The sequence below is a fragment of the Poecile atricapillus genome, chromosome 8 (assembly GCF_030490865.1).
Source record: "Poecile atricapillus isolate bPoeAtr1 chromosome 8, bPoeAtr1.hap1, whole genome shotgun sequence".
In the NCBI taxonomy this organism is placed as follows: Eukaryota; Metazoa; Chordata; class Aves; order Passeriformes; family Paridae; genus Poecile; species Poecile atricapillus.
Window position 1 is genome coordinate 18,981,128 of NC_081256.1, and position 71,746 is coordinate 19,052,873.

The 71,746-nt window shown below is 40.1% G+C and overlaps 4 protein-coding genes across 4 annotated transcripts in view; all 4 read left to right on the forward strand.

Annotated features, from left to right (window-relative positions):
- The first annotated feature begins 19,319 nt into the window (after nt 1–19,319).
- On the forward strand, nt 19,320–25,943 carry AHSG (alpha 2-HS glycoprotein). Its single transcript, XM_058843684.1, has 7 exons — nt 19,320–19,605; nt 20,902–21,012; nt 22,157–22,241; nt 23,069–23,232; nt 23,506–23,619; nt 24,387–24,467; nt 25,310–25,943. The coding sequence occupies exons 1-7, from the start codon at nt 19,402–19,404 to the stop codon at nt 25,583–25,585; spliced, it is 1,035 nt and encodes a 344-aa protein (XP_058699667.1). The 5' UTR covers nt 19,320–19,401; the 3' UTR covers nt 25,586–25,943.
- A 3,654-nt stretch (nt 25,944–29,597) lies between these two features.
- On the forward strand, nt 29,598–39,441 carry FETUB (fetuin B). Its single transcript, XM_058843683.1, has 7 exons — nt 29,598–29,890; nt 34,207–34,317; nt 35,698–35,785; nt 36,313–36,479; nt 37,315–37,428; nt 38,340–38,423; nt 38,920–39,441. The coding sequence occupies exons 1-7, from the start codon at nt 29,669–29,671 to the stop codon at nt 39,328–39,330; spliced, it is 1,197 nt and encodes a 398-aa protein (XP_058699666.1). The 5' UTR covers nt 29,598–29,668; the 3' UTR covers nt 39,331–39,441.
- Nucleotides 39,442–47,066: 7,625 nt separating this feature from the next.
- On the forward strand, nt 47,067–57,503 carry HRG (histidine rich glycoprotein). The gene is made up of 7 exons (XM_058843679.1): nt 47,067–47,347; nt 50,258–50,365; nt 51,315–51,402; nt 51,907–52,073; nt 53,732–53,848; nt 55,331–55,417; nt 56,039–57,503. The coding sequence occupies exons 1-7, from the start codon at nt 47,162–47,164 to the stop codon at nt 57,041–57,043; spliced, it is 1,758 nt and encodes a 585-aa protein (XP_058699662.1). The 5' UTR covers nt 47,067–47,161; the 3' UTR covers nt 57,044–57,503.
- Nucleotides 57,504–60,024: 2,521 nt separating this feature from the next.
- Nucleotides 60,025–71,746, forward strand: part of KNG1 (kininogen 1) — a 15,931-nt gene continuing 4,209 nt past the window's right edge. Inside the window, exons 1-7 of the mRNA XM_058843682.1 lie at nt 60,025–60,311; nt 63,161–63,271; nt 64,169–64,253; nt 66,487–66,659; nt 68,358–68,465; nt 69,994–70,075; nt 70,577–70,743. Coding sequence (XP_058699665.1) covers nt 60,117–60,311; nt 63,161–63,271; nt 64,169–64,253; nt 66,487–66,659; nt 68,358–68,465; nt 69,994–70,075; nt 70,577–70,743 — 921 coding nt within the window. The 5' untranslated portion in view covers nt 60,025–60,116. The remainder of the gene's footprint in view (nt 60,312–63,160; nt 63,272–64,168; nt 64,254–66,486; nt 66,660–68,357; nt 68,466–69,993; nt 70,076–70,576; nt 70,744–71,746) is intronic.

The window sequence follows — 71,746 nt, forward strand, 5'->3', positions numbered from 1 at the left end:
AAAACCTTCCTAATGTGAGCTTGAGAATTTTTACTAGCTCTAAAAACAGCTGGTCATGAACATACTAGTCAGAAAAGAATACAAAACAAAACCAGTAAAAAGAGTGTTGATTGCTAGCTCTCTCACGGGTATTTTTAACCATTTCTTAAATATATTTTGCCTGCCTAGAAGTGAGAATATTCACATTATTTATTTCACATCTATCTGGGAAAAAAAATCCCCTAAATTCCTAATGAAATGCATTTGTTTTTGACCAATGCTTCTAAAGTGAAACCTGGTGTATGTACCTACACAAAAAGTTTATTAATTTTGACTGTTCTAGGATGAAGCAAACTCCTTGAAGACGAGTCCTAACCTCAAAAATGTTTTTGAACAGGTTTCAGGGATCTGTCTTCTGTAGCTCTGTGTATGCCCAGACGTGCTGTGAGTGTAAAGGTGAGGCTGTGTATGAGAGAAGAAAGACCCTGACTCTGTTCATCCACTAAACTGGATAAGCATCCTTGCACTGATTTCAGTGCTTTTGGTCAGACTATACCAACCTGTTTGCCCATACAACCTACAGGAAGCTTTCACTGATTTGCTGGATCTGGATTGATTATCAGCTTTGATTTTAATTGGTAAAATTCTTAGTAAGTGGTACCTGGATGTGAGTATTGATTAGGAACTAATACTGAACAAGGGCAATGTAAAAACATGATGAAAATGTCAGTTAGCAGGCATTGGCAAATGGACTTTTACTACATCTTTGCTACATTATTGTGCACGTAAGTCATGCACCTATTCACTGTACCAAGCTGTAGACTACAGTGGTAAACAGGTAAATAAAATGTGTTTTCTGTTGCTATCACTGCCACAATAAAGAAGTGGATTTTTAATTTCCCAGACATTTCAATGAATAGTGGAAGATTACTCTAAAACTTATAAAACAGGATAAAAGAATGAATCTGACATAAAGCCATTCCTGAAAGGCAGGGACAGGCTTAGTCAAACCATCCCTGGTCAAAACTAAACCTGCTCTTTAAGATCTTCATCTCTCTCTATTTATGCTGTACATGAACTGTACAATCTGGCAGCAATACTGCCTTCAAACCAAAATGTAGCTCACCTTGTCACTAAAGAAGAAGAGGAGTCCAGTGGTTCATAATGATTTGCAAGTATTTGATTGACCTTTCTGTGGTTCCTGAAAGGAATTGCCATATTGCAAATCTGATTGTCTCCCTGTAATCAGTCCTCATGGCAATTTCAGGGGGTATGTCTAAGAAGAGTCCCTGAATGCTTGAAATCCAATAAGGATATTGATTAGCACTAGTGACCTCTGCCAAGAAAGGTCAAAGGGAAAATTCTCTTTCAACTTCTCATCAGCTTTTAGCAAATGAGTGCCAGATCCCATGCTTCCAGCTTAGCGGCACCATGGAAACCGGTCCAGGTGAACTGCTTCCCATTACAAAAATCTGTGTTAATCACATGCATAAGGATGATAGAAACACTCCCTGGGCTCCCAGTGCAATGAAACAATGTGACTTAATGACATTTGCAGGATCTTATATAGAAAGGGAGGAAAGAATAGGATTTCCTTCAGAGATAATTAAGATAAGGAACAGAGACATCAGTAGGGTAAAAAAAAAAAAGGTTAAAATAAGGAGTAAAAATCTATGCTGCTGATCTCAAGTTTTGCACCTTGGCCTTTCATATCTTTGCAATAATTTTCAGAGTGCTTCCCCAGTATAGGCCAGAGAGAATTTTTTATGAACTCCTGAAAAGAGATTTAAAATTCACAAAGTCTCATAACAACCGCTATGCTTCCTGCCACTCTTCTCTATGGTCGTTTTTCAGCTGAGAACTCAGCAAAGCTCAACAGACTGACATGGGGCCGTGACTGGGCTGCTAAACAGCCTCTGATGTTGAGGAGATGATATTCCCCAGCCTTTGGCGGGTGATTTTTAGCGGATCCGGATCGGAGCCCCCTCCGGCCGCTGCAGTCCCTCGGGAAGGGGCTGGGACGGAGATGCAGCAGCATCCCCTGCTGTTGGCAGACGGGTACTGCACCCCAGCGCCTCTCTGCTGCTTCAGCTTCTCCTCATTCATCCTTCGAGATCCTTTATTTGTCTTGTAAGGCAAGATGAATAAAAACAGAGGCCACTTAGGCAGGGGTTGTGACATCAACACTCAGGAACTCACAGGTGGATACACACTGCTGCAGCCAAAACACAGTCTGCTGTTAGAGAGCAGGGGAGATGGAATAAACACATCCCCGTGGCTTGGGAACAATTTTCTCACCTCCCCAGCAAGCACTTGCACAATAAATATATTTCCAACTCATGAAATGGGGAAAGATTTATCTTTTATCACTAATTTAAGCTCACTGAAAAATCCAACTGGCTCTTTTACATAAGGAAATCGAATGGCTAAGTCAGAACATATTCTGGTAAAAATCAGCATAGCTCCAGGGACCTCCACTCGGGTGGATCAGAGCCAATTAACTCTGCCTTGTGTACAGAGGTCTGATAAGTAAGCCTGTGTTGGGGATTAAGTCACCCAAAAGAGCACAGACAAGGCCAACTTTTATCTGCTGCTGTTTGCGAGCAAAGGTGAAAAGACAATTGGTCAAGAGAACCAAACTGGGCTGGAAGCCAACTGGTAAAACCTCAGCGACTTGGGCAGAGTCACTCCAGGTTCAGGTCTGCATAACAGGGACTGCAACCCAGCTTCCTCCTCCAACCCCAAGCCATCTGACTTAAATATGTGTCCTAACTGGCATTCCTAAGTAACACTGCCTTGCCAGAGAGGCTGCATCCACATTCACATGAGTTTACATCCATTTGCTTTATCCACCTGTGATGGCAGATCTCAAACAAGCCTTTGCACTAGTTCTCGAGATTTAGCTATCTTATCAGCATCCTCCAACTCTCCTTTTTAAAGGCTTTGTAGACAAATGTCTAATAGTTCTGCAGTCAGTGCACACCAACTTCCCACACAGGGGAGATGGAATTATCTCCACATTACTGTTCCTCACATCTGCAATTTTTCTTTTATTTTTGAGATGGACCTGATTAGGCTGTCTCTACTCTAAGGAGGGCCATTGTTGGGTCTGCAGGGACTGGCACGTGCCTGGGGCTTCCAGATCAGTGCACAATGCAGTAAGTGGAAGCACAATAGCAAGTGGAAGCTTGGGAGAACCTCTCTGATTCAGACAGATAGATTGTTTAATCTGTCCGGGGTTTAGTGACTGATAATGACTGACAGACTGTACTGTTAAAAACCAAAAAGGCCTTATTTGCCCTTACCTTCCCTTAGTCTTGAAATTCCAAGAATAAAAGAGCTACTCTTCCCTAGTCTGCTCCTGTGTAAGGGACTCTGCTCACCTTAGAAACCTTTTCCTACAGCCATCTCCACAGAAGGTTGTTCCTGAGCAGGGTGCCAGACAGGGGTATGGCACTGCAGATGTTCTACCAGTTTCCTGGGCAAAGGCATTCACACCTCCCTGTCTTGCTGCTCCTCACCATCAGACACTGAAATTCTTTTCCAGATGCTACATGCTAACACTCCAATCATCCTGAAATCAGGCTAAATGCCCACACTTTCCTGTCCCCTCTTTTATGCTACTGATGAGTTTACAGCACAATATTCCCAGCTATGGCTCTGCTTTTCTCTTCTTTCCTCTGTTACATTTCATTTCACTTCTATTACTCCACTTCTTGAGGTCACATGGCCCTTTGTGTAGCATATCCTGATCCTCCTTTACTAATGGTGTCCTCTAAATGCTGCCAGGAATTTGCACAACAGCATCCCTACCCATGTGCTGAGGACATAAAGCAATATATTAAAGCAGGAGAAGTTTGAAGACTAACCTAAGATATCTGAAAAGCCTTGTTATCAGTTTTCCTCCAAGCTGATATGTTTCCTATTTATAGTACATATTTTTGTGTCTCCTCTTTAGCCAGCAGAATTGTAATATGTAAGTAACATCTTTAGTTATTCCCCATATAGCAGCTATCAGATCTTAAAGCCTAGGAGATCCACATTTTTCCTATGAAAATTATCTTAAAAATATTAGTGTGACATGACCCAACGCCAGTAAAAGCTTCCTACATTTTATTCCACTTGTCCTCTCTGTCCCTCCCATCCTTCCTCTCATTCTTCCCTCCAAAGTCTATTCATAAGTATTACATGCTACTGTTACAAGTCAAGCAACCCTGTTGTTACTGCTTGGAAACAGAGGGCATTTTTTATTTGCTGTTCTCCAATCACAAGCCTGAGGTTCTGTTTGCTTGTTTCTTGTGCCCAGTCTGAAAGGGTTCTAATACAAAAAGTGCCTTGTCCCCTGTGCCCTGTACAGATTTTGCTGTGCAAATGCAGATTTTGCTGTGACATTTTCTCTCTTCCATCTCTGCCAATGGCTTTTTAGGGAAATGGTAAACAGGCAGTTTGTTGCTAATTCCTGTTATGTTTGGAACAAGGCTAGAGATCATCATAAAATGCAAAGACGCAAAAGGTTTATGTACCATTGTCATCTGCTTAAATGGACTGGGAATGTCTCTTGGATGAACCACAAACTCCTCATGCATGTCTGCAAAGGTGTAGCTCTTTCCAAAACTCCTCTGTTTAACTCTTACCCAGCCTTGGGTTTGCTCAGTTGCTGAAGCATCCTCACACAGGCCAGCAGTCTCCAGTACTGAACCCAAACAGCGTGGGCTTGTTTAGGGGAGATCCCCATTCCCAGAAAGGAAATCCAGCTCTGTTTCTTTCCCAGCACAGGACTTGCAGGCAAGACCCCTGCCACGGGCTGAGGGTGACAAACTTTGGGTATTTCTTACTCCTTCTCCCCTTTTTCTTGTCTTGCCAGCCAAGCAGTAATTTTTTTTAAAGGAGTCCCACAGTACCTATCACCAGGTGCTTCCTTGTGCTAGAGAGGATTCTAAGCTTTCTCCACTCATTCTCATTTATTTATAATATTTTTATATTATTCTCCCTTGGGCTTCTCCAGTGAGATCAGGCTCACCTTAAAGTATATATATGTGTTATTTATCCCTGCCTGCAGTTAACTCTTTCCAGGCCAGTGTAGAATTTTTGCATGAAGTCCCAAAAATACAATAAAGAGTGAGTTAAAAGAGACTGACCGTGAACTTCTCCTTATTGCATCACAGAGAAAGAAAGTGGTTTGGTGTTGACTTAAATGTTGTTCATTAACTTATTTGCCATCTCCCATGTTTCAAACTGTGCTGAAACACAGTATTTGTTCCTTTGGAGAACATGTTATGTAAACTTCTGATGAAAAGTAAATATTTTCTTTGAAGGAAAGGTCTATACCTGATACAGTCTGAAACATGGAAGCTACTATAAAGGAGCAAAGAAGGTCTCTCTATTTTCATATCATTCAGTTTAGGTAAACAAATATGACAGCCAGTATCTCATTAGGAAGAGCTTCCAGGCAGCCACTGGTTTTAAATCTACTGGGAAACAGATGAATATTTAGGACTGTATCATCCCCTCTTCAATGGCATATGTACCAATATGGTTGTATTTTTTTCTACAAGCTATGCTTAGAAATGTTAATATTTGAACAAATTCAGCATTATTGTGTCTAAAACATGAATCCATATCACAAGCCTTACACAAAGGCCAGGAAAAACAAAATTCTTATCCTTGACCACCAGCAGCTTTGAGTAGTCTTGTACATCCTTCAGGCTGAGGCAGTGCTTGTCATCCGTTGATCTCCAGATGCTTCACCAAACAGGTATTCAGCTTGCCCAGTGTGGTGTCACCCGTTTCACATGCACGGAAACTGAAGTTGAAACAGCCGGAGCCTCCAACCACCGCTGTAACGATGGTGATAGTCTTGCTTTGTGTCGGCACTTTGTCCAAATGATCTCCAGAGATTCCTTCCAAAATTTTTTTATGGTTCAGTGACTCAAATGATTATCCAGGCTCCCCTCTGGTGGCTCTTTTTTCCTATGTGGCTGCACAGCCACTTGCAGGGTCTGTGTTAACCCAACTCCTGGAGTTAATCTGCCAAAGAACCAACCTCACCACAATGAGTGATTCATTTTCTGATGGCAGAACTCCCTGCATCACTGCACTGCATGGTTGGGTGAATGAAGGAGCAATGCCAGAGGAGGGTGAGAGCCTGTGACCAGGAGCAGGGAATGGGACCTCCCCTTTCCGGGGCAGTTAGCAGCTACATCAGCGACCCGTAATGTCAACCCGTGCTTTCGGGACAGACATGGGAATTGAGCCTGCTCCATTCTCCATGCCTGCCCTGTTCCCCCAACCTGTCACAGTGCCATAGGTGTGGTTGAGTACCTCTGATGGACGTCTGCCAGATTGCCCCAAGTTTGCTACAATTGGGAAGCATTAGGCATAGATCCTGGCATTTGGACTGCAGGCGCAGAGCCGTGTCTGAAAACAGTTGGCAGGGGCAGTCTCTGAGCCTTGTGATTAAAACCTGTTAGTAGCACCATCTCCTTAATTTTCTGCCAGCATGTTCACCCTCTTGCTGAAGGTGCAAACCCCTGCATCCAGAATATGCCTCTCTGGGACATGCTACTTGTGCACATTTTCCACAGTTTTCTGAACACCAAAGATTTTAGCCATTAAGAGAGTTTGGTAGCAGGTAAAATGTTCTTAAGCCCATGCACAGCACCTCCTCTAGTTTCTAGCTACTCTGAAGCATTTTTTGTTTGTAGGCTCAGGTTCTTCTGCCCTAATAGCTTATCTTCAAAAATATGCTCTTATTTCAGATTCAGTTTCTTTGACTGTTGTTACACAGCAAACTTGAACTTCTGCTCTAAGAAAGCCTGTTCATCTCTTCCTGTCTTCTTCCATAAGCTTCCCATAGTACTCTGTCTGTTTTACACCATCTTGTTATCTCTTTTGCTCTTGGTATATTTTCCATTGTGTAGTCTGTTCAAAGTTGGCCAAACTGGTTTCCCAGCTCAAGCTTGCCATTTAAATATCAATCTCCCAAAAGCCTGAGTACAAACTTCAGTGCATGTATCCCACATTGTCTATAGTCTGAAGGGACAGGCCAGTAATGATTTTTTAAAATATCTACAAGACTTTACATGCTGGTTCTTCTAACCTGATAAATTTCAGTGGAATTTAGTGGGCTTTCCTATTTTTCCCTCCCACAATTCCTTTCACAGGCTTTAGTTGCTGAGAGGTTTCAATTTGTGGCATCCGAGGTCATAAATATCCAAAGAGCTCCATTCCATCTCCCTGCTCTACCCAAGATACCAACCAGTCTGGCTCATTGCTCCTGTGTTTTTTTTCATGGGCACTGTTGCACCTTCTCCAGTGTCTCTGGGAAATATAAACCGGATGGGTACAGAATGGGAACTGGAGATGGAAATAGCTGTTTCAGAAATTATTCCTCTGTCCAAATAAGATGTTTTGTGTTCAGCTCCAACTGCAGAAAGTGCCTTTGGACTGGAATAGGGGAATTTATTCCTGAATGCAGTGCTAATCTGTTGGAACCATGTGTTTCTTCTCACAGACATGTACTTCTTATGGAATTATTACTTTTTCTGGATTTATTAAGGGGTATCTTTGGGGTGAATCACAGTTGATTTCAGAATGCAGAAGAAGCAAAGGGCATATATTCCTTACAGACCAAACTGTCTTTTACTGACAAACACATATTGATCCTAGCAGTGGGACCAAATTGTGACCAAAATCTGTAATCCCTATTAGTTTATTACTTAGAGATGCAAGAGAAAAGGGTTTTCCTCCCTCATTACTGTCATAATACAGCAGAAAAAATTTTCATTTCTTACTGACTTAAATTTTCTTTTCAACAAAACTGAATAGAAATTATTTAATCATTCATCCTCTATTTACCTTTCATATCAAAGCAAAGTTAGCACAGGCAGCTTCATGATGCATGTAAAACAAATCCCAACAGAGACCATTCCAGGATTTTAGGGGAAATTATTTGTATCATTATTATTCTACTGAGCTGTCTGCAATTTTCATCTCAAACCAAATACATTTTTTCCCCCCAGTATCTGCAATGACTTCCAAAATTATGCAGATGATTATTTTATTAGCATGTACCCAGATGGTAGACTGCCAGGCACAGTTACTGTCATTGCATGTAGCTCTCAGTAATGCAAGAATTACTAGGAAAACAGTGCATTTGGCCACTGGTTATATAAATGAAGACCAAAGCAACAATTACAAACTCAATTCAAACAAAATCAATAAAATCTATGTGAATCAGACTAGTATCATTAGACATAATGTTAATCTTTTCACGTCAGTCTAGACCAGCACTGAGTTGTGGGAAATGTCTGACAGACTTCTGCCCCATAATGTCATTTCTCATTGACTTTATTCAAAGCCAGTTCTATTTAAAGCAGTTAATCATGATTCTTGCAATTTACTTATGGATATACCTTAGACCACACCTGAAAGATAAGGATCTAAGAGCAGAGCAGACTACGGTAAACAGGGAAAAACACACATTCACTTTAAAACATCATTTTTGTACCATGGCAATCAGATCCCTCTGTGACATTTGCCACACTAGACTGGTAGTGATGTTTATTCCAATACTGTATTTTGTATAAATGCAATGTTTGTCTCTTCCTACCTCCAAGGGATACAGTTTGTAACATCATTTTGGATATGAAAAACACTGTGGGGATAAAGTAGCCTGTGTACTCTAAGATTACCTAGTGCATACAAAGCCCCAGAACGGTGTGGCTGCAGAGAATGCTGTGCAGCAGTGCTGGACTGGCTGCCTGGTATCAGCAGTGGCCGATGAGCTGCCACAGGCAGCAGGAGCCAACAGAGCCTCGGGTACCTATCCTCACCCTGGGGGCTTTTCAATTGCTGAACACTCCCCTCCTTCTCTCCTTGCTTTGATTTCTTCCTCTGGTGTCCATCCCATCTCTGTGGTTCCTCTCAGTAGGTGTGAACTCCTCTTTTCTGTCACTGACACAACAGTGACCATCCAGCCTCAGGTGTGTTTGCTCTTACTTAGCCCCCAGACTAAGAAGTATTTTATCCTGTCTAGGCTCAAAGAACAAATACAGACTGGAGATTCCTTCCCTCACTGAATCCTGGACCTACCTGTCTTCTCTGCAGCACAATGTGCAATGTGCTCTGTCCTCCTCCACAGACTGATCACTGTGCAGTAATGTGATAGCAGCAGAAGTCACCTGGCTTCCTCTGTTGGACTGTGGCATGTAGGTAGAGAACTGTGGTAGCATGTGCTGCTTGGAAAACTCCCCATCTTCTTCAGGAAGAGGCAGAAGGCTACCAGCTTAGCCATGTGGGTTAAGGCATGCCCCAAAAGTGAGAAAACATAACCTCTACGAGTGGGAGTTAGCATATCAAGGAGACAGCAATCTGAATACACCTTACACTGTTTCAGAAATCTGTTCTCTATCTGTTCAGGCATGGGTGGGAAGATTGTACTGTGGATCTGGACAAGCTAGAAGCCAAGTGTTATATTAAAATCTGTTTGCCACAGGAGGCTTGTGAACACAAGTCTTTTGTTGAAATATATATACTGTATCTGCAGATTTGGTTTAGCTTTACACCTTGATTCTTCTGGCACAGCTGTTCACATTAGGAAAGTCAAACATGATGACAGATCTGATAGCTGGCACTGTCTGATGCAAACATGGGAAGCAGAAAGCAAGAGAAATCAAAGAAGAAAAATGTGTCTCTCCTTTAATGCACAACAGCAAACACTCCAGCCATATTCTCGCTGAAAGGAATTTGATGTCTCGGTCAGTGCTTTGCCTAATGAGCTACCAACATCAATCTGTCATCATCTGTATTATTTGAAATGGCCTCTGCTGACACAAGGTATATTCATGTACTGGCCCTCCTGGGCACTTGAGAGTTCAAGTCCTGGGCAGTTTATACCACACTGAATGATAATGAAGGGTAACAGAATAATCATTGGCTTCCTTCTCTCAAGGGGAAGCAAGAATGTTGTTGCAGGGATCTCCCCCAGCCAAGAATGGCTTTTGATTACAGAGCTGGGAATATGAGTTATTTGTTTCTCTGTGCACAAATAGTCTCCAGCAAGTCTTTGCAACAGTGCTTTAGCTCTCCGAAGCACATGTAGCTCATCTGTCCATCTGTCCTGGCATTTCCATGAGCCTGCCCCAAGTATCTGACTCTCAAAAATTTGAAGAGCTGTATCAAAAACCAAGAACGAGATGAATGCTGACAATAGGTGGGAATTTCAAGCAAAGAAATCCCCTTTTGGTGCCTGTTTTTACCTGTTCCTATAACACACACATAACATTACACGATCATCTTTAACATCTTCAGCTGTAGTCAGAAAATTACCGTTTCTGGAAATATCTTCTGAGTGAGATTTTAGATTGTAAGGTTTCTAACCAACACCCAGCAGCTGTTTCAAAACCCAAATTTTTAACTTGCGTCATTAGACGGAGGCTTCACACAAATGAAGCAAATCAATTCTCAAGAAACTTCATACAAATGACAGCTACTATATTTTTATTGGTCCAAAGTTTGCAAAAGATCTTGTTTCCTTTCAGAAAGTATGTGGGAGTTGCAACACCGTAATCCTACTCAAGCCTTATGCTCCCAAGTTAATAAACACTTAAAACTGCAGTTGAGCTACAGGTAAATTACATAACAAGACAAATAACCATGTTTGACACCTAACCTGTCTCTTAGGTACTCAAAGGGTTCAAAATGTATGAACTAGACCTCACCTCCTCTTCCATAACAAGTAAATATTGTATGTTCCCTTTTGTCAGTGAAAGGCTTTCCTTCAGCTATCCCAAGGACAGCCTCATTTGCAAGACTTGTGTATGAACCACAGGATGGTTTCTTTGCTCCTCACATATTCCAAAATGAAGGCAAGAGTTAGGAAGGGGCCAGATAAGACTGTTTAAAAGGAATGTTTCATACCAAACTACTTTTGGTAAGCAAAGAAAAGACTGTCCCTAGAGTGGCATTGCCATGTGTGCTCTTAAAGGCAGATTAAGAAAATACCTGTCAAAACAGAAATGTGGTAGATAAATTCACCATTTCAGGTGGTTTTCAAACATTTTGCCTTGTGAAGTCCTAAAATTTTTCAGTGTAAGTGCAACCACCTATATAACAATAACAGGTTTAAAAGTCATGTAACACTTTACTGCAGATAATGTGACAAGGGGCAGCTCTTCAGGCCCTGTGAGAACTCAGAGAGGTGATGGCCACAAGGACAAGCTCAGAAGTGGGATTCTTTCTGAAGAGAGTGCAAGAGACATATCTGTCAGTGACAAGGCTGAATGGCTTAAATAGATGGTGACGGCAGAAGGGACAAGGTGAGATCCAGGTGAAAGCTGAGCGAGAAGGTCTGGACTTGGCCAGGGCCTTGCAGATGCAAGGAGAAAATTGAGCTTGATGTTCTTGTAAATGGGGAACCACTTGGAGAGATTATGAAATACAGTCTTGCTTAGGGAATAGAACCAATGGTAGAGGAAGTCATCATATGGAGATCATCATAATATGAACATACTGAGCTACAGTGACAGATAAAACAGAGATTTCAGCTACATTGAAAGGAAGAAAATTATGCTGTAGACCCAGAGTAGTTCTGTTAGACAAGAGGACTCAAAAAGACCCAAGATCCCCTTTAAGAGACAGAAGAATGGAAATAATGAATGGAAAAATTAGAAATTTACTGAGACTAACAATGCTCAACAGAACAGCAGAGGGGACATGCCAGCAGCAAAGGCTGAGATGCCCAATGCAGAACCTTGTAGCCTCACCAAAGCAGTTCTGTGAGTTCTCTTTGCCTGTTTTATTCATAAATCCATGAATACAAAAGTCATATTCTGCACTAGCCAGTTACAATTTCTAACGGGCAACATTTAACATCACTGTTTTGTTCTGAATTTCTGGGCTGAATGTAAACAAAGCTACAGCTCTCTTTTGGCATAACAAAACTTAACAAATTCACAAACATATCAGGAAAAAGTGTTGACATGCACCTCTTTGTAGAAATGTGACACTGGATGTTGTTTTTAATCAGCTCATGATGCTCACATTCACATCTCCCTTTCTCTGAGGCACTGAGGAGGAGGTCACCTGGGCACCGGTGTGTCTGTTCAGAGAGCCTCGTGTTTATTGCTCTTGACAGCCTGGGGTCCCGGTCTGCCGTGAATCTGAGGCTGTGTAAATTAAGCAAGGAAAGCTGTAAGTGTAGTTACTTTGTTGTCATAAAAGTCATCCGTACTTTATGTCTAACATGCAAAATTTCAACTCCTTAAGCAGGAATGTCTATATAAATTCTTTCAAACTGTACTAACTTGGAAAGACCCACTTCCCCTGTTGCAAATGTGTTATTAATATATCGCCTCCACACTATTAAATTAAAATGTCCCCCTCATGTTTCCGATCTTACTTCCAGATTTTTAGCCATGTGGCTGGAAGGCAGCAGAGAGTTGAATTAAATGGGTGATTTAGGGGAATGTAGCTGTAAAAAAAAAACCCCATAGGACTTCATCATCTGTCTCACTAAAAATAAATAACTTTAATTTTTTTTAAGACTCTCTTGCTAGTCAGAATTATGTAAATCTCACTGGGATATTGATTGAGTTTGTCAGGCCCCTGAAGGAGTGCTCCAAGGTGAGAAAGGATACCAGTTTGCCATCCTCCCACCTGCCATTCCCTAGCCCTGCCTGGAATAGTGTGGACTCTCCTGTCACTCATGCCAATGAGCCTCCACATGGAAACACATGCACTATTTTCAAAACAGTAGCCCAGTGCAAGTAGGGAACAATTTCATGTTCTCAGACTGCCACAGCATAAGAATGAATGTGCGTTTTTTTTCTACAAAACTCAGTGGAAAAAGCACTTACCTACAGTGCCAAGAGTGAACTTCGTTTCTCACATCAAAAATATGTCATTGCAGCTGAGCATGTGGGAATCCAGAGAGCACAGCAGGCTTCCCTAACACTTGCTACTAAATTTCAGGATTTAACTCAGCAAGGCAAGATAACATGTGGAGTTATCATGTGGAGTTCTCCATCAAAGAGACTAACAGCATCATACAACATGACAGCACCCAGACAAATTGTGCACTTACATCTTTAAAGATTCCTGTAAGTAAAAGGAATTAATGTGGCATGTTTCAATTTGTGCTTTTAAACTGGAGCCATGTGTCTGTGCATACCCTGGTAATGCCAGGACATCACCAGCTCTCCCAGGGAGGATAGCTGAAATTCCCTTGATATTCATGGAGATGAGGAGAGGTCAGTGTGACTTCAGGGCGTTTGTTTACCCAGTGTGAAATACCTTCTTTCTACTTCTGATCCACTGTTTGCTCCTGTGGTTCAGCCCTGCAGTCTCTTCCCAGGTATCCTGCTCTGTTTGTTCCAGGTTCTGGCATGAAGCAATGATCAGGGGAACACCCATATGAACTGGAAAAGCAAACTATAGCATAAGAACATAAAACCAAAACCCCCAAATCCTTCTGCAGCTGCTAATCTCTGATTTCACAGTTGCCACCTATCCATCTCCAGCACAGCTTTCCCACACCCATCAAATTGCACAGGAATGATACTGAGAGAACCATGACATCCCTGCAGGGCTGAAGCAAAAATATCCCACTGTTTAGAGTTGCATGGCAACATAAATAACTTTGACCTCGATAAAAGGGTAAAAAAGTATAACAAATTTAGGAAGGGGGGGTCTCCCATACCAGGTCAGCGTAACACAGGGTAAGTCAATCAGAGGCTTGAAAACCCTCAACTCATGAAACTGCTCAAGTTACTGATTGCAACATCAAAACACAGAGCAGGGGAAATGCGGAAATTGGGGGGAAAATTCAAATCAATCAAAAACTTCACTAAGACAAAACATCTTATATAATCTTCCCACTGGGAAAAGAAGTAGAATAGACTTTCATGTAACAAATGCTAGTTTTGTCAGTTGATGTACTTCTGGAAGGCACTCAAGTATTTCAGTGGAATAGACAATAGAAGAGCAAAATAGAACAAGAGAGAACAGAACAGAAATAGATTTGGTTGGCTTTGTCTGGGAGAGCTGGTCAAAAATTAAAATTTCCATTTCAGTAAAAATTTCAAAATTCTTGACAGCTTTTTATGCTCTTTCAAAGGAAAAGAAAAATAAAAACTTTTTTTTTTTTTAACTAAGAAACTATAACAAGTGAAAAATGTCCCTGAAATAATTAATACTAAATCTGGAAGACCAAATTTCAACCCTCTCAATCTTCCTACATTTCTGATAAGTCCAGGAAATAGTCTTATCTAAGGTTTTACTGACTGGCATCTGGTTTTCCTGTCTCTTGGATTCCTCTAATGTTTTGAATACATCCTTCTACCCAGTGATACCAAACATTTTTACAAAATTCAGTGAGTTATTTCAGATCACAGAATTAAAAGGGGAAATAGTTATTTTCATCTTACAGTTAAAAGAAAATAAAGATTAACAGATTGAGATCAGCAAAGCTGACTGAAAAGGAATCTCTAGCTGAACACCCAGGACTAGAGGCTCCCAAATTAGATGCCATGCCTGCACACTTTATATCTCACAGTAAGAAATTCCTCAACTGCAAATAGCACAGCAAGCTAGGGCACATGGTCAGCCTTCCTTCTCTTAAAGACTCTCATATTTAATAAAAATAATTTAATTTACATATAGCGTTCTACTATTACAATCTGGTAAAACTGTTCAGACTTCACAGTTTTTCTTCAGCCTGATATTCCTGTTATAGGGACAATGAGGGACTTGAAGTGATTCTGAGCCAATTTACATCTGCTGAAGATTTGCCCATGTAGTGGAAAGGGGCCAATAAGACTATGCAAATCAATTAGTCTAATTTGTCTTGAGGTTTCTCGCAGACCTCTATGGGGTTTTGCACACTTTATTTTTAAATGCTGATTATACTGTCATTTAAGGGAGCAATATGCTGCCTTGACAAGACTGGTGACTTTAACTTTCTGACATTTCCCCTGCAGACATTTTCTTGCCTTTGCGTGCAGGTTTCTGAGTAGGTGATGGCTATATAGAAGACAGCCCTGATGTTCCAATATCTTGTGAACTCGATGATCCAAAAGTAATGTACTTAATCAAGTGTAAAGCAAAAGGTGATTAAGTTTTGCGGTACTGTACAATGCCTGACTGCTCAGAAATGCATCTTTTGATGTGGTGCAGAGAATTGGACCAGTTCTGTCTGCTTTACCAAAAAATGACATTTTAGTAATCTGAAAAGAGAGCCTCAGAAATCCCCACAAGTGTTTAACTTTGATGTGAAGCTTTAAAAAGATGATATTTATCTGTTTGCTTGGTTAATTTGCTTGAAATTTAAGCTCAGGAAGGTGTCAATTTGACATCTAGGGAAGTGGTTCTTTGCTTTTTTCCAAATGAGGTTGCGCAGGGGCAGCAAGTTTCCAATCATCACTAGTTGTTCCAAGCATCCAACCAAGAAAAAGAGAGAAAGAAAAAAAGAAAACCATCAACTCACCTTTCCATTGTGGTTTATATGAATTATTAAGAACTGAGATTCAGTGGAGCCTCAAGTTTTGAGCATAGAATCAATACTACATTTTATATAACAAGGGCAGTAAACCCAGCTTGTTCTGCTTCCATCACAGTGAAGTCTTGTCAAGTCTCTCAGGCAACTTAATTCACCAGGGCCAAAGTCTCACAGCACTAATGTGAAAGGTGGATTGAGGTGGATTGAAAACTGGGCTGAACAGCTGGGCCTGGAGGTGCTGATCATGGCACAAAGCTGATATAGAGGCCAATAAGCAGTGGTGCACCACAGGGGGCAGTACTGGGGTCCAGTCCTGTTCAATGTCCCCATCAGTGATCTGGATGATGAGCAAAACTGGGAGAAGTGACTGATGCCACAGGGTCATGCTGTCATTGAGAGGGACCATGACAGGCTGCAGAAATGGGCTGACAGGAACCTCATGAAGTTCAGTGAGAAGTCTGAAATCATGCCCCTGGGGGAGCACATGTAGGGAAATATGCTGGGCCCCACCTAGCTGGAAAGCAGCTTGGTCAAAAAGGACCTGGGGGTCTGGGCAGGCACTGAGCTGAGCCAGTGATGTTCCCTTGCTGTGCAGAGGGTTAACAGTACCCTGAGCTGCACTAGGCAAAGCACTGCCAGCAGCTTTAAGTAAGTGATCCTTTCCCTGTCTTCAGCACTGGTGAGGCCACACCTGGTTTCTGTGCCCAGTTCTGGGCTCCTCAATATGGGAGAGAGACAGGGACAGTGTGGCAAAAGGCCACAAAGGTAACTAAAGTACTGGAGCATCTTCTGTGAGGAAAGGCTGAGAGAGCTTGGACTACCTAGCACAGAGAGGAGAAGGCTTGGAAGGGCTTAATGGATATAAATCCGAGAAGGGAGGGTGCAAAGGGGTGGAGCAAGACTTTCTGCAGTGGTATCTTGTGACAGGACCAGGGACAATGAGCATCAACTGAAACAGAAGGTTCTGTCTGAACATCAGGAAACACACCTTACTGTGAGAGTGACCAAGCATGGACACAGTTGCCCAGAGAGGTTGTGGAGTCTCCTTTCTTGGAGATAATCAAAAGCCACCTGGACAAGGCTCTGGGTGACTGTTTCAAGGTGGCCCTCCCTACTTGTGCAGTGGGGTTGGACAAGATGACCCCCAGATGTCCTTTCCAAAGTCAACCATTCTGTGATATTGTGATTCTGTGAAAGACTTGTTCACTTCAGTGGGGTTGAGATGTCACCTTATGTGCAGGAGCCCATGGGATTCAGCTCACTTTCTTGTGCTGTAAGAACTATTTACAGCCATTGCTGCAAATACAGGACAATGTGTTACTATGTCTCAAGCATGAAAGAGAGAGAATAGATCTGCCCTGAGTTCAGTGAGAAGTTATCTCTGCAGTTATTGCCTCTTCAGTGAGGGGTCTATAAAAAGGCCAGTTGTGATGGGCCACAGGCCTGCAGGGAGCTGACACCAGCAATCCCACTTTCAGCGGGAATACTTAGGCAGATGTGTGTCAGTCTGTACCCAAAAGGTGAAAGGCTCCTTTGTCATATTACCTGTACCCAAACCACGTGATTGTATTTTTAAACTCCTTTCCCAAACATAAAAACCAAACACAAATTTCCTCACACGTACCACAAGTCACCCAAAACCTCCTAACTGCAAACATTCCGCATTGCACTGAGCATTAATAATCATGTGGGCACATTTCTGATCCTCTGTATACCCATAAATAAAGTTCACCCAGTCACCAAGACGGGAAGGGCTTGAGTAAGCCTATAGAGAAACTAAGGAGAGGTACAGCAGGCTTCAAAGTATTTCCTTTTTGTCCTGCTTGGTAAATGGAATACGGAATGTGAGTGACAATGAAGAGGGAAGAAAGAAGATAATAAATCCTGTTTGCTATTTGAGGTTTTAAGTTGTTCTTTGAAACTGGAACCTGAAGTTGACTGAACTGGGTTATATATTATATTTAGGAATATGTAGAGCTTGACTGCAGAAATGGTATGCATCCTACAGTATTTTCAATTCTGAAGTAGAGAACATGTAATCTAAGAAACTGAGTAATGACCACATGAAATTTATAAATAATATTCTAAGTCCTTCACTGGGATAATTATATGTCACTCAGGTGAAAAACAATTTCAATCTGCACCTGGTGGAAGCTCACCTCCGTGCTTCATACCAAAAAAATGAAAAGGGAAATGAAAAGATTTAGAAGTTAGTAACTGAACTGTGCATCAATAGTAAAGAGTAAAATACTATCTTTCTAAATAAATTTGCTGTGATTCAAAAGATGCCCACAAGGAACGCTTAAAGTGTGTTTTTGGGACACCAAACCTTTATTCTTTAATTGTTCCAGGCCAAAGTCAGGAAAATAAATGATCATCCACACAACAGAACAAGTCCCAAATAACACCTATTTCAAGTCATGAAGAAGAAACAAATCATGCTCAGACCAATTTTTTAATCCAAGAGAGAGAAAAAGTCTTTCTTTTCCCCACAAATCTCTTCAATTTGCAAATCCTAGCATCCAAAACACACCTCATGCCACACAACTGAAGCAAATCATCCAATCTTTTTAGTTTCTTCCCATTCTTCTTCTTTATCACATAATCTATCCAATTAAACCATTTCTAATTATAGTGTTTTCTCTATTCACAGATTCTAGGAGAGGCATAACTCAAGACTGCTTCTTTTCCCAAAACTTTTAGTCTCACTCACAATATCATGTAAGCTGAGGAGAAATACTTATTATCTAAAGTAAAAAACCCCAACTTCTAACTATGCTGAAGGTCTTCTATTCATCTCAAATCTGCAGCTAGCTCCTCAACTCTAAAAATGACAACAGAGATTCAGACACCTTAAAGCCAAAAGTGACCATTACTGTTCTGCAGCCTGATCACTGCCCTAACATGGATGGTAGAAACCTGCTCTGAAACCCCTGCAGGAAAACCATTTCTATTGGTTGAGTCAGTCTGTCTATCTAGAATCTATCTAGCCAAAGTCATCTCACCTTAAATTAAAGATTGTAAATGCTGGTCACATCATAGATGCTTTATTCTGCTACAAAGAATATATTTTTTATCCTGTTACTCTTTTGTAAATATGTACACTGTGAATGTAAATATAAGATTGGATCCAGCATTCCTAAGCATTTAAGCAGCTAATTTTCCTCTATATTCTCCTTAAAACACTTTGTGCTCTTTAGGATCTTCTGCCAAATCCTCAAATCTGTACAACATATTCCAGAAACATTCCTACAAGATGCCTGTTTTGCAAAATAAAACTCCAAGAACTATTGGACATATTCAGATTATTCAGAGAAAGAAAGAGCTGATGCAAAGGATTTAGGAGCTATGCCTCATTTCCTCTTCCAAATAAATTCAGTAGCAAAAGTTGCCATTCAATTACATTTGCTGTTGAATGTGATCCTTAGAACTATTTAAAATTCCATTTTCTAAATTACCATGCTACTGATCTCACATTTTGGATTGGTGTCTGGTGAGATTTGGGCCCCAACAGAATGTGTCCTGTTTACAAGAAAGCTTAATTAGCACTAGCATCTCTACACATTTAACAGAAGGGATCACATTCCTCTTACATGGACAGTATTTGCTTGGTAGAAGTGCCTAAAAATTGTGTTACAGTTTTGCTGACGCTTTCTTCTTAAGCTGCTTTAGCAGACTTCGCAATGTCCTACCTGATAAAATTTACTTTGGCCAAAATTAATCAGTCAGCCTGATGTCCTAACATTTACTTTTCTCTTTTGTTGTTTGCAATGCTTCTTGGAACTGGGACAAATATCAGGCGTGTGCTCATGTAAATCTGAGGTATGTACTATATAAATGAGGCCCCAGTTCTCACTACCTAGCTGCCATCTGATCTGTATTCTTAGATCTTTATTTCTGAAAGGGATCCGTTTTCCTCAGGTGCCATGAAGGCACTAGTAGCTTTAATACTGCTTGTTCAGCTTGCAATTCACAAAGCTGAAGCAGAATCTCCCCCTGCTCCCTTGGGCTGTGATGACCCAGAATCTGAAGCAGCAGCTGAAGTTGCTGTGAATTATATTAACGGCCACAGTCATCATGGATACAAGTTTGCCTTAAACAGAATCGAGGATATCCGCGTGGTACCCCAGGTAAGTGAGGAGCTTGCGGGCAGAACACTGTGTTCACTTGGCAAACACCAGTGCAAGGGCCTGCAAGGGCTGTATCCTCACATGAGGAAATCAGCATGGCTCTGTTGATTTAAATGGGGCAAGGACACCTGGTAGCAGTGGAGAATCCAGGTCATTGGAATGTATCTCTCAAAGAGCAGAACAGAGGGGGAGAGAGAAATGTTCAGATGTTTTTGTTCAATGCTAGAAAAGGCTTGGTTCACAAACGCAGCAGGTTTGCTAGAGCAGATCATTCCAGGTGCTGATTCGCAAGACCCGTAGGTAATCTGGAAAAAACTTGAGGATAATCTTTGAAATACAGGTAATTACTTATTGGCTAAATACATACCTATCAAAACTCCATGCTATTAGTGATTTTGTAGTAGGCATTAATTTTACTTAATGTCCCATTGAGCTGCCAAGGGGTCTAAATGGAAATAACTGGCTTATTTTCCCTAAGATCTATTGCCATCATTGTAGGCATCTAGAAAGGCCACAGAAATGGTCAGGAATACAATGTACGTACCAATTCAGAACATTTGATTCTCTTAAAACATGGAAAATAGTCACAGTGATGTGAGTGAAACTCCATGGCTGTTTTCTACTTGTTATGAAAGAGAAGATACCAAAAGACCCATTTAGAAAATACTACAATGGACATAAATGAGATTTGAAGTGTGTCCAGAGTTAACCACACAAAAACACTGGTGACACTGCTTTGCTCATATTAATGCTTTTACATTACAATGACTCAATTGGTTTAAATGCAATCACTCATGACTTGAACATCAGAATCAATCTTGGACCTAGGGAACCCAAGGAACTGTGTCCTATGTTATAGATGCAAAGGAACTGGTGCAATTCAGTGTAATTACAATGGACTAAACAAGACAAATCAGTGTTCACTGGTGTTTGTTTGGTATCTGGTCATAGAAACATGAATTTTTTTCATCAAAAAGAAAGCTGTTTATTTTTTAAAACTACGCAACAATATAAAATTAAACTTAAGAGAAATTACTCATTACATACAAGCTCGACTTTCCAAAATTTATGAGCCTGTTCCTTATTAGCTGGGATAAAATCAGTGTGATTGTCTTGACTTGCTCCAGATTTGGAGTCTTGATTTTTTATGAAGTTAAAAGTAAGGACCTTTTGATTTACTCTGGTGTATACCTGGAGCTACCCATGGTAGCCAGCAACAGAGACCCCAGGGTGAAATCTGGTGATGTTTTGTAAAGAAATTACATCAGTTCCAGTGGTTTATTTTTTCTCTTTCAGGGGCCAAATACTGACATCATATTTCTTGAACTTGACTTACTGGAGACCAAGTGCCCTATTCTCAGCCCTACACCTCTTGCAAATTGCACAGTGAGGAGCTTTGCAGAACATGTGAGTAGCTCTAGCTGGGTCCAAAGGTGCATGTTTGATATGTTGATGCCAGAGGCCAGGCTATCACCAGACTCCCAAGCAAATGTCATGTCCCTGTAAAAGCTTATAGCCACTCAAACACTTGTAACGTCCTCGCTGACTTCACTGCCTTCATGTCATGAAGGACTTCACTCCTGGATTTCTTTTATGTCCTGTTATCTGAAGAGGACCGACCCCTGCCAACATAACATCCCACATACAGTCCATGAATGCCATGGGGCCCTATTTAGGGGCTCCAGATTCAGTCCCTTTGTTCAGCCCAGATGTCACTGCCTCATTGCAAACCACAGACAGGGCAGGTTGTGAATCTGTGCAAAAATACCCTTCCCTTGGCTACATGTGGGTTGTTACCTGGTGCAATTCCACCAAGCCATCTCTTCCTAGTTACAACTGCAGATGAGCTATTCCCTTCAGATGGGGCTCTGCCTTTGAAGTAATGCTCAGCAGGAATTTACTGGCCTCAGATACATGCAAGTGTGATCCAACTGTGAGGCTCTTTCCCTGACCAAAGCATTGGAAATGTTGTCTGAGCCTGCTGTTTCTAGAATGGGGCCCAATTCACAGAGCTCACTAAATATGAATCATGATCTACCTCTGTATTCATCAGGGCTCAGATTCTATTTTCCATTGGGGGGGAGGTAACTCTAACTGTTTCCTCTTCCCAGTGACTCCAGCTTTGCCTTTGACATCTCCTCCCTGCTGGATCATGTTGCTCACACAAGGCAGCACACTCTGCTGTTACCATGGCCACTGACCAGCTGAGATTAGTGAGAATGTTATCAAACAGTTCTGTGGAAGGTCTTGATTCATAAGTGTTCATATTCTTTGCTCTATATGAGAGACGAACCTGCACTAAATGTCCACAATCTTGCTACCCTGGTACTTTTGATACTTTTGAGATCCAGATTTGGATCCAGAGTTTGTAGCTCTGATCTGCCTTTTACAAAATCACAGACATCAGGACATGCCTAGCAGTGCCTTTGCCATCACGCCAATGTTTTCAGGAATGGTCAGCTACGATCTGTTCTTTTGAATTTAGTGGCCCTTTATCAGAAAATCCAATTTATCTGAACAATGTAACCCTTTGATTTTTGTCTCTCTCTAGGCAGTTGAGGGTGACTGTGATGTTAAACTGCAGAAGGTGAATGGGATATTATCTGTACTCGCTAGCAAATGCCACTCACATGCAGGTAAAGGCTTTGTTCTGTAGGTTTGAATCTAGAGGCTGGAGTATTTTTATAGCAGTGGTTACAGTTCAGTAGCTTTTCTGATTCTAAACTGCTGGGTATAAATATGGAATAAAGAACAACAGTTAATGGGTCTTCTAAATCCAGCCCCCTTTTCTGGTTTCATTCCTTTACAAACCCACTGTTTCTCTTTGCTCCTCTTTACTTTGACAATTAAGATACTGTAAGACTAACTTGGGAGCAAGTCCCAGATTTGAGTCTTTTCAGTCAGCAGTTTAAGCTTAAGAATTTGATTCCTTATTGGTCTGACTTTACTTGCAGTTTTTGGTCATCAGTCCCATTGACAGATGTAGCTTCTTTAAATCTAGCATTTTCAATACTACCATGGGAAAGCAGAATGTCTATTCTGTGTGCTCAGTGTGAGATCTCTTTGCTCTGTATGAGATATCTTCAGTGTTACTGTCAAAACCAATGACTGAAATAACACACACAAACACAACTCCAATAAGTTAAAGTATCTTCATTTTTCTACCATTCCTTTTGTGAACTAAAGCACCTTTTCAGTAGTGTCATAGAGGTTTCCAGAAAGAAAATTTAGTAAAAATAGAGTAATAAAATGTGTTACTGAAGTCCACAGCACTTTTCCTTGCAGAAAGATTTGAATGGCCAAGTCGTGTGACACACTGCCATCTGTAGCCTGCACTGGAAAAATTCCTGCCACTTTAATTTGGAACAGACTTTTAAACAGTGTTTTGTGCTACTGAATAGGTCTATAATGCCCTTCTAAACAATTTACCATCTGATCAAAGCATGATCTATTCCTCCTGCAGACTCCCGTGAAGACATTAGCAAAGTCTGCCCTGACTGTCCCCTGCTGGCAAATCTGAACGACACAGACGTGTTAGAAGCAGTGTCAGCTGCACTCAATGACTACAACAGCAAAACCACTGGTCCTTACCTCAGGCTCCTCGAGATCGGAAGAGCCGTAATACAGGTAATTTCTAGAACTATGTCTAGCCTTTCAAGCAAACATAATATTTCATCTACAGTAATTGTGCGCTGCTACCTAGTTATGTTTGCAAATAGACATAATTTGCTTCTCTGATTCGACCACCTGATTTGCTTTTAATTTCCCAACTATTATTAGGTGTCATTTTAGCCACAGGATTCCCTTTCACTCCAGTGGGAAATGAAGCCACAACATTTGCTTTTTATCTTTTCTCAGTTTCTGAGTGCAGTCAGTTAAACAATTTTCCTGTTTTATCAGTATCACCCAGCGCACGTTGTTGTTACTGAGTTTGCTGTGGGTGCCACGAACTGCTCTGGAGAAGAAGCTAAAGCCAATGTGGGGGCTTGTCAGCTGCTGCCCGAGGATCAGTCTGTGAGTATGGCAGCACAACAGCCCCAATCTCCCCAGCTCTGAAGTAGAAAAGTAGCATTAAGCTGGGAGGTGCTTGCACTGGAGCAGGAATAGACCCCTGTGGGGAACAAAGTGCAAGAGATGTGTACCACCATGATATGTTTTTCAATATATCATTCTTAAAGCTATATCACACCTTTCTCTTTTCTCTGAGGTATCTGGATTGAATTCTAATGGATTTGAAAACTTTTAAGAAATGCTTGAGGGCCAAAGACAGAATATTTTTAATCAATGGAATATAGATTATTGTTTAGTCTTAAAATCAGTGCCTGAGAAAATCAGGCCCTTTGTACTGGACAGTACGCAGTCACATTAAAAAAAAAAACAAAAAAACAAAAAAAAAAAAAAAGAGACTGTTTCCCTCTCCTACAATTCCAGTGTGCTCAGTTCTGATATATATGCTCTTGAGAATTATACTGTATACTTATGTTATTTATTTTTTTCTGTTTCTGATGAAACTGAGTCCTAAGCAGTTTGAGGGGGTGGGAACATATCCAGACATACAAAGGATCTTACTACAGAAGAATACAGGAGTTTCCCTTATTTGCTGCTTATGCATTTAAAGAGCTTGGCTTTTGAGCCCAGCAGGCTAAAAAGCAAGCATTTTACTGCTCATATAAAACATGAGAACAAGTAGCCATTTCTAAATGTGCTTAAATTAAAAATTCTAATTCAGTCTCCCTCTATTTTCTAACTATTTTTCTCTTGACTATGTTCTGCTTTGCCAGAATTTTGGTTTCTGCACAGGAGAGGTGGTAAAACATCCCTCACAAGACCTTCAGGTGAACTGCCAGTTGTACGGACATCAGGTAACAGCTCCAGATATTCCCTTGCTTTCCTGGTTATTCTAGCCTACTAGTACTGTTACAAGCCATCATCTTGAGTTTACTTCTTTCACTGTAGACTGCATTAGCCACCTGTGATAACTTAAATTTGTATCCTAAAAGTCAGGGTAGAGGTAGCTCCTGATTATCCTGTGGATTTCTGTGCTGGGAATTAAATCATGTCTGCCATCCATGCTTGACACAATTTGCCCTCATGACCATCTGGGAGATTCACATGTCTAGCATGGCAAAGGGAACCAACTCTGCTCAGCTAAAGATGGGACAGATAAATATAAAAGAGAAATCAGCATTGTGAGGCTGGAGGCTTTTAGTCCTTATACATTACTGAATTCAGAGGTCTTGTCCTGCACTGCTATAGCAAGGGGAAGGAAACATAGGCACTTGACCTGAGTGCTCTCCACGTATTTTAGTCTGCGTTTGGTCTCAGGAGGACTAGGTGGTGGTTGAATACTTCCCATGGACAGCAGCTCTTGGTACCTCAATTGTAATTAGCTGTCTAAGAGGTATATGAAAGAGAAAATGAGACAGCTGGTCTTGAATGTTTCACCAGCTGTGCAGGTGGCCCTGAAAGATCATGTAGCAGAGAATTTGGTCCTTATGATTCACCGGCTATAAAAAATGTGTTCCTGGGTTCCTGTGCATGTGTTCCACTGCATGCAAATGTTCCTGTGATAGTCAGGAACATCTGAACCTGGATTGCAGGCCCATAGCTAGTTAGGAGCAGGGTACCTAGTAAGGCATCAATTACCTGTATGTCACCAGCCCTAAATCACTGAAAACCAACACGACCTGATTTTCTTTTCCAGCCTGGAGTTACCTACACTCATCCAGGTCAAGACACATCAGCAGGACTGGCACCCAGTGCTGTAGGCTTCACAAACCATAATCTTCGGCTTTCCCACAATAACCCTGTTGCATCTGAATCCAGCTCTTCAGAAATTTTGCGTTCCATGCTCTCAGCAAAATCAGTAACAAAGAGAGCAGTTGCAGAGGCTGCTCAGCATGTCAAAGTACCTCGCCCAGTTGGCTTTGTGCCTCCTCCTCCTCCCTGCCCTGGGAAGATTCGCCATTTTGATATCTAGGCTGTGTTTCAGACATGCAATGCAGCCAAACTGAGGGATCAGTGCAGCAGCAACAACAACACACAGACTACAACATCGAGTACAAATAGGTGAGAGCACTTGACTCTGAGCCCAAATGAGTTTTACCCTCCAGAGAGCAAAGCCATGGTCAGGGTCTTGCAGAGGCCTTCTCCAAAATATAGATGATTACAACATATAGCAGTAGTTTACTTTACATATAGGAATCCTCTAGTTAAAATACAGAAAATATTGTTTCAGTTAAACTATTGTAAGAACTATACAACAGTTGAAGCTTTGTGATAGAAACACCACCTGAAAGGCAAGTTCACAATAAAATGTTCAATGCTTTGCTACCTTCTATCTGTATATATTTTCATTTAGTTGTCAAGTATCTCCTTCTCAGCATTATGAGTCATATTCTGGGCTTGATTTCAAAAACACTAAGCTCTTGCACTTCTTCATCAGCTTCAGTAAGATGTGTGGGTGCTCAGTACTGCGGAAAATCAGGTCAGTCCTTCCTTTTGATCACACACCAATAACACTAAAGAAGTGACAGGAAAAAAAGTATTTTTCCCTTCCACCTATAATATTTCCTACTACTTTTGATATCCACCAGAAGTACCTCAAAACTTTTGGACATGGCACAAGAGCATCCATGTCTATGAAAAGAACAGAGTCTTGACACTCTCATTGCTGGCAGGCTGAAAGCATCAATCCCTGCAGCCAAATACATGTGTATTGTCTGTCTTCCAGCAGACACACAGGTGCAGTACAATCATGGGGTCTTGCATGGTCTGTGTGCATATGAGGAAATGCCAATTCAAGGGAATAAAAAATATATTATTGGCATGTATCTCATACAACAGGACCCAGACAGTGATGGCAATTTACCATTGTCCTGGCAATCAAATCTTCCCTGAATTTCTGGCACGTTAGAGCAGAATCTATTCTAGGTAGAGAATTAATAAGGGGCTCGGGCCAGAAGGATCTTTACTGCCAGCCAGACTGGAATTCTGCAGGCCCTGGGGAGAAGTCTCAAAGACAGTCATGAATGTTTAACCAGGAACAGCGCTTGCTACAAGATAATTATCATGCAGGCAGCAAAAAATTGCGGAACACATGTCATTTCTGAACTGTTTCAAATAACCTGTCCTGTTCTCCTAGTTACAACTATCCAGTACTCAGTAAGCAACACAACTAACACTTGCTTTGGTGATAGTGCAGCAGCTCACAATAGAAAAAGGTTCTGCTCTGCTGTGTCAATGGGGAAGGGAAAAGTCATTGGCACTTGCACCAGTGTTTCAGGTGGGTGTGTAAAGAAAAGGGGAATCAGCTCAGACTTTATAAACCACAGTATAATGTGATGGCAGCACACTGAGGTCAAGCTCTGCCTGTGGAGGTAGCTGCTCTCACATTTCAAGCAAATGCTGAGTTTTGCAGGAAATATGGTGTGGGCAATTGCACCAGCCACAGCCAGTCAGTGCCTCAGGGAGCTTTTGCTTCTCTGTAAAGAAGTGACTCTAGTATATCCTGCATGCAGCCATTCCTTCAAAAAGTGCTAGTATTAATTTGTAGAAATCTCTTAATGCAGTAAGATAGGTGGTCTTCCCATCTCACTGCATGAGACACAGTACAGGATTTAATGAAATGGCAACAGTTTTGCATCACTGTGACATCAGATGCATGAGGCTTTCCAAAACTAGGGATCGCCATTACTAAATGATATAAATCGTCTTCTATATAATGAAATAGGAACTAATTTATAGAAGAGAGAATGTTTTCCAGGCTTAGAAAATTTTCTGATGGCAGAAACGATGTTTATAGAAGGGATCCCTGCCCCTGTGGATCCCTGAAATCCAGAAATGCTGCATTTTCTTGTTGCCTTTTCAAACCACACAGAGCAAAGATATGTAGCAGAAACATCTGCAGGCTCCATACTCCACAGATGTTCTCTTATACCTGGTATAGCCACTTGCTTGTTTTCTAAAACAGCAAGAAAAAAAACATTCTCTGTGCATTCCACTTCAGTAGCTGCACTTCATCTTCCTTCTCCTTAACACTTGTCCTCTTAAGGACATCGTGCCCCCTCACAGATCTGTTTTCCATGACTGCTTTGAAGCAATCACTTTGTCTCCCACCAGTATAGCCCCATTTTTATGTACCTGAGCCTTAGTAACAGATTCAATATTTAACAATTGATTCTCTGGGCAATGAGACATATGAAATGATGTAGATGAAATGTAAATGGCTCTTCCCTTGAAATGCAGCATGAAGAGTTTTACCAGGTCTGCATTGCTGGCTGACAATATTTCTCAGCTTTTCCAGACCCTGTTTTGCAAAAGCCCATGTACTTCATGTGATGCTTTGGCTGGACATGCTCAGATTTCCCAGCTGTGTCTATGTTTTGAGGTCAGCTACTTCAACAGAGAAATTTTTCCTTTCCAGGCAAGAGGAAGAGTACAAAGAACAGAGTCAGGGATATAACAATCCCCTATTATAAGAAGCACCGACACAGCCAGTACTAACTGGCACTCATCTCCATAGAAATGTCATGCACTGTAAGGATAAAGAAAATGAGTTATTATCCTTTAGCCACAGGGGAAGCATCCCCAGGCACAAGGAACAATGTGAGCGCGTCTGCATTGCTGCTTTTGCGGTTCCTGTACTATGGCTACAGCAGTGTTTCTCAGCATTCACCCCTTGTATCCCATCCCTCTGGGATACAGTCCATGCACTATCCCTCACCCAACACGTGAGGGTCTCATTCTAACAGCCATGTGCCCCTTCTGTCCTGCTATTGGAGTTTTGCACCTCTGCCACCACACAAGGTCTTAGAAGAGTTTCAGCTCCAGTGCTGTTGCAGGTCTTCTGGCTGTATCTATAATCCCAGCTTTCTATGAACATTCCCTGGGACACATTCTGCTGTCTCCCAGATGCTTTAAAAATTTCTGGGCTAAGATTCTTTACACAGCCAGTAAAAAAAGTGACAATATAGAAATTCTTAACTAACTCCAAACATCACAGCAGTATTGAAGAGAAAATCAAAATCATGCCCTTCACTTGCACTTTTTCTTCCTTATTCAATAGAACTTTAAACCTAAAGGTACTTGGTGTTCTCCAGCAGAAAGCTGCAATCACAGAGTCCCATGACAAAAAATAAGAGCCAGGAACATGGTAACCCAGCTTCTGGAATCCTTCAAGGTGAAATGCTGCAGAATTGCAGTAGAAAACCAATGACATTCACTGGAATCCTCCCTAAGTAATGGTCACTGTCATTTCTCCAGATCTTCAAGATAGAAGCTGCATGTAAAGTTATTCCCCCCTGTCTCCAGAGTGGAGCTCCTGACAGGTTATTCACAAGGCACACCACTGTCACTTCAAACTAAAATTTCTCCATGAAAAATTTTCCATGACCCTTGAGGGTCTAAATGTCTCCAGGGCTAAGGGGTAGAATTCAGCTGTAGGTATCCAGAGAAGTAGAAATGCTCATAGAATGAATCCAAACTGAGCTTTCTATCACAACCAAACTGACTGCAAATAATAGTCAATATATTTATTTAAAACTGACATTTAACAAATAAAAAGTGCAAAATCAGTCAACCTTGTGGCACTTATCCATTTCCTGTTCAAATTACTGAGACTTTTGTCATTGTTTATTTGGGAGAAGAACTGGATCACTGACAGAACAGAATTGAAGCCAGACCTGTTCTGCACATAGATTTATTCAAGCAAATCTGGTTTCTAAAGGAAGCAGCTTTTTGTGTTTATTCTTATCCGTTGCTGTGAGGTCAAAATTGTTTGATCTGCCCAGTGAAGTCCAAATTAGAGATGGAAAGCTAGGAGGAAAAAGTGCTCTGTGGTCTCAGAGGGAGCAACAACACTTCTATAAAACCTTCTAATAATTGACTTAGTGTTTACTTACTGTTGCAGCTGTAGGTTTAAAGGTGACAATCGGTACACAATCAAACAAGGACACAAGTTCATAAAGAGACATGGCTCCACTATAAAAGTCTGTGATCTCAGGTCTCAGCCCCTCCATCCTGACTGACCACTCTGATCTGCAGCACTAGCTCTGCAAGCAGAATGGTTTGGCTTGTTTGGATGCTCTTTGGCATCCAGGTGCTTTGCTCCTGCATTGCTGCCCCTCCCGCCCAAGGAGCAGGGGCTGCCCTGCTCTCCCCCCGCTGTGATGATGCTGCAGTGGAGGAGGCTGCAGACCTGGCTCTCCGCCAGATCAATGCTGACCGAGAAGAGGGCTACATACTCAGCCTCTACAGAATTGTCAGCGTCCGAGAACAGCCGCAGGTAAGTCACCCTCTTGCTCAATATATGTTTCTCCCTGTGTCTATTTCTTAGAAATATCTATTTGAAGGAAGAAATATTTCAAAAGGCAAATGCAAAGCTCTATTCACAGGACTCCAGAGGCCATGTCAACTTTATGCATAGACTAGAAACAATTTTATCACACTGTGGGCAATTAGAGAGCAAATCTCAGTCATGACTCTCTGCTGCAGGCCCTTGGAATAGCTCCAGGCATCAGTTCAAATTTGATATGAAACACCACGACTCTGATTTAATTTCATTTTACACCTTCCTCCCACTGCCTTGAGCAGTTGGAGTGCAAAGGCTAGTAAGTCATCGCGTGTTTTGCACAGAAGATATGAGCACTAACAGGTGTAAATACATCCTGCTTGGGACCAAGGAATTCCTTTGCAGACCTCTAAAAGATGACTCATTCTCCAGAAGAAACCTGAAACCAGTTCAAGGGCAAAAATGCACTGGAAATACCTATAGAATATCACTCACATTTCCTCAAGTATCACATTTCTCTGTGTGTGCTTAATTTATGACCATTTTGTGCTACAATAACTGAATCTACTGGCACTAACCAGGGGCAGCCTGAAATGAATTCACAAGGGCCTGCAGCAGATTAGGCACTATGGAAGCCTGCTGCAAGCATTCCCTGCAATGCCTGCTCACTTCCCATAAGCTTACCTGAAAGGCTGAGTTCTGAACACTAAAGAAAATTAGTCTCATTGCCAGATGCTTAAAGATCTGTGCTGGCAAGGATATGACACCTCTTACTGCTGCTCTTACAAGGACATAGTTCCTGCAGACACACTGTGGACTCCAGCAACCCAAGATCCCACAGCTAAAGATGCTCTGCTGTGTTTTGCACTATTGCCTTTCTCGGGTGACAGAATGTGCCCACTAAATAACTGGATCAGACCTCTGGTCAGAATTTTTCCACATGATGCATGTGAGCTGGCCCAGAATCCACATCACCAGGCATGGAGTTAGGTGCTCAGACCCCTTCCTGGGGCTATTTCCCATTGACAATAATTAGAGCCCCCTATGACCACCCTGGAGTGCAGCATAGTGGGTGCAGATGTGCTGTAAACCGCCTCAGTTATCTCCCTACTTCTCCCTTCATCTGTGCCAAAGATACCTCAGCACAGGAGAACTTTGGTCCTTGGTTGTGATTTGTCTAATCATAACATTGTAATTTTGTCAATCTCCTAAAGACTTAACTTAATGTTTTAGAGCAAGCATACTTTGTTTAATTTACTTATTTACTTTTATTATTTTTTATCTATTATTGTATCCCGTAAATAAGGTGTTTCAAGACATTGCAACGACAAACTAGACATTCTAAGCCATTTGTCCCATTGTTGTTGCTGCTGGGACTTAGCACATAAGGAGCAGTCAGCAATGTCAAAGGGGTTCACAGACAGTAACAGCCTTATGCCACCTCCCATTGCTCTCAAAAAAATTATGAAGTTTTTTTTTTCCCCTGGACCAGTCAGTGGTCCTTCCTCTCGTTTTCTTAAGCAGTACTGAGGATAAAAACATTTTCAAAGTTACTTCAAATTCAAATCTGCCCTTAAGCAACCTGTGGTTCAGCTTTGCTCTAATTGAAACTAATGAGCCATCTGCTATTAACTTATATGCAAGTAGGGCAGAGCTTGCCTTCATACAAGATACTCATGATTAGCTTCACTGACAGGTTTTTAACCAAAATTACAAAACATGCAAAAATATTTTATTTCTTTCCCTTGCACCAGGTCACCCTGCTGCCACATCTCTGGTCCCAGGCTGCCCAGCACACATTGCAGCCTGGCACCAGCAGTGCTGAGGAGGGGATCTTTTTGGCAATGGAAAGATATACAACTTTTTATTCAATACTAAGCAGATATCAAAAGGCCTTTGCATAACAGTCTTTTAATGAAAATTAAAATAAGGATGATTAAACCTTCAGTGATCTGCTGAGCTCTGAATAAGCCCCAAATTATCCATTCCCCAGTGGAGGATGATACATACAGAAGCAGGTAGACCAAAAGATGTGTAGATTTTGTAATAACCTCATCTGCTCATTAGAGCTGGTATTATACAAGAGACCTATAGGCAACAAAAAATACAGTTTGGTCTGCCCTGGTTGCATTTAGTGTTTCTATGATCACTATGCTTTATAATCAATATTCATGATTCAGCTGAGGAAACCCATCTAACACCAAACACATTTGATTATAAGAATATTTTTTAAAGAGATATTTGTGTGCTTTTGCCTCCAGAATACCTTAAGAACCAGTTTGAAAGCTCAAGTCACCAATTCCAAATATAAGACTCCTTAAGGATGTACATTTTTCTTAGCTATTTCTTCTTCATGTGGACAGTCATAGTGATGGCTTTTTTCTTATAGAAGTACCATTTAAAGTTACAAACTTTTACCAGATGCTGCAGTACTCCAAAACACATTTTGAGCAAATAGCAATTACTCTTTGACTGGTCTTACTTTGTGTTTACTGATTTAAGCTGTATTAGCTATCATATTAAAGAGAATTATCATCATGGTATTTACATATCTTGTATGTAAACAGAAAATTATGGTTAGTCCCTTCCACAGAAGGATCTCTGGAGCCAGGTGTGGGGATATTGCTGTGCCACTGCTCCAACAGCACTGCTGCACCTCAGCATCACTCTTTGTCAAAATAACTTTTGATCTTTTCACAGCCTTCAAAATGAAACTTATAATTAAACCCCAGGATTAGTGCAAGCAAGCCCTGAGATCTCAGTGCAAGGCATTACCAGATCACTTTATAGAACACTTAGAAAAAACAGGCAATATGAAAATACAAAATATAGGAGAAAGTGTGGGAAGTTGCATATATAAGAATAGAACTAAGAGACAATAATAACAAAACAATTTTATCATTCTTCATATTTATTTTCTATTAGTTTTGCCCTCTCATATTTAAAGGGTTTAGTATTACTAGTATCTATGGTAGAGCTTGCATAAAGTCACCATCGCACAGATCTCTACAGGGTGTGATCAGAGTTGTTTGTATCTCTCGATCTGCTTAGTGCTCCAGAGCAGATACCACTTAGTGGTTTTCTAAGCAGTATGATGACAAAAAAGTCAGCAGTACTCCAGCTTTATAGGTCCTATAGGCTGGTATTTAGTCACTGTTAAACAGAAGCCAAAACTAAAGCCAAAATTATACAGATATTGGCCCCAGACTTCCACAAGACTGTTGCCCCATTTAGTGTTTTCTCCACAAACCAATGAAATCAAGCAGGGATGAGTGAACACTGCTGTCATTCAGGTTTGGTTTTTCTCCTGCTCCAGCAAAGACATAATCTCAGTCTAAACACGCAGCTAACGCTCACATCTAAGTTCTTTAGGATGTATAAATGACAGCTGCCCTCTTTCCAGCTTTCCACTAAGGATATAAATAAAACATGATCCAACTAAGCTGTATCCTTGATAAATATGCTGGAAAGGTGCTTACCCGTATCTACAGTGGAAGCAGAATGAGGAGCTGCACCATGCAGCATCTCATCCTCCTGCACTACATGATGTAAGTACTAGATACACAGAGCTGTACTTTTATTCCTTCCTTGTACTTCTTGCCTGGAAAGATGCTGGGCCAAAAGTTGAGCTTGAATTGCTTTGTGCACCTTGTGCTGCAGTGAACTGAATAAAGGTTTCTGGACTTAAGCACAGGTTAGAACTCAAGCACTGGACTGAAGCTTTAAGTGAGTCTGAGACATCCATGCGACTGCAAGGTCCCTCACAGCACTCCCTGACAGCTGAGAGAATATTTAAGCTTCTCTATCAATGCAGCCTTAGACTCTTTACAGCAAGTGCAAAGCATCCACACTTGAAGACACTGCCCTAAGAAATAAGATATTTCTCTTTCTAATGCCTATTGGGAATGTTCCATGTTAGCAGTTTTTTATTACTTGTGGTATTTATAATCTCATTCCTATTTCAGGCAAAACAACCTACCTTTCAACTCTGATAATAAAATGCAGTTGACAGTGAAAACATCAACATGTTTAGTCTTTATTCTTCGGTTCTGGTTGGTACCAGAATCAGAAGAATAAAACTGACCAAAGGACTGTTTTTTATATAAAGCTGCCTAGCTGCATGACCAAGCCTGTTCTAACAGGACCTCAATTTCACCTGATTTGCCACTTTTGTAACAGAGAGTATTCAGTTTTCAGGATATCTCTGCATTCCACCTGCATGTTTTCTATTTCTCTATCTCTCCTTTTTATGAGTCGTTACTTTGTTTGATACAAAACTGGGATGTGATCCTTTTGTTTCTTGTTTTCAGGAGACCACTGGTTCTGTCTTCTATCTTATCTTGGATGTAGTAGATACTGAATGCCATGTACTCAGCAAAAAGTTGTGGAAGGACTGTGACACCAGATCTGCTCATTCAACTGTAAGGATTTTATTTTTCTATTTAATCTCATATATGATGAGTTACTTAGGTACTACTGGTGACTGCAAAATCCCTACACTTGCATTTTTAGGGCCAACAAAGCCTAGAAAAAAATCAAAGCCCATTTTATAATATCCACAGTTTTACTCTGTACCTTGTAAACAGTTTATAGACTGGTAAGATTTATTTTAAAAAGTGAAAATTAAAAGAATTTTTTTGACCAGAGCTAATAGACCAAACTAAATAGCCATGCTAGAACACTATTTAGAATAATGGTTTACTTTTTATAGCAACCCTATAAGAGTTTATTTTAAAGACAGTCTGTCAAGGGGGGGAAAAAAAGAAATACAATTTTATATAACATGTGATTTTTGGTTTAGTTTAATTCCAGTTTTATTCTGACAACTTTGCAAAAATTGCACTGAAATAAGAGAAAAAGGAAAGCTCAGGAAGATAAGCTGCAAAGACAGAAAGCGACCCAAGACTGTTGCCACAGGTGACCAAAACTGTTCTGAGCAAGTGAAAAGAACTCTTAGAAAATGAAGAATGACAAGAAACAAGGTTCATATGAAAAAAAAAAGAAAAAAAAGTTATAATTAAATTGTCCTAGACTGCTTCTAAGGCAAATCAATTTTAACTTTTCAATGAAAAACTAGGAAAAAAAAAAAAAAATAATTCTGCTCACTTCTCATTGCAGTGTTTTCAACGCAAAAAGGGCACAAATCCTATAGGTTGATATGGCTTCATTGAAGCCAAGAAATTAATGTCCAGAGGCCTTGAGCACACATGTAGGAATATCTAAGAACCTCTCAGACAATATACTTTCAACTCTTCAATATAAAAGCACAATGGATACCAACAGGCCAGTATTTTTTTCAGCCATAAAGTCAGAGTTTTTTGTGTGCAAGCATGACCCTACTATGCCACAAAACTCATTTATGGTCCTTACTACCACTCTCCCTATGATTGTAGGGAAAAGGGGGAAGGTGGAAGACAGGTGACTGGATCCAGACACCGAACTATCCCTGGGTTTAAACTCTCAGGGTTCCAGACATAGATCCAGACCAGGACAGAGACCCAGGAACACTCTGTGACACTTGGGCACTTCTCAGCTGCCAGAAGAGTGGCTCTGGGCAGGCCACCCAGCAGCCAAGCACTGAATCTGTATAGCTCAGAATCACACCAGGGGATGAGCTGGCCTTTTCTTTTTAAATGAGATGCTTAGAAATGTGATTTTCATTTTCATTTGAGTATTAATAAAACTTTCATCTTGAAAAGAATTCCATGATTTCAAGAAGAAAATGAACCACTCCTGTCTGTGTACTAGATGATCAGTAAAGGGTGCAATATTAATTGTTTCTAAATTTTATATTGTTTTAGGTTTACGGTCAATGCAAAGCAATTATTTATATTAATCAGGCAAGAAATATTGCTCATCTGAATACTTATGAGTGCACTTTACAACCAGGTATGTCTTTAACACACCCTTTATAAGAGAACTGGAAAAACTCCTTGCCAAATAGCATTACTTTAAATTCTAAATGTAATTACAACACACAGTATCTCCATTAGCTTCAGCTGCCCTGATTTTCTCAAGTCAGTGATCATAGGCCAGGGAGGTGCTGCAGCTCAAAAGAGCTCAGTAATAACTGTTTTAACCTCTGGGACACTCAGCAGAGCCTCTATATGGGCTTTTACCCTCTGAACCAGAAAACATTTTTGTGGGTTTGTGAAAGGCAAGGAAAAACAGCAACCCACTGTCAATAGGTTGAATTTTTCCTTCAGTGCCTGCCTCCACTGCAACATTTTTATGGGTCTACAAATATGTAAAGATCAGAAATTATTGAGGGATGCAAACCACATATTCTTACTACAGGGGAGTGGAAGACAAGTGGGCAGGGCTGGGGGCATAGATGCATTTACAGTGACCTACATTATCAACATGCTTTTATGGTTACGCCTTCTCTAACGACATTGTTGTGTTTGAATAAAAAGTTCTACCCAGATATATTTCGTCAGTATGTCCTGACTGCCCACTTGATGATTCTCCAACTAAGCCTCAATACTTGGATGCTGCTGTTCAATGCCTTGCCAAGTTCAATAGACAGAGTGAACAAGCTCATTACTTCTCTGTCCTCAATGTCACAAGAGCTTCAATGCAGGTAAGCCAAGGCTCATCTGACTTGTTTTAGCCCTCAAGAATCCTTCCATTCAGAATACTCCTGATCTTCTTGATCCAAGACCCTGATTCCATTTCTTGCAAAAAGAAGGGCTTTATGCAAAAGTCAAGACATAGACTTGCTTCCAAAGTTCAGAAAAGCTTCACTGTTAATTCTTTCTTCTTCTGCCACCATGAATTTGCAACTCCCTAACAGGAAGTATTTAATAAAGCACAGTCATACCTTCCAATACATACCTGTAATTCCCTGAATGAGTGTAAGCATGGTTTAGAACTAAGTTTAGACTAGCAGAAAGCTCATGACCTCATGCCTAAGCCCTCTTTGTTTATCACAGTATTAACTAGCCTCTCTAAAATTCAGCATGTGTAGATAGCAATGTGGTTTTTCTCTTTGTCTAAACTGTCAGATATTGCTACCATATACGATTTAATTACTTCCATTTTCTAACTCCAATTTCAGAAACAGTAAAATGATCCTATTCATTAAAACAACCAAAAATTGTCAATACTACATTGAAGACGGTCTTCAGTTATGTAGTTCTACTTGGATGCTATCTTATGACAAAATCTAAACCCATTTCCACTATTGCCAATCCATGAGTTATTAAGATTGTGCATATATAAGAAGTAAAAAATGACCAGGCAATAAAGCAGCACTGGCAAAAAAACATTCACTGTAACACAACTAACAGTAGTGCCCCAAGTATCATCTGTTCCAGACTTAGCAGGACTTTTTAATATATTTCAAGGTCAGTAGAATTCTTTATTCTTCCTGACATACACACAAGTTCTAATTGCCACTGGCCTCTCATTTACAGTGGATCATTGGTCCTGCATATTTTGTGGAGTTTTTAATTCAGGAGACATCTTGCTCCAAAGATGTCAAGGATGCTGACATCTCGATGTGTGAGCCACTTCCACCAGAAGCAGCTGTAAGTACTTTTCCTTGTATCAACACCAGCGTTCCAGATACTGATTCCTCAGTGAATATTTAGTATTTATCTCCTTGGCTCTTTGCAGACAAGGATCAAAACCCACAGTCATCTTTTTATGGATCGTAGCTGTATACTGTCTTGTAGCTCTACAGACTGCTTTAGAATAGGGAAACATCTCAGCAAAAGTTCTCAATTCTTACCAGAAGTCCATAAGCAAAGAAAAAAAAAATACCATCCAGAAAAAGGTGGAGTAGCCATTGCCTTACAAAACTGAATGAGTCTAAATGATTTCTTCCAAAGAAACAGACATAGACAATAAATCAAAAACAATGCATGAAAAGTATATTCATACTACAATCAGGTCAGCTAAGGAAAACATTTAGGAACTAAGAAAAAAAATTGTAGGAGAAACTGGAAGACTAAATGGGCATGTTGTCAAGAGATAAAATTTCAAGCCCCATCTTAAGTGAGATCCAAGCCATGATACCTACAGCCCAGTACGAACACAACTATTAGAAACAGCATTTTTTTTCAGTTTCTTTCACTAGTATGGCGTGAAATTGGCTCTTCGTGGAAAATTATATTATGTTCCACACACAACTTGCCTGCAAAGGGATATTCTGCTGCGGGAGAACTTAAGCAAGCTTTTGTAGTTTGGCCTTAAGTACCCAGCTTAGTTTTGCTATTGTGTTACCTAACCCTCCTTTGCAAACACAAGGCCTTTATCAAAACACTGCCTGCCTTTATGAGGTTGCCAATCCCAAAATAAAAGTTTGCCCGAGCTGTTTATCCCTACAAATACACTTAGAAGCTATAACTATTCAGCCTTTCATAATCACTTATTTTACAAGATAGGAGCTTAGTATCAGGGCTCCATGTGAAAAAATTCTTGTATTTCCTTCTTACAGAAAATCGGTTTCTGCAAAGGCTCTGTAGTAAACAGTCGTGTGAATCCATCTGTCACAATATCCTGTGAAATCTACAGTCAGCAGGTATTTCTTAATCTAATCTTAATATTGCAAGAGTAATACTACTTTACAAAACAGGTATTGAAATTTTGAAAGCCTAGCCATTTTTAAGTTTTCTTATTCACAAAGACATGTGCTTCAAGAAAGTGATAAGGCCAGATCAGGAAGAAATCTCTCTTGTGATAAAACAGACTGCTACTGGGTGGATAAAAAGGCAATAGAGTATAGAGACAATCCTGCAGAATGTGTTCAGAATGCTCTACAATGAAATTGTATATCACAAAAGGAATGCAAGGGGATATTATTGTAGTTACCCAAGTTTCATGCACCCATCTCCACTGGTACAAGAAGCAGTTATATCAGTTTATCTTTTGAGCTTCTGTTCTGTAGCTGGTCTACAGTCTACAGCTCTTCTGTAGGACTAGAGATGCAGCAGATCCTTAGTGTGAAGGGTAATCTTCAAATCAGAAGGAATTTGGAATTGCTTCAATTTAGATAATGCTTATTCCTTGTTATTTAGGATCCTGCCACTGAAGAGGAAAACCAGGAAGCTAATCAGACACCTGGAAAATCCAGGCAGGATCAACAGGCTTCAGATGCCAATCTTTTCTCCCCACCCCTGGAAAAAACAGTGGGCTGGGTTAAAATTCTACCCCCTTCAGATGAGGACATCACTTTCTATAGCCTACAAGAAAGTCAAAATGAACGTAAAGACAGAAAGCCAGCTCTTCCTAAGGATGCAGGATCTGCCCACAGCCTTGATGAAGAAAAGGCTCAAGTAAACAAACCAGACTTGAGCAAACCAGTTACTAGGCCAGTTATTCTCCCTTTTCCTGAAGAACCTTCTCTCTCAGATTCATGTCCAGGAGAAGCAAAGCAGGTGGAAGGCATCCTCCATCCTTTGATAACTAGAAGGCCTCCCAGAGTCTAGCCAGCACCCAAGTAGATCAATGATCTGCAACAAAATAACAGCCCAAATGGCAACATAGTTTTCAATTGGTGTAACACCTTCAAATAAATAAATTGTTAATTACGGTCTTCATCTTTGGCATTCTCACTTTTATGAAAGCACAAGAACAGATTGGGATAAGAAGTTTAACTGGGGCATTTTCCAACAAAAGTATTTGGCTTTAAATTCTCAAAATTCCCCCCATCAGGCAAAGCATGAAGGGAAGGTAACTGTGGAGGATAAAAGAACTTGCAGGGCTTGGACAGCCAAAAGACATTGGAAAAAAATATCCTTGGTAGCAAAATCTGTCAGGGCTCAGTGCAGGGTGGCTGCTTCCCAAGGGACAGGGAGATGGAGCCAAGTGTGACAACCAGGCTGGTGGGGCAGGAGCCTGTCCCGTGGTGCCTGAGAGAGGCAAGCAGGGCACACCCAGGGATGGAAGTCAGGTTACAGGAAGGAGCCAGTTCACTACATAAGTTCAGGGGCAGGGAGGCAGGTCTGAGATCAGGCCGTAAATGTGAGTTAGCAAAGCATGGTCAGGGGCTGGTGTGGTTATAGTAGCCAGTCAGCCCAGCAGTGTCCCAGCAAATCTGCAGGTGTGAGAGACACAGGGCTGCAGGTCTGAACCTGGGTCTGCATCTGCAGCCAGGCACAGGCAGGGCTGTGATGCAGCAGGAGCTGGAGCTCGGGCAGGGCCCCCAGCACTGTAGCCTTGGCTTAAAGCAGCCCCTGTGGCCTGGCCCCAGCACTGCTCACAGCCTGTCCCCAGGATCACCAAGGAACAGCCTGTCCCCAGGATCACCAAGGAACAGACTGTCCCCAGGATCACCAAGGAACAGACTGTCCCCAGGATCACCGAGCAACAGCCCCAGTGTGCTGAGCCTGGCATCCAGCACCAAACCCTCCTGGAGCAGGGATGCTCTCAGGGCCTTAGACTGCCACAGCATGTGACAGGGCATGAACAGGGAACAGCACTTCAACACTGGGTAGCATTAAAAGCTAGTGAGGTTTTGGTATTATGTTGGTAAACTTCTTAATTATAATGTGAAGAGCTTAGCCCATTTTTTTATTTCCCATAGAAAACCTGAATAAAGATTTTTTTCTTAATGCTTTATACCTCACTTAAAGCATGTGGAAGAGCTTCTGCATGTGTGAAGCTTCTGCACATAATTCTGGCTGGTGAAGAATCAAATCCAGACTATTGAGATTGTTATGCTCTAGTGATGCTGCTGTGCAGGAAAAACAATGATTTAAAAAATCAGCCTAATTCTTTCTTGAGATAGGTCACATTAACTGCTTTATAATAAAAGCCACAGGAACACTCGACAGCCTGCAGCCAAGAAATATCGATTTCACTGAAGTCAGACATGGTACTTGTACTGACAAAAACAAATATAAATAAATGAGAAGACAAGAAGAAAAAGAATAAACATAGGGAAGAAATGTCATTTGGGGCCAGGAGTACACTGATATTTGCAATAATTAAGAGGTTTGTATGAGACCATAAAGCCTTTTTCCAGTTGCCACCAGATCTGTAAAACCATTTGTTCAAAACAAAATCAATAAAATATTGTTTCTGAAGCTTTTGTGATACTGTTTCATCCCTAGAGATCCTGGCTAATTTCTACATTTAAAGAGCCTTCCAACAAAAAATTATGGTTTTGTCAAAGTATCCTGGCATTACACAAGTTGATTAAAATGTATTATTTTAGTATTATAAATAAAATATATAGTATTATTTTATTTTGAGTGGGGCCAAAATAATATTGAAATATTGTGTGGAATTATATTCACAGAAACTATTTTGCATTTTCAGTCTGCAAAACTCTTACAAACATAAATTTGATATGAAGAAGTAATTTAATTGCTTCAAAGATTAAAATAAGCCAAAACCTGATGTGTGAAACATATAAACTGAGCCAAAAATAATTCCATTTCAATCCTAGATTATGAGAAATTTCAATATATTTTTGTTTCATTCATTTCAGAGTAGAAAAACTTTCAAAATTGGATAGTTCTTGAAAAATCCTAAAATTTAAATTCTAACTAATGCCTATTGCAGTAGGAGCTCTAGGCTGTGCCAGCATTCCCTTTTTTGTCAAGTCATCAAATTAAAGCATCTTGTTTTTCCCTCAGGAAGTTTCACCTTTGCCAGCTCAGGTTTCTCTAACACAAGCAGTGTGTTCTCCTTCCCTGGACAGGAACTGCTGATCTGCCATATGCCAAAATCTGGGATCCCAGGCACTGCTCCGTGCCCTCACACAGAGCACCCATGGCTGTCTTTAGAGAGTCAGGGAACAGAGCACTGGGGCAACAGCCTGTCACACTTGAGGGGATTTTCAAAATGCTGTGTTTGCCCCTCTTTTCAGTTAATCACCATACTTCTCACTTCTGCTGTACACTCCTTTTTATTAACTGTTTGCATGTTGATTCTATTCTCACTGTGGCTCCATCAGTTTAATGACACTACTGAGACTTTTATCAACATACACAACCAGATTCTTCCCCTAAAGGAGCACTGGCAAAGAAATCAGCTTCATTAACTGCTAGTCACAGCCAAGAATACCCCATTTCACTGAGTTCTTTTTCTTGACTATGGCTCCTTACAACAGTAAATTGAACAGCCACAGTGAGTGAAGATAAATGGAGTGGAGCTGGTGTGAACATAAGCAGGGGAAACTGGAAAGTCTGGATGCACAGTTTTGAGCATTCCATTTGGATACTGTGTAGCCTGTTCTGCAGATGAGGCTCAGAAATGACATTTGAATCAATAATTCCCCTAACATGGATTTGGGATTTGGGTTTAAAGACTTCTCTGATTTAAAAATAAACAGCAGAAGGGATATTTCTCTGAGCAGTAACTGTACCTCCAGAACAGAACAACAAAGCACCAGTGGTCAGTGCAGAGTCATGAGAATTCCTTTTATTTGCTGTGGGCACTCCAGCACAGAGCCCATACCCAGTTTCAGTGTCACCTGGGCCACCGCCAGTGTTTACCATAACAGAGCCCTGGTACTGATGTCCAAGATTAAATTCTTGAATTACAACAAGGAGTCTGAGGTTGTATAGTTTCTGTGTTTCCTTTGTCCTCAGGACACACCTGGATACTGCAGCACTCTCATATGGCATTGATATTATTAACACCTGGTAGCATTTAGTCATCAGGACTCAAATCCTGCTGCTGATTCAGCACCTTTATGCCAATCTGGTGAGTGGGCCAGCACTGCAGCATTCTCCCTCCAGGACACCCACATGGGCAGCCTGTCTCCACACAGTGACTCTGAGATAGGACTGCAGGAAATCCTCTTAAAAACATGCCCAGGTCATGCTAAACCTCTCCATCTTCTGGCCTGGTCTCAGCTTCCAGCCAATGTGAGCAAAGCAGCTGGGCACCGACACACCCCGTGTCCCTCCAGCCCAAATGCTCCTCACCTCCTCCAGGACTCTGAACTGCTACGTGCTGCTTGTCCTTGTCTGGCAGAAAACAGGCCAGTGGCACAAAGAAGCCCTTCATCCAGTACTGGAGCTGAGAAGCAGATGGATTTGGACAGACAATTTCCAATTCACTTTTCAGTTTTGTTTTACAGGTTTTCAACACTTATTGATTTTATGATATGATATAGTATCATCCATTAATAACTTGTTATCTGGGCAATGTTTAGCTAAAATGTGGTCTGATGTTTATTTGAGCAAACATTCCAATTTCACACAAACAAAGTTTTTATTCAGGCACAGATAAATGATGGTTAATGACCTCCAGGACTGTTGACATTATTATCTGATATTTTCAAGCCTTTACCTCAGAATATAGGTGAGGCACCATGAATTCAAACATAGGAACAGTAATGTTCAAAGGAAACAGAAGATTTTAAAAAGCAAGATCCAGACATCAAAGTTCTTAAGATGGGCTTTAAAAACAAGGTTTTTATAAAATAAATTAAATATAAAATCTATTTTTGTGACTTCAGAACCTATCTATTGCACACACTTCATAATTAAGCATTTTCTTCTGCATCTGAGATGTAGAACTTCCTCTGACTCCATGCTTAACATCAAATTCTTAACCTCACCTTTTCCCCCAGCCTCCCAAGCCTCTCTGCAAAAGGTCAGTCTTTCAACATATCCTTACAGTCATCAATTTACAATTAGACTGTTTTTTTGTGAAAAGCAATTTGCAGCCAAAGACACTGAGGACAAGACAAGGAATACTGATACCCTTTTTATTCCCCATATTAGTCCTCTTAAGCAATGAAACTTCTGTAACCACATTGTCAACCTGCTCATTTGACAGTTTGTCTCCTCCAAATAGTTTTTGAACTTAAGGTCTCTTTGAATGAAATTTGATAGACAAGGTGATAAAACTTCTACACATTAGATAAAAACTGGTGACTGATAAAGAAAAATAAGCTGCAGGCAGAGAAGGGAAGCTGGAGCTGGAGCTGCTGCTCTGAAAACCATAACCAAAGCAAATTTATCTAACATTGCATTTGTATTGAGGGCATCCTGTTTACACACAGCAGATAAAAATAAAACATGCCACATTTACATATTTTTCCATCCTACTTAGGGGAATTCCTGTTTAGTGCAGAGCCACCCCAAGAATTGTGAATCTTTTTTGGTTTTGGCATCAAGACCACCAAGATCTGAAGCTCTGGGGAATTTCAGACTAAAAAAAAAGAGAAGCCAGCCCAGAATTCACCTCTAAGCAAGTGGAACCACACGTATCTGTATTAGCTGGACTCTGGCTTGGGAGCAGGAACAGGAGTGGCTGCAGAGCAGCACAGTAGGAGCCAGGAAAGGCCTTGCTGCCTGCACAGGTGACTGAGCTGTGCCATGTGGTGACACCAGCTTGGGTGTGAAGCTCTCCTGCAGAGGGCAGAGAACAGTCTGCTCATAGCAGCTGTGCTCCCAGGAAACCAGGGATATTTATAAATAGTTACAGCTGCAACTTAGGAAAGGAGGAATTGGTTATTGCCTATCATCTCCTTTATGTGTCAGCTCTCCTTTTCCTATCCCTCTAGTTTAAAGTTATATTTATTACGCATTTCATACACTGCTTTTCAAACGGGAAAGATAAGCCTCTTTTTGATGTGTTCTCCCAGTGCTCTGGTTATGTTTAAGATGGATGTTTATTACCATATCCTTAAAGTTTGAATGTGGATCACCTCTTACTGTTGCAAGTCAAGCCTTGGTAAAAGTCATAAACGAGGTTTTAATGCACTATGCAAGAGAAATGCCATGTTTGGATAAACATTTATATTCCTTCCAGCAATCTATTTACACAGGTGGCTTCATTAAAGCAGCACACAAAACTTAAAAGTAATAAATATAAAAACAAAATAAGTTTTTAAAAAGATATCAAACTGAAGGAGAAGTGATAAAAATACATTATCCTGACTTAAGTACAACCAATATTTAATTAACTGCTCTCACTGTGCCTGGAGTTCTTGTCAATGTTGTACTTTAATAATAGAGTTCAATCTTTCTTTTCCAAAAAAATCAAGGACAAAACTCTCTAGAGTGGGAACAGAATCTTTACTTCCACAGTCAATTTTGCAGGAATTGCACATTTCCACTGTTTATTCATACTGTTTCAATTTCATACATAAAATATACATAAGCTATGGTCAAAAAAATGATGAGTGTCACAATGAAAACCTAGAACAGAAGAGGAAAAAAAGAACAATCTGCAAACAACAGACAGCTAAGGGAATTATGTTATAAATCACCTAATCCAATGCTTTTCTTCAGTATCACTGCCCATTTAAGAAAATTAACCAGTATTGTAATAAATGAATTGAGGTGCAATTTGGAACACAACAATAATGGGAATTTTATTTTTAACTGATGAGATATATTTCAAATGTCTTTGATTATTTACACAACATTTATTTCACTGCTTTTTTTTCCATCTTCTGTAAAAGTTTCTGAGTAATTATAATGAAATATTGTAAAACCAAACCAAAAGAAATTCCCTTTTTCATCAGAACTGTTGTACATCCACCCCAGTATCCATCCATCTCTCCCAGTGGCAAAAGACAATTGTGGTTAGAAGAAGCTTATGACCTGCCCCTCTCTGCAAACCATTCGTCTTGTACTTTTCCAGCACCCAGAATCATTGTACCAGGGACTTTAAAGGGTAATCTTCTGCTGAGTCCTTCTCATATCCAGGTAAGCACCTGCTGCCCATGAACTTTTCTAAGCAATTGCTGCCCCCAATAACCGTATCTGCATCCAGATCTTTTTCTGTGGCAACAACTTCCACAAGAGGGGAGCCTGTTTTTAACCATTTTAATCCTATTCATGATGGTTTTGCATGCCCTTGGTTCTAATATTCTAAGATGCTCCACTTCACTTATCTATCACCAGAGAACTGTTAGGTGTGTCCTGAACTAACTATGAATGAAATCCACTGCTTCAGCTCAGTCCATTTTAAAACATGGTTTCTCAGACAACAGACATGCTAAGAGGTGGATTTTTTTTTAAACAAAGATTAATGAAATAAGGTAATTGTTAAAGATGATAATTCACTGTATTTCTGAAGGTTTCTCAAAAAAAATAAGTAAAAATTCCCTTCACAGACAAAGATGTAAATCCAAGTCATAGAATCATTGAATGCTTTGGGTTGCAAAAGACCTTAAAGATCATCTAGTTTCCAACTCCCAAGTCAATTATACAGCCAGCACCTTTTCTGTGAGAAGCTAATCCAATCTTCACATCAACCTGGATTTGGAAAATTCCTCATCTGAGTCTGACCTTGCAGTTTTAGACTCACTTTGCATTTTCGTATTTTCTTATTCAGTGTTTGAATTTTGTATTCCATCTTCAGCCACTCCCTGACAAGCAATTACTGTCGTTTAACAATGTCTTAAACTATCCTGAATAAAAAAATTTGAATACAATGAGACAACATCTCATCCTTTCTGCTTAGGAGAGGATATTGGCATATCCCTGAAAGGTATAAATCTTACTAGGTACTGCATTATTTTATTAAATACAAAATTTACCAGCAATTCTCTAATGGAGTCTATGAAGGCTATTACAGCCAAAAAGCACACAAAACTGCTCAGGCTGAGAATGAGAAGGAAGTTTTATGTAACTTTTTGCCATACCTAGATTACATGGGTATTAGGCCAGTCAGTCCCTTTCTGAGTACCAGTCTGAAATTATGTAAAGGTGATAGAAATCTGCTCTAAATTTTATTGAGCTGGAGGAGAAGCAGGTACTCACATAGCAGCTACAGACCACCAGCCAGCAGTGCACCTTGAGCTATGTCCTTTTTCCACATCTGAGTGAATTCCTTATTTCCCTGTCACTAGTTGCCTGGTGGTTAAGGATCTGTAAAAACAGGGATATGGATATAGCCATAATTTGACCACAAATACTTCAGCATATTTTCAGTTTAACTGTTTTAATAGTAAACAGAAGACCAAGATTATATAATATCCGCACATATAAACTGGACCTTCTTACTGCCAGGCTCAGCCTTACACTGTTAAAAGTAAATACTTTCCATGGTAAAGTACCATTGCACAATGCCTGCTTAAAGAATCACCAACAGGCCCTTTGAAGGGTAGTCCAGATAGTGTTATAAAGCCTACTTTCCTCAAAATCTACTCAATCACTATATAATCATTTACTTGCTGTTTGCAAATGTTAATCCAGGGTCAAGGTAATGGCTGTCTAACATGATACTTAAATTTAAAACCATGCCCTTTTAGCATTCATTTACAACTTTGGTGGGCTGCTCTGATTTAAAAGCAAGCTGGCTTTATCAAGGCATGGGCATAAGTGACCTAACACTGCAAACAAAATGCTGCTTCTAGCTTCAGCTTTTTTTCTAACACTACTGCAGTGCTCTAATGCCCAAATTACACCTGCAGACTGTAACACCATTGAAACAGATGCAAGAGTGGCCCTGGATTTGGTCAACAGACATCGCAGAGATGGTTATGTTTTTGGTTTATTCCGTGTTGCTGATGCACATGAACTACATTTAGTAAGTATGAACTTAAAGGCTGATTTACACAAGACTGTGATTTTTAAATTTTTAATGAGCCAGCTCATTAAGAGCTTATGTTTATTGCTTTTACTAGAACAATGTTGATGTAATCCAATGAATCAGCTGTGATTTACACCATCTCAATATTCATTTGTGTATGACTTACTGCACATAAGCTTGATTTCAAACAATGCGAAATGGCTTCTCTTCTCTTGGTCAGAAGGATGTTGGCATAAGAGATGCTCTGAACAGCTTTATACAACTCTGGAAATTAATCTGCCCTGTCTGCTGTCTGGTGTCAGATGTTATACTCAAAATTTATATTCAGGTTTCTTTAATCTATGAATGTCTAACATTAATTAGACCAATGTACCCTGCAAGACTGGTATTTTGTTATTATCTTAATTTCAGAGATAGCTGAATAAACTGGTGGAAAGGGGAAAAAGGCAGAGGAAGTCAAAGGAGTTGTTACTCTGCAAAACAGGAGAGGGACTGGATAGAGAATCTCTATCGGTCATTTCCTATTTCCTTCCTATTTCTATTTCTGTTTCCTAGAGAAGATACATAAGCCTTTCTCAATGACTGCTGAAATGCCAAAACAAATCAATAGCAGAAAAAGCAATAGAATAAAAATGTCTTTAACTAGTACATAAAAGAGACCAAGGACAGGCAGATTTACTAATCCATCCACCTGGTAGCTTTTAGCTGCTTGACTAAGATATTGGTGTCAAGGCACACATGCATCGTCCCAAAAGTCTCAGTATGGCAACAGAAAAAACAGGCCAGTTTTTGATGGAGCTTCTTAGTACTGCCTGTAAGGACAGGTACAGACTCAGAAAGTGACCCAAAGCCCAGGTTATCACAGGTCTTCAGGTACACCTGCAAAAAAACCTGATGGATTGTTTTGCTTTTCAAAGACAAGAATGCAGCAAGTTATACATTGTGTTCTACACAGTAGCCAGGCAGTTAAAGAGCTTAATCTAGGAAGGATCTCCTCTGCATTAAGAGATTTAAACTCTGAATTCTCCTGTCCTTGAAGAATTCTGCTGCCATGCAGTTATGTGCGTGCCACCCCTCTGAAGTGGTACCATCAGGCAGTAAGACATGCAAAATTCATTGGATGAATGATAAAAAGAGAAGTTGTGTCTAAAAAGAAAAAATCTCAGTGTTTCTACATTTTAAGCAACAATTGTCTATATAAAGTATAAACCATAACTTGGAATATGGGCTAGTGCTGAGGATCCACACTTCCAGATGAATGCTATAAATACTAGAATACCATGTTTATGTTTTGCTTTGTACCCTTAATGAATTTTGCCATCTTTGCAGTCCAGGGCCACAGCTTCAGGTGTCACACAGTGTCTACAAAAACAGAAAAGGCACTTCTGACTGCTAAAGAATCCTCCCTGTAAGGTTTCTGTATCTTCTCAGACCCAAAGCCACCAGATGTGACCTCCTGCACACTAATCATGTACACTATTGTGCAAGAATTCTTTTTTGCTCCACTGCCAAGATAACATTAATAATACGTATATATTAAAAAGAAAAAAAAAAGACCAGAACATTTTTTTTGTTTCTTCATCCAATAGTGTACAACAGGTTTGTCACATCAGCCCCCTCAGAAATCTAAGCAGAGCAATTCCAGCCAAATCTCTACTGGGTTTACACGGGAACTCTAGAAGCATAAGATACTCAAGTATTCACAACAAAACAGTTCTGGACTTGTGCAGAACTGTAGTGACTAAAATGCTTTTAAAACAACCAAGAAGGAACCATTTTTTTCCTCAAGAGCTATTGAGCAGATGAACAGAGGAATTTTCTACTGCATATTTGGATGTAGACACTTAACCCCTATTTTAAAATCAGAGACAATGCTAAGATACACAAATATTGCAAAACAAGCATTTAACATGACATTGGTGGGCTCTCACTAATGAAAATATTACACTAGACTGCAGCAATTCTTTCACGAGGTCTCATCTCTACAGAAACACTGAAAAAGGAGCCTGAGTGGATGGAACTTCATAAAAAGTGAGGACACTTATTCACAGTGAAGGGCTTTGTATGACTTTATCTAAATGACAAAATACATGTGTTTATTCTGAATGTCCATACAAGGGCTGAATAAAATTTAAATTATCCATTCCAAAACTGTTTCTGTGGGTCACAGAAAATTCTTAGCATGATATCCCATTACGCTGCCATCCAAGTTCAAATTTTAATTCTCCTAATCCTATTTGCTCAGGAGACAGAACATAGTGGAAGAGTTTCAGAGTTAAGGATTCTGATTGGGATTATTAGAGTTTTATTGCATCACTCCCTGAATAAACTGAGCAGGAAGCAAACTCTGAAAGAGTATCTGGTCACTAAGGTAATTTGAAATGGATGTAGATACATAATTGGCTGCCTGATGTCCTAATAGAACAGTATGTTCTGTGGGAAAACCAGAAAGAGGGAATGGCAACATTTTACCACCAGCATTTTCCCTACTTGATGAATGTCAGATTAACAACAGACACTTCTCACAGGTTATCAACAAAAGGATAAGAGCCAACAGTTGTTACTTGCAGGAGGGGAAATTCTGACTACATATAAGGCTAAAAAAATCATGGAGAAAGTTGTTAAGTACTAGAATGGCCCAGAGAGGTTGTGGAATGCCTGTCTTGGTGATATAGAGAATGTAGTTGAAACTTTGAAGTTTCAGCTTTGCCTTGAGCAAGTGGCTGGACAACATGACCTCCAAAGATCCCTTCCATGAACCCTTTCTATGCTTGTCTGCTCTGAAACACCTTAATAGAGAACTGGAGAAGCTTCACTAAAGGTTAAACATATTGACCTCAACGAAAGTTTCTTTCAGATCAAGCTTCTTGCCTACAAACACCTTTTTCACTTGCACTTCTCTTCCAGGGAAATTCAACGGTCCTCTACTTAACTTTGGATGTGCTGGAAACTGAATGCTCTGTCTTATCCAGAAGACACTGGGAGTCCTGTGAATACAGTGACACCTACCCAATGGCAAGTAATGGCATCTGCACCAAATCATACACAATAATGCACTAAATTTATCTTCTTCTGAACTTTCCAAAAATTTGTGTCACAAAATCTCTCAGTGAAGACTGGGCTTTAATGTCGCTCATTCTAAACCAAAATCTATCTAATTCTAGAATTGCTAAATATATGCTAAAGGCTTGGGAAAGGATTGACTCTTCAAATAACTATAGCTCTATTTAACTTGTTGTCTCAAAGGAACAATGCTCCACATTCCACTGCTTGTAGCAGGATTTATGTTTTAAGGGTAATTTGCTGACAACTGAAGGGCACTAGAAATTATTTTTTAAGCATGTTCCTGGTATATGAGCCAGAAATACCAGTGGTATATTTTGTCAGTTTTCTATCATAGCATTTGTGGTATGACAATGTGAAATACTGGTAGTGTCAGTACATGAACGATATACAGCAATACTTGTCCTTCCTTTTGCACTCCAATGATGAGCGCTCCCAAAACTTTAAGTAGGAGAGTTGTGATACTATGACAAAATATAAAACAGAAAGGCTAGGAGGAGAGAATAGAAAGCATTTATTTTTTTTTTAATGGAGGAAAGGAATGGATGAAAAGTCCAACCACTTTTGACAAAGATTTGTGTAACGTGGCATTCTAACTTTCCCTGCCATCTTGTCTTATCCTACTCTAAGTATCAGGATGACTAAGAAAGCTAGTTTGGTTTTCCATTGTCTACTCTATCGTGCAAACTGAGAATTAAAATAAAGGCTCTTGTAGACAGAGATCCCATTTTATCTGAAGACAAATTTTGAGTGGTACATGATCAAACATTGCATTAATGACCACATCTGTTATTCTTAGAGGTACTGCACATTAAAAGGAGGTATAATTTCTATGATAGCCTACATCCAATTAAATCCAGCGAAAATAACATCATAATCATGTATTCTTTTTTCCTCTCAGGACTTTGGGCAATGTAAGATTATCACATATACAAACCATCTGCTGAAGAAACCTCAACTATATGGATTTAATTGTACACTAAGTCCAGGTAAAATAACCACTGCTGTAAGCCAATGCAAACCTCAAGCCAGCCCTCGCACCGAAGTCAGTACACTACCAGTGTATGGAAACCATAACAGATTCATTCATCTGCTTGTAATTCATATTTTAGATAATTCAAATGGAATGTTAAGAATGAGTAATAGAATTAAGGTTACCCTACTCCTCTAAACCAGACTTTATTGATGTCAGATGATATTACCATTCCAGTCCACCAAAATATGATAATGAATATGAGAACAAATACAAACTCTGGAAGTCTACACTTAGGGTGGTAAGATTCTAAGGTGATTTATAAGAATACTCAGTTTCATGGGTTTGGGTTTTTTTACATTACAGGACAAACCCATATTTGTGGAGCGAGAGACAAGTATTTCACTTCCAAGGAAACTCTGCATTTAAGTTTCTCATTATGAGTTCACATTAAGGCATGGGCACACTCCCAAGAGTATTAATATCCACTGCAATATTAGTAAATTATTTGTTTTCACAGTTCCACCTGATGTAGTAGAGTGCAAAGATTGTCCGGTGAAACTTGAAGCCTTAGAAGTCACTGAGCAACATAGAGATATTGCTAAAAAGGCCCTGAAGAAATTCAACAGTGAAGGTAACCACACAAACAACTTCGCTGTGGATAAAGTTGAAAGAATTTTAAAGATGGTAAGTGGCATTTTTTCCTAGAATTACTTAGAAATGACACAATTTTGTGAGGAACTCCAAGACAATGGGATCAGAACTCAAACCCTTCTAGGATCAGATCTAAGTTGAATGTCCTACTTTGGCAAAGACTTGTTATTAACTTCAGTTTAGATATGTGAAAGCAAAAGGATTTCTTATTTGCTGAAGAACTATGGCGGTGTGATGACATTCAGAAGGTAAGGCCTTCATTGTGGACGTATTTTAAGTTTGAATGCCTAATTACCTATCATGACATACATGAGTTTATTTACTACTGAGCAGATTTCAAGACGGACAATCATGTATTATCACAGTCACATATTTTGTCAGTTGCAGACAATTTTTTACTCTTAGAGTACTTAGCACATGGGTACAACAAACAGTGGAACATGCTCAGCATCATTTTGTCTCTTGATGCAGAGCAAAGCAGCACTCTGAGGACAAGAGGTGAATTTGTGCTGTAACACTTGAAGAACTTCAGGGTCTGGTAAATATCTCCATATCTAAGTGATGTCAACATGAAGACTTATCCTTTGGGTGATTTGAAGTATATTAATAACAAAATTTCTTGTTGGTAGATACTGGAGACTTTCACTTAAACAGCATGGGATCATTCTGCCAACACATGTGTCAGCTCAGGACACCTCTGTAATGAGGTCCCATGGCTCCCACCATAATACATGCTGATCTTGGAAACTGCCTAAATGATAGCATGCCAACCCACCTCCCTGCAGCTTTTAATATTGCTCAGAAACCTGACAGTATCCCACACCGTAGCCCTGTGCACAATGTATCCCTACTGCCATTTAGAAAGGGATTGTTTTCACATTGCCTGGGTTTGTGTGTTTCTCCCCAAACACTTTGTTTTCACACTTCACCATGTTCAGCTACAGCAACACTTTACATTGTACCGCTGGATTTTAATGCTCAGAAACTATGAATTACAATAAAAAAACCATACCATAAAGTACGTGCACACACTTTAAACCTATTTAGTTAAACTAGTGAAACTCGTGTGCACACATGCTAAGGACACCTTCAACACAGACTTGAAATAAAAGTACTGCTATAGTTGGAAATTAAAATGAAACACCTCTTTATGGATTTTAATAGGATCACAAAGGTTTTCTCCCATGTTCATATGGAGGCCTTCTCCATAACTAATGCCCTTGACAACAGAGAAAGCAACATTCTCACAGTAACTAGCAGAATTTCACCTTAAATTGACAGCAGCACTGTAATATACTCCCATCACTGGAAAGGGGTGGTTGTCATCCAATAGATCTCTACTTTCACAGGAGCAGCAGCTCAGCTTAGGGAGAAGACTCTAAGGACATTACTTCCTAAACTCACAGGCTGTAAAAGTAACAGATTTTATAACATACACATACTAAACAAAGAATTAAAAAAAAAAAATTAAAAAACAAGCGTTCCTAGAAGGTGTAAGGGTGTGAGATATAAATTATCTAACCTGTTTTCCTTGCTGAATATGTGTATGTGCATGAACAGTTGAACAGGACAGGTAAGGAAAGCATGAGGTAGATGGGATTTTGACAATAAGATGATGTATGGTTGCTCTGAAAATTACAAGACTTTAAATACACTTAGTTACCACTTCTTCTTTGACCTCTTGGTTTCAGACTGCCTCCCGTGAAGGTCACATTTTGGGATTCTCTATAAAAGAGACCAACTGTTCCAAATCTATGCAGGAAACAGATCAGGCATTGGAATGTGATTTTCTGCATGACTGGCACGCTGTAAGTAAAGTCTTAGGATGAGAACTGATATAATGGGTGGTACCAAGAAGATTCTACCAATATATATTCAAGTGTTTATTATAAGCATGCACCTAAACTCAAAACCAAAAATCCAGCATGTTCAAGCCCAAATCCTAATTTTACAGCTGCTCCTTAACCTTTTATAAGGAAACAGTCTGAACTCTCAAATCTTAATGTAACTGGAATCCAGCATGTTAGAGGCCTAGAGTTTTTCGGGTTATATCTGGTTTTTGCATTCAAATTGTAGCCAATTCCTATCAAATCATTCATGTCCATAAAAACTTTTACACCAATATGAGTCATAGATCCTGAAAAAAATATATATCTTATGTCATCCCAGTGAGCTCAGGCTCACTTTTTTCTCTGCTGCAGAGGAGCAGAGATTGGAATAATTCAATCTCATCTGCAGAAAACTATCCAAGTATTCTATTCACCCCATTTTTCCATTACTATTATAGTCTACACCAAAGAAACAGGCAAGATCTCATAATTTCAGAATAAATTATTCTCCAGAAACTAAAATGAAATTATGAAATAAAACATGGAAAAAATAGAATATATAAAATTTTTGGTTTATATACATCCATCACCTTCTATGGCTTTTTATACTCCAGAAGAGTGGAAAAGGCTGTGAATTAACTGGTAAGGGAGCCACAAATTCACTAGTACAAAGCACAACACAGATGGCTATAGAGAGTTTGAATTCTGTTCTCAGTGCTTCCATCGATGCTGTTTGTGTGTAAAATGCCATTACCATTCGTAGTCACTGATCATAATGGGCTACTAATGGCCCAAACAAATATCAAGATAAAGCACCCAGTACAGAGAGCATACACAGAACCCATCACCTGAGTTCTGTGCTCTTTCACATGAGCAATTCCACACACAATGACTGGACAGCAGGAGAAAGTCACAGCAAACAGAATGCTAAGGGAAGCAATGCAAAAAAATTAAAATAAATAGTTTTTTAAAAAAATAAATGGAAGAAACTTCTGCCTTGAGCTTTGTCTGAAGCAACATAGTGACACAATGCCGGATTTTGAGACCTGAATTACAGAATAGTCCAATCTGAACAGATGTTTGACAAGCAAAGACAGAAAAAAAAAAAAAAAAAATCAGGCACACAAGGATACTCATTTTGGAGGCATTAGTAGCTGGCCAATCTCTTAGACATCAAAAGGGAAGCAAGATGCAGAGTAGCAGACCTCTAGGTGGACATGGTGAAGTGCATCTAGAGTACATCACAGTCAGGAACCCTCAAAAATGGCACATATTTGAATCATTATTAAACACTGGCAAACATTGGTTGGAAGGCTCAGGATCTGGCTAAGTTATGTGAACATACTTAGATGTCAAAGGAATAGCCTAACTTGTAAAATGTTGAACATTCAGCAGTTTGTATTAATTTCATCACAAGAACCCAGATGTGCATTGTGGGTTTTTTCCTTGTCTTTTGCTTAGCACACCGGATTCTGCAAGGCAAGAATTATCAGTGACGCAGATGAAGCTGAGGGAACAGATATAAGCTGTGAAATCTTCCATCCCTGGGTATGTACTCAGTTATGGACACATCTTTGGCTGCATCCTCGTGCAGGTTACAGCAACCTTGCTTAGTCCAGACTGGCAGATGATGGTAACATTTATGCCAATATTGCCTGTGGGTGATGCAGCACGTCAGGACGGACTGACCTGCAAGTCCTAGGTCAGTCAAAGGATGAAAGAGAATTGAGCTGTCCCTACTACTCCTTCCAAGAGTGTCTTCTCTCGGTTCAATCACTTGACTAAGTATAAGTGAGAGATTGGCAAGCAAGTTCAAAGAAATTTTAGAAAGCAATAGGAGGGGAGATGATCTTTATCATATTTGGTATTCCAGTTTACATCACAACAGCTATTCCAGTGTGGATTTATTTTGTTTTGATCTATCACAAATATTTCTCAGCTACTTATATAATTTTGGCATAATGTAGTGTTTCCAGCAGATTTTCAGTAACTTGGCATGTAATTATCTACTCCTTCTCCTCCATTGTGAAAAAAATGCACATTTTTTTCCTTGAAGATCATCAGGCTATGAATGCAAACCTACTAACTCCCACCTCTCTCTTGCTCATCAATTTCTTCTTCCTTATCAACACTTGATTAATACTTTCTCCCTGGTGTTTTTATAAACAGCACCATGGCTGTGGGCGAAGAGGGAAATATTCAGCTCTGGGACATCCACACAGACATCCCCATTGTCATCGTCATTTTGGTCACAGACATCACCATAAGCATCACCACAGACATGAATGTCCTCCCTTTTCTCAGTCCAGACCTGAAGACCCTGAGCATAACCCCAAATCCAGCAAGGAAGATCAAGACAACAATAAAGGACTTTCTTCTCCCCCTCCTCCCCATGATGAACCAGACCACCATCCTACTCCTCCTCCTCATGGACCAGATCATGACCATCGTCCTCACCACCATGGACCACCCTGTCCCCCTCCTCAGGGACCAGATCATGATCATCCTCCTCACCCCCATGGACCACCCTGTCCCCCTCCTCATGGACCAGATCATGATCATCCTCCTCACCACCATGGACCACCCTGTCCCCCTCCTCATGGACCAGATCACCACCATCGTCCTCACCACCATGGACCACCCTGTCCCCCTCCTCATGGACAGGATCATGATCATCCTCCTCACCACCATGGACCACCCTGTCCCCCTCCTCAGGGACCAGATCATGATCATCCTCCTCACCCCCATGGACCACCCTGTCCCCCTCCTCACAGATCAGGTCACCACCATCGTCCTCACCACCATGGACCACCCTGTCCTCCTCCTCCAGGACACCCTCCTCATCACTGTTATCACTATCACAGACAACATCACAACAAGACAAGCATATCAGGAAAGTATTTTCCATGCCATGTAACAGGAGCTGTCTATCGCATCCCAGTCCTAAATCAGCAGGATTCTCTCACACCTCCCACTGCAAATTTTCCTGAACTATCCCAATGCAACTTTCACTTTTCCAGCACTGGCTCAAAACTAAAGGAGATGGAAGAAGCTCCAGGTTTTCCAGATCACCCTGCACAATCAAAATCATGCCCTGGAAAACCCAAATTTGACCTTCCAAAAATTTTGCCTTTATTTCCTCATAGCTTTGTAACAGAAAATTCTCCTATATGACCTCAGAGAAAGATGTTCCTGGCTTGATAATTTCAGGGGTAATCACAGTCCTACAGTCAATGAAAGCAGCACATGGAAAAGCATTCAGCTTCTAGGAAGGAGAATCACTGAAAATAATCATTAAGTATTTCAACCTGCTTCTTCATCCTAGCTATCTCAAGCTGCACTGTAACTAAAAAGCCCAAAAATTCTGAGTCCCTCAGATAATGTGAATGGGTAAAAATTTCCCCGGAAAATAATGCTCCTCCAGGTCTAAGAAAAAAGAAAGTTCTCCAATAGTGCAAAATAGAGCATCAAAAATCTTGCATTTTTTTCATCATTCGTAATTATAATGTACTTCTCCAAGGAATCTGACCTAGAGGAAATTTGAATGCTTTCCATAAAAAGTAATCATGACACTGCATTCAAGCTTCATACAGATTTTAAAAAAATAAAAACCATGCAAACATTTTCTTCTTGACACAGTTGTCTGTTTCATTTTTTGGGGGTTTTTTATGACACGTAATTAGCTATTAGATATTGAACTAGAAATTATATTAAACTATTAAACTATTTTGTTATTAAACATCCACAAAGCAAACTCTACCACAAATTGACTAATGGTGTTTGGGTTAGCACTTTCTCTAGAAGAGGTCTGAGAACAGTTAATGACTTGCTGTCTCACTGCAGGGTGGCCTGCACAGGTGCTTCCATCGCTACAGCTGCTGGTGGTGATACATAGAAATATTGCAGTCAAGGACAGCCCTTCTCAAATAGTTCATAATTGCTCTCAGGGGAAGAGAAAAGCAGATGCATGTAATAACTCTTCCATGTAAATGTTTTCTTTATTGCTAAACCTTCCTCACTGGAAACTGAGTTGGCAGGAGCAGGAAGAAGGAATAGTGGTGCCTCTTTATACTCCAGCCCCCATCAAGGTCGAGTCCATTCAGATTGTCCGGGGACAAGCAAGCTGGCTCAGAATAGCAATGTCATAAGCAAGAATATGGGATTAATCTCAAAAAAGTAATTTGATCGTCCAAAAAGCTTTTTAATGGCATAAAGTCAAACACAGTGCAAGGGCCACATTGAAGAAAAAGAAACAAAATGAAGATTCAGTGTGACTGAGTGAAGATTGACTAATTTTTAAAAGTATCTTATTATGTATGAACAGACTTATTTCTGGTGTAGTTTATCCACGGTCTCTAAAGTGTATTTTCTTTAATCAAAACTTGTAGCAAATGTGGTGATCTGGCCCTGGCTGGGTGCCAGGCACCCACTAAAGCTGCTCTGTCACTGCCCTCCTCAGCCAGACAGGGGAGAGAAAATACAACAGAAGGCTCATGGGTCAAGGTAAGGACAGAGAAATAACTCACCAAATACCACCACAGGCAAAACTGACTGAACTTGGGGAAATTGGTTTATTACTAATCAAACAAGAGTAAGGGAATGAGAAATAAAGTCAAAAATTTAAAACACCTTCTTCCCACCCCTCCCTTCTTCCCAGGCTTAATTTTTCTCCTGATTTTCTCTACCTTCTCCCCTAGCTGGTGCAGGGGAATGGGAATTGCAGTCAGCTCATCACATGTTGCTTCTGCCCTTCCTTTTTCCTCAGGATAAGGACTCCTTACATCCTCCCTTGCTCCAGGCTAGGGATCCCTCCCATTGGAAGCAGTTCCTCATGAACTGCCTCAGTGTACGTACTTTACATGGTGTGCAGTCCTTTAGGAACAAACTACTCCAGCATGGGTGCCCTCACAAGTCCTGCCAGCAAACCTGCTCCAGCACAGGCTTCCACAGGGTCATAACCTCCACTGGACATTCACCTGCTCTGGCGTGGGATCCTCCATGAGCTGCAGGTGAATCCCCGCTCCACCACTGACCTCCAGGGGCTGTAGTGGCACAGCTGCCTCACCACTGGTCTGCTCCATAGGCTGCAAGAAAATCTCAGCTCCATACCCACAGCAGCTCCTCCCACACCTTCTTCATGGGCCATGGGGTTTGCGTAGCTGTTTTCCTCACATACTCCTCTCTCCTGTTCTTTCCCAGTTCCCCTTTTTTCCCCTTCTCCACTATGTTCTCCCACAGGCACTACCACCAGCACTGATGGACTCAGCCAGAACTGGATCCATCTTGGAGCTGACTGGCATTGGCTCTGTCAGACATAGCAGAACCTTCCAGCAGCTTCTCACAGAAGCCACCCCTGTAATCCCCTGCTGTCAAAACCTTGCCACGCAACACAATACAGCAAGACACAGCTGGAATACAGGGGCCGAGGCAATCCCAAGGTGTTCACAGATCCAATGCAAAGCTATCTGGTGCCAAACACGGGAGACAAATACCAGATGTTCTCAGCCAGCTCTAACCCTGGTTTGGCTAGACTCAGACGACAGTGTTTAATCCTTTGTTCTTGGGTGTCATGTATCTGTAACAATAACAAAGCACTATGATGACTGACTAATCCACAGCCCAGGCAGTCTCCATATGGCAGCAGAGATGGACTTTCCAATAGGTCTAGTAGGATCACGAAGGACAAGGTTTATCAAGTGCTATTGAAGGGTTACGTGACATTCAACCATATGCATCAGTCCAAAGACTTTACAAACACTTTCTGAGTACTATAATTCTCAGAATTGTTACAGCCTGAACACTAAGCAGATCTGTAAAATTTACAAGGTTGTTGTCCAAAACTTCACTGCCACTGTGACCTTCTTGGGTGTTTTATTTAAGCCTTGTAAAATTCATTCTCAGCAGCAGTTTAGGTGTTAAGAAGTCAGAAAGCTACTTCTTTCTCCTTTGCTTTGCCTAAAGTGGTCCCCAGCTGCAGCCATTTATCCTGTTATCTTGATGGCAGGTGGATAACCTTAGTGTCATTCTGGTGAACAAACAAAGTTTATTTAGATAAACTCAGAACTTTATTTGCAGTATAAACAGGGTATGATGAGAACCAACCAATCAACCCCAGCAACCCACTCGTTCTGTTTACTTAACTATTGCTTCTGAAAAACAAAAGAGGTGACTAAAATCCTGTCAGGCATTCCTTTTCCATTTGGTTTTTAAAGAACTTTCTAATTCAGGGGGCCTTTTTCATCCAATTATGAAGGCCTTCATTGTACTAGCACTCTGCTGTAGTTTTTTCTCTATCAGAGCCATTCCTCTTGCATTTGAGTTTTTGGACTGTGATGACCCTGATGTCTTTAAAGCTGTTGACGCAGCACTGAAGAAATTCAATGGAGACAGAAAAACTGGTAACCAATTTGCTCTATACAGGGTGATGGAAGCCAAGAAAACTGTAAGTAGACTTTGCAAAAAAAAAAAAAAAAAAAAGTTGGAATTGTTTATGCACTCTGAATCAGCTTATCTCCATCTCATTTGTAAGGGGGAAAGCATGATAGTGTCTTCTAAAAATGTTTTAAAAAAATCAAAGTGACTTGCACAGTAAGATACTTGTTCCCATGACAAGCAGGGATGTATAGTATGTTTTTATCAGCAGAACTCTGTGTGCTGGTGAATTGCTTACTAATGCAAGGACTAAAGAATAGAAAACTTCTATCACCAGCAGTATTTGTCTTACTATTCCACTCTGTTCTCTTTTTCTTTATTGGGAATTCTACCCCTTTTGCATCATCAGTAAGGTTTTCAGACCAATGGCAAAACCATACTTATTAAAAAATACTAATATAATCTTGACTTGGAAAGAGCTGGTGCTGAACATAAAAAAGAATCACCTGATAAAGTTTGGCAATATTCTGAATTATTTATGAATATAATTTGATTGACACCAGTCCTAAGTCAGAGATCTATCTAGAAGCTCTAGGTGGTATTTTAGTCAAATAGGGTGACAGCTAAAATTACAGAAGAAAGAAGAATGCAACATGATCCTTTGCCTGGAGTCCTTCTATATAGCCTTAATCTAACAAAAGAGTATTTACCTCAGAGAGGCATACAAAGATAGTATTACCATAATAATGGCAAGCATTATCTTACTTGAAAATAACATTAGCATTTTTTTTGACTGGATTGGATTTTCATATGTAAACCACAAGAAATCCAGTGTTAGTGAGAATATTTTGCACTCCAAAATCACAAGACACTTTTACCCAGATAGAAATTGACCTCTGAAAGGAGCCATGCATTGCTAAACACATTCAGCAAACTACCCACATCTCCTGGCATCTGCCCTCTCATGTTCCTATTTACACACTGAGGAGATTTTAGCATGTGGAGACAAAGAGTAAAATCAGAGAACCCTTTATATAATTAATATTAAGTAAATGAATAGTCGCACTGTTCTCACTGAACTGCATACATCCTTAACAACAGCCAAATGCAAATATCTCTATATCAGAGCTGTAGTACCACCTACCTTCCTTTTGCTGGTGTTCCCAAAGGAGAGATAGGAGTTTCAGAATTTTATCTTACACAATGTTCTATTTTTAAGAATACATATTTATTGCAATTATTATTAATATTTCCTTCTCTAGATATCCATCTTTCCTTTTCTTAAAAGATATGAAGTGGAAATCATTTATTACTTTGAATCATTGATCTGATTATGATGTTAAATATAAAAACAGAGAAAAGGAATCTGCAATTGAAATTTCCTCATATTTGAGATTCTTTTTCTAAAGAGTATAGATTTTACTCCTTGCTAGTCTCACAATGTTGAATGCATTAATTAAATAGCTGGTTATTACATATTCATGTACATTCATTATTGATAGGGTAATAAAACATAAAAGCTGACTAGTGAAAGACTAAACCTGCCCCAGTTAAAGGCATAGCTGTTCATAATAATAATGAAATAAACTAATAACAAATTATACAGAAACAATGTCTTTTCTCACTTTGTTTACTTACTGAGCTGATTTACTGCAGATTTAGAACACTGTAACAGAGAACAGAATTAGGCCCTTTTTAAATTTCAAATAGTATAATCTGATGTAGTTCCATAAAAGTAAATTCCTACCTGCTGAGGATTGAGTCTATTATATTTTTAGAGCCCCTTTTATCCTTTTTTTACAACCATTATATAAGGTACCTCTACACTTCTTCTGTAGCAATACACAACAGGAATTGAGAGAAGGCAGAATATAATTCTGTGTCTACATCAATGTAAATCCAGTATATGCCAACCACATCAGCTCAGCTTCATTTTTTTGGTAGCACTAAAGCAAGAATTATCATTTAATCCTCCCAGCAGAGACAGAGAACAATAACTGGCTATTTTAGAATAATCAGTGCTAAACTACAGCAGCTTCCTGTTTGTATTTGAAAAGTTACATTGGCAGAGCATTTTCAGTGGCTGTAAAAGGTTAGTAGCTTCTGACTTTATATCTTCTGTAAAGGATGAACCACAAATCTTACAGTGTTGTCAGTGTCACCTGTAGGCACAGGCCCACTACTTGGTTTATGACAAGGAGAAAATGCCCACTAGTGATTTACCAGCTTCTGAAATACTTACACTGGTTGGGCCAAACTTTGCTTAATGCTTTTTATTTAATCTTATGGGATTGCCGAGGCTGTCCTGCCCTGCAGCCCAGCCTTCAACGCCTGTAGAAAACCGCAGGCAGTGCCCAAGGCTGTCTCCAGAGCACATCCCTGCTCACCCCTTCCCGCGCAGGCGGGGCAGCTGAAGCTCCCGGTACCACCGAGCAGAGGCCGTGTGGGCACTGCCAGGCTGCCTGAGGGCTGCTGGTTCTGGGCTGCCAGGGGAGCTGCACAGGACAGTGGACAGATCTGGGATGAGGCCAAGAGTGAGAGCGAGGGAGTCAGACAGGAGCACAGTCCAAGCTGGTAATTATGCTAACTACCCAAGCAGCCACCCAAAATGGCTTTTTTGGAGTATATTTGAATGAGAGTATAAAACCACTTATTTTTGGCTCTAAACCCATTGGTACTACAAGTTAAAATGAAGGTAGTTGAGCTTATTGTATCTATTATATCAACATATTGTCATTGTAGGTAACGGCTAAGTAATATCATTAGGTAAGTTAATATTTGAACTACCAAGATCTGAGAGACCAGCAGCTAATGGGAAACCATACTATAAAATTTAAGGTAACCAAAGAACAGTATTTACTTTTTTTAAACTCTTATCTTTTCACTTGATTCATTATCATGTATATTGTTTTAATCTAGGCAGGTCCTGACCCACTGTTCTATGTGAAATACAGAATACTTGAAAGTAATTGTACCACTGAGGAAAACAAACATTGGCAACACTGTCAATACAAAGTATCTGCAGAGGCTGTAAGTATCTGTTCTCTCTACAAGTTCTCTGTGCAGAAACATCAGCATAATGACCACGATTGCAAGTGCCTGGGGAAAAATACAGTAGAAGAATTAACTTTTTTAGCTGCGTTGCTTTCGCGAGGTTATATGAGTACACTACAGAAATGTTCACAACCCCAAAGTTAACCATTACCATCCTGAATATATGCAGAAAGGAACACTTCAGAGCTTCAATATGAAGGTTCACAGTAAACCCAACATAAAATTTGTGAGAGTGTAAGGACTGCCAAACTTGCTATTAATTATGTATAATGGAAACTTGCACAACCAAATACTGACTTGGAAGCCACCACAGAAGGAATTTTGGCAGAGGGGTTTCAGCAGTGCCAAGCATGTCTGGCTCATGCTATCAGAGAGTACCCAGGGGAGGTACAGCAGGGGCACGCACTGCAGGGCACTGCACATCCCCAGGGGATGGTGCTGCTCTTTCACACAGTGCACAGGAAGGGATGATGGTGACATTATAATTTGAATCTATGTGAAATGTCATGGTCATTGCTGTGTATCTTGTATTAGCAAAGAGGAAAATGGATAAATACATAGTTTATACAGTCTTTATTCATGGGCAGGTACTCATTTCCATTATTCTGACTGTGAAATCTTTAGTTAATCAATACACATCATACAAGTACAAAGTAAGCATTCAAGTTATCTGCTCAGTTTGTCCCCTACTTTCCTCACCATCAACAAAACTGATCCCTTTTCAGCAACAAAACAGCAAGTTAGACATTACTACAAATATACTCATGAACCTCTTCCCAAAATCAGTCTGCAACTGTCAGCTGTGTTCAATAGCTAAAGCACTGTATTTTTCTTTAGCAAGTTTCAGACAATTGTTTCCATATGTTTTTGCAGAAAACAGGAGAATGTACAGCTCGAGTTCATATGAATGATGCTGATAAAACAACTAATGTTTCACAAGAATGCAAAATTTTCTCAGGTATGTGACTATTTGAGACAGTACTCAACAAATACATTGACAAATAAGAATGGAATAAATATAATACTGAGACTTTCAGGTAATTTGAAGGGTAGAAGCTCCTTATCATTCTAATCAAACATTTATAAATAACTTTTTATGAGCAACTATATATTAAAGGTAAAATTTCACTTCATTGTTATACACATATAGACTAAGTCAGTGAAACACAGGCAGCTTCTGTCCAGGGTAATAAAAACAAGCACATGTGTGTGTAGGCACTAGAATTATGCCAAATTAAAATTTAGTATGCTCAAGACCAAAAGCATACCAATAACTTAAGAGACTAGATACAACTTGTCACAATTGAACTTTCTGTCCTTACTTATTTAAGTATAAAATTGTCCCAGGAATTATTAGAAAAAACTTTGTATGACATAATTGCATCCTTATTTTCTCCAATCTAAAAATGACTGAATTATTTCTGCTAAAGTTTACCAAAACAAACATTTACCCCAAACAAGAAAAGAAGAAAAAAATTCATTTACAAAATAAAAATCTGGCAGTGATGTTATTATGTAAGAGACTGACCTTTTAGACCTTAATAATATTTCACCTATAATACATCCATATATGACTATTACATTCACATAAGAATTTCCTTTATTAAAAAGTGATCACATGGTTTTAAAGCTTTCGAACTGACATCTCTATGCCTGGTGTTCTGAAAGACATACCCAAGCTCACTTTAATATATCCATCTAACTATTAACTACAGAAATATTCACCCAAATTTCTGAGATGTTCGGCAGCTGGTATTTGTTTTTGTTCCTAGTTATCTTGTTGGAAGTTGAAATGGTTTTACCTACAGCCAGGGTTCTTCTAGGAACTGCAGTACACAAACCCCATGCTCTGCACTGAACAAATGTTGCATTCATAGGGCAATGGTGACACCTAGTTGCCAGCAAAAGTTGTGTGAATACCACAGAAAAACTCATGGAAAATTTGCATTTGAATCTTTGCTTAGAAAGCAAAAAAACCCCATACATAAATTGAATGAATCAGGTATTCAGCCTAAGGAACTCATCTCTTCTTGCTAAGTTACAGCAACTCTGAAAAAAGAATACACATTTGTTCATCATACTCCTTATGAAAGTGCTGAGACCACAGCTGGTCTAGGAGTGGGTGTGCTGCTGGTTCATTATCTCCTTTGTGATTACTTACTGAAAATGTGGTCACAATTTTCTGTAAGGTATCTATTTGTCATTGCTTATCAAAACAAGACATACTAGAAATAGGAAGGGCCAGACTTTGGTCACACCTGACAGGTGAGGGATTTCCCCACCGTATTTGTACCACACTATTCAGCCTCTTTGGTGGAACAGTTTGATCTATGTGACCCTGGACTGGCTTCCTGGCTGGTACAAACTGGCATACCTCCATTTAAGCCAGTTTATGCCAGCTGAAGATCAAGCACACAAATTTTACTTCAATTCCACAGAGACCACATATTGTCCCACTTCCATTCTCAAGATCACTGGCTCGTGAAATTAATTTATGTACTGAACTATAAAATTAATTTATGAAAATCCAATCCATGATTACTAGAAAGGAAAGAGAGTTAATAGGATTAGTAGTAGGAAACAGGAGTTTGAGCATCCCTGTCAAGCTTGTCTATCCACAGCCAATCCAGCTGGTTAAGCCTGAAGGTAGCACCAAGTGGTAACTGGCAGGAACAATGACTGGCAGGGACAACATAGTCCAACTCCAGTCCCTGGGGCACTCAGAGTCACATCATCTCACATGGGTGAGCCCAAACACTTCTGCTGAAGTCCCCATCCTGAAATATGGTGAGGACAGCAAGCAGCTGCACACTGTGGGTAAGCTTTGAAAAATCTGACAACCATCCCCCCACTTAACTGTAGCCTCCACTGGCTCTTCCCTGGCTGAATGAGTAATGTATCTTCCTTAATGGTGTCAAAACTACATGCAAGGTTTTTTGAAATTCGGTAATTGCTGGAATGGGGTTCATTGCCAAAACCATGCCTGGACCCTAAGGTGGTCCCTGCATCACAACCAGAGCATGTTCCTAACTACAAAAATGTCTTTGTAGGTCTTGAAACTGGAATATAGGGTTTGCTTACCATGCCAGTTAAAAGCAGGAAAGGTTCTTGCTCACTCCTAGATAGGAAAAATGAAAACATAAGGCTGTTTTCCATGAAGCCCCATGTTTTTTGGTTTTTTTCTTTTCCAGATGTGTCAAAGATAAGACTTAGTGAGGCTCCATGTCTTGGATGCTCTCACCGTATATCAAGTGACAGTCCAGAAGTGTCAGAAATTCTGAAAAAAGCCATTCAGAAGTTTAACAAGCACAGTGGTGAATTTGCTCTTTTCAAGCTTGTGGAAATAAAAGAAGCTAAGAGACAGGTTTGAGCATGATTTTTCTCTAAATTTTACCAAAAAAAATCCAACCCAAAGCAGGTACCTTGTTTGTTTGTGTATGTTTCTGATGTTTAAGTGGCTTATATTTAATAATAAAGCATACAAATTGCATATAGAGGGTAGAGTCAATAAATAATTATCTTAATTTATAAGGAACCATTAACAGTTACCTACTGGATTTTCAGAGCTCTCAACTGATAGCATACATATTTTTTTCTTTATCTTCTAAACAGCATTTAGCACTTTTAGCAGTTTATTTGCATTCAGTGATGGCACATGCATCCTGTATCATCTCACATCCTCCTGGGTACTCCCTTTGGCCTTGCCCTGAAGCTCCAGCAGGAGCAGATCCCTCCTAGGGGCTGAACCAAAGCTCCCAGCCTGCAGATGTCTCACACATTCCCCAGCCTCTCAAACAGCAGCAGGCATCTCTGCTTTTGCAGGCAATAAGGCCCATTTGCCAGCAGCTGCTATGTGCTATAGGACAGGTAAACCCCACATAGGAAAAATGGGTAAGAGAACCCAAAAACCCAACATGTCACTTGCTGCAAGATTTCTGTTCATGGGAATATTTGCTTGGAAAGAAATTACTACTCAGGTTGTAGAAATTCTATGGCATCTGGTATTCCATGCAAGAATTCCTCCCCTGTGAAAGGCTCTCCTATGGATTAGTGTAAGATTGCTAGAAAGTAAAGTTTCTTATTTGGTTTTTAACTGGTGTACAACCTAAAAGCAAACACAGACCCTTTCCTTTGAACATGTATGTATTTACTTAGCCAAAAAGCAACTTCTGGTCTCATGTCAGTTTGACTCATGATTTAAACTAGACTGTCCTCTTTATATTTACTGATGGCAGCAATCGTCTTTGCTGAAAGACGAACTTGCACAACATTTAAGCCACATGACAAAATGTTGCAGATAGACTACAGTCCAGCAGCTGGAAAGAGAACCATCATGTCACCTCTGGCAAGCAGAGAAAAGCCAGAGCTCTCCACTTCAAGTGATCTGGGATAAAAAATTCTTATATTTGATTGTTTTTCCTTTTTAATCCAGTGTTACCTGGCCCAACACTATGATTTGGCGAGATCTCATGGGTGAGAAGAAGTAGCCACTGTTAGGAAAATGTAACATCTTCCTGGAGAGAAAATTTTAAAAGGGTTATGAACCTGGAAAAAACAGTGTGTGTGGGAAGGTAAAGGCCAGGATAGACATAACTATGTAGATGATAAATGCAGAACACTCAACAAAAAATGATGCCAGCAGTATAAAGTTACATTATTCAGATACTGTTTTACTGTGTCCCATGCTCAGGAATGCAGGACTTGCCAGGCTGTGTTACTGTAGTCATCTATCTAGACCAATTTCCTGTCACAGGGAGTAATAAGTAACAGATCTTAGGAGGAAAGCACAAGAAACCAAGCAGTGTGAGGCTGCAGGCTTGCCAGAAGTGGACACCAAATACAGAGTTCACTTCTAACAAAAGCTGGACTTAGTTTACATTTTGTACTGTAAGACAAAATTTTTTTTTGCTGTCCATGAACACTCTTATGGCTTAATGAGTGCAAAGTGATTTGACAGATAGAAGGCACTAGGATCAGTAGTTTTGTTTTCTTTGCTAATCTCATTCAATAGTTTAAAGTTTGCATTTTTTTACATAATGTATAACTTAAATATCTATTCCAGGTGTTAAATGGATGGGAGTATAAAATTAACTATGAAATTGAGGAGACTAATTGCTCCAAAGGCCAATTTCAAGATTTAACTCCAGAATGCAGAACCACTTCTAGAGGTGTAAGTAATCTTCAAAATCTGTTTATCAAGAAAACAAGAAACCTTGAGAAGTTTCTATCCAGATATTCAAGGAGTTATTCATGTGCCATTCAAAAAATGATAATTAAAATTAGCACAATTTCCAGCCTAAGACATATTTTCTCAGAAAAGTCAGTAGCTGAATTATTACTTAACCTTTACCACAGTGCAAATAATAGCTTCAAAAGAAATTTATTAACAAATATACATAATCCAGCTAAACAGTGCTGCAAACCCAGGTATTCCCTTGGCTTCACTGGTCTGGAAATGAGGTAGCTGCACCAAAAATAGAGGCTTCCTATCTCAACTGGCCTCCCTGAACCAGCTCACAAGGGGTCAGAACGCAAAGCAGAGGGCAGGAATGTAGAGACTATGCATCACCACTATGAGCAGTGGTGGTAAACAGGAGGTGACAGACTGGCATCTGTTTCAGCTGTTGAGGAAATGCACCATTGAGTGCTACATTCAAGAGCCTCTCCTGTTCAAAAATTACTCCTTGTACATCTCAAGAATGTTTCAGAAGTATTGATCAAAAAAGGAACAAATGACAACAGTGGTAAATAACAGAAGTGTGAGAGTCAGACTAGCTGAAGCAAATCCCTCCATTACCCATGTGTCCTTAAACCTTAAGCAAGTTACTTAACCTGCTTGAGTATGAGTTTCCCCAGCTGTCACCCGGAGGTGATGACTTCTGCCACCTCACCTGTTGCAGGAGCACTGCCTCATTCACATACTGCTTTGGTCACACAGGGCATTTGGAATTAGATTATAAGCGCTTATCCCCCAAACTTGCTACTAGGCCATTGACAGATATTATTAGAATACCATATTCCAAGAATATTTCATACCTTGGAATGGCCAAATTCCAAGGAAGTTTTCTCATATTTTTATTTAGCTCTGTACTATCAATTTTTATATGTGAGTACCAGAATTGCACCCTGTGGGTGGGAGGGAGGGAGGGAGGGAGGGAGGGAGGGAGGGAGGGAGGGAGGGAGGGAGGGAGGGAGGGAGGGAGGAAGGAAGGAAGGAAGGAAGGAAGGAAGGAAGGAAGGAAGGAAGGAAGGAAGGAAGGAAGGAAGGAAGGAAGGAAGGAAGGAAGGAAGGAAGGAAGGAAGGAAGGAAGGAAGGAAGGAAGGAAGGAAGGAAGGAAGGAAGGAAGGAAGGAAGGAAGGAAGGAAGGAAGGAAGGAAGGAAGGAAGGAAGGAAGGAAGGAAGGAAGGAAGGAAGGAAGGAAGGAAGGAAGGAAGGAAGGAAGGAAGGAAGGAAGGAAGGAAGGAAGGAAGGAAGGAAGGAAGGAAGGAAGGAAGGAAGGAAGGAAGGAAGGAAGGAAGGAAGGAAGGAAGGAAGGAAGGAAGGAAGGAAGGAAGGAAGGAAGGAAGGAAGGAAGGAAGGAAGGAAGGAAGGAAGGAAGGAAGGAAGGAAGGAAGGAAGGAAGGAAGGAAGGCATTAGGATGTGAACTTATTCATTATTTCTAAATAAGAAGAAGCTGTTCTGCATTTTTGACTCCAGCGTGTAGCTAAATGTGCGGCTGAAGCATTTCAGAATCTTCAGGCAGAGATCTTGGATGTTGCCAGCGACTGCAAACTTCCAGGTATGTCTTAGGCACTATCAGTTTTGAAAGTTCCAGTTTTCAGTGTCTTTTATTGTTATGTATTGTTACTTTTTCCTTCAGCCTTTCTGGACACAGACTCTGTTCCATGTAGTAAATGCTGCATTCTCACCCATCCAGACTAGATTTGCTTCAACACACAAATTCACTGCCAGTTACAAGCACCTCTTGTTTCACTCTTTCCATCCATGTAAGCTGCTCCCTCTCCATATTTTCTGGCTACCTACAACTGGAGCACACAATTCTTGTTTCTACGAGGAAACTGTTGTTAAGTGTCCCATGTGACAGTAGGTGCTGATGCTCTTTTAGATAGCCAAGATATGATATTGCTGATCATACAAAACTCAAAATAAATTTTGTTTTCTTTTCATAGACCCAAATATGAAGAGTTCCAGAAAGCAGGGCTTTATAACTGTTTTTCCCAGCCTTTATCAACATTGAATCTCTTGTTTCTTAGATCTGAAACTTGTTGTTCTATTTCAGTTGAAGAAACAGTAGTTCCTGAAATTTGCCCAGGTTGTCCAAGGATTATCCCAAGCGACAGTCCAGAACTGAAAGAGCTACTGAAGCTTTCTATAGACAAGTATAATTTGGAGAGCGATGATGAGTTCTACTATAACATTGCAGAAGTACTATCAGCAACAGTTCAGGTTGGGATATATCACGGAGATAAGGAACACAACATCATTATTGGCCTGAGCTGAATGTTACCTAAAGTTTGTCTTTAGATTTGAAATAATGCCTTTGTCTAAGTGTTGATACATGTGGTAACTGAAATATCCATGCAATTTTTCCTGTAAAATCTAATCCATATTCGCTTGCATTCAAAAATTATTCAAAAATTTCCCATCTCTTGAATTTTCTTGTTTTCTTAAAAAACAAATTATTTTAAAAGAATATGAAAAAGGTTGGCTCAGGGCATTTGATTTCTGTGTATCTACCCTACTTTCTACCTTCGTAATATACCTTAGACTTTTATACTTTAAAAGTTTTATTAGACAGGACTACTCCCATGATCCACCATACTAATACTCTCCATGTTATTTTTGCAGTGTCCACCCTACAGTTGTATGGTCCAAGAAATGAGGCATCTTAATTTCTCTTAGAAAACTGTTACTTTATATACTGATTGTGCTGCTAATAATACTCTAGCTAGATTAAGAAAAGGACATCTGCGTATAACTTAATAAATACAGATAAATAGAGCTTGATAAGGGACAAGGAATCAGGAGGATAATATTTGTCAGCATTTGTATAAGCCTTGTTTACTGTCCCAACACATCAAAACAGAAGTTTAGGATAGAATGGAAAATTTGACAGTAGAATAGTTCAGAAAATACTTGGTCATAACTACCCCTGAGCATGAGGTGTCACTCATGGCACTCAGGAGAAGGCACTAAAAGCACACTGGAATTTTTCCAAATAGATCATATTATCGTACTGATAATACCTATGCCTTTTTCTCCTTCAAACTTTTTTCTTCCCTCTGACTTTCCCAATCATGACTGATACTAATATGCAAAAATCTTTAAAACAGATTTCAGGGAAATAGAATGTCATATTTTGCCTGATGTCCCCAAAGGAAGATATATTATTTCAAGCTCTGTAAAAAATACTAAGAGAACTCAAAGCAGGCACATTTTTGAACCCATG

Coding starts and splice junctions, on each gene's coding strand:
- AHSG (XM_058843684.1), top strand. CDS start 19,402: ATGAAGGCACTAGTAGCTTTAATACTGCTTGTTCAGCTTGCAATTCAC. Junction 19,606..20,901: donor ATATCCGCGTGGTACCCCAG/GTAAGTGAGGAG, acceptor TTTCTCTTTCAG/GGGCCAAATACTGACATCAT. Junction 24,468..25,309: donor GCCAGTTGTACGGACATCAG/GTAACAGCTCCA, acceptor TTTCTTTTCCAG/CCTGGAGTTACCTACACTCA.
- FETUB (XM_058843683.1), top strand. CDS start 29,669: ATGGTTTGGCTTGTTTGGATGCTCTTTGGCATCCAGGTGCTTTGCTCC. Junction 36,480..37,314: donor TCACAAGAGCTTCAATGCAG/GTAAGCCAAGGC, acceptor TCTCATTTACAG/TGGATCATTGGTCCTGCATA. Junction 37,429..38,339: donor CACTTCCACCAGAAGCAGCT/GTAAGTACTTTT, acceptor TCCTTCTTACAG/AAAATCGGTTTCTGCAAAGG.
- HRG (XM_058843679.1), top strand. CDS start 47,162: ATGCTGCTTCTAGCTTCAGCTTTTTTTCTAACACTACTGCAGTGCTCT. Junction 50,366..51,314: donor ACAGTGACACCTACCCAATG/GCAAGTAATGGC, acceptor TTTTCCTCTCAG/GACTTTGGGCAATGTAAGAT. Junction 53,849..55,330: donor TTCTGCATGACTGGCACGCT/GTAAGTAAAGTC, acceptor TCTTTTGCTTAG/CACACCGGATTCTGCAAGGC.